The 71,767-nt window shown below is 45.4% G+C and overlaps 2 protein-coding genes across 2 annotated transcripts; one reads left to right on the top strand and one right to left on the bottom strand.

The window, feature by feature from the left end:
* Nucleotides 1-38,473: 38,473 nt before the first annotated feature.
* On the bottom strand, nucleotides 38,474-56,807 carry BAG1 (BAG cochaperone 1). Its single transcript, XM_081236209.1, has 7 exons — nucleotides 56,225-56,807; nucleotides 54,780-54,908; nucleotides 53,398-53,480; nucleotides 51,766-51,879; nucleotides 42,127-42,234; nucleotides 41,124-41,186; nucleotides 38,474-40,622 (listed from the first exon to the last, which is right to left on the bottom strand). Exons 1-7 carry the CDS (start codon nucleotides 56,790-56,792, stop codon nucleotides 40,566-40,568), a joined length of 1,122 nt encoding a protein of 373 aa, XP_081092335.1. The 5' UTR covers nucleotides 56,793-56,807; the 3' UTR covers nucleotides 38,474-40,565.
* Nucleotides 56,808-56,814: 7 nt separating this feature from the next.
* CHMP5 (charged multivesicular body protein 5) lies at nucleotides 56,815-71,426 on the top strand. The gene is made up of 8 exons (XM_081236211.1): nucleotides 56,815-57,158; nucleotides 58,379-58,483; nucleotides 60,124-60,170; nucleotides 61,983-62,076; nucleotides 62,229-62,300; nucleotides 65,838-65,946; nucleotides 67,451-67,563; nucleotides 69,935-71,426. The coding sequence occupies exons 1-8, from the start codon at nucleotides 57,090-57,092 to the stop codon at nucleotides 69,983-69,985; spliced, it is 660 nt and encodes a 219-aa protein (XP_081092337.1). The 5' UTR covers nucleotides 56,815-57,089; the 3' UTR covers nucleotides 69,986-71,426.
* Nucleotides 71,427-71,767: the final 341 nt, after the last annotated feature.

Here is a 71,767-nt window from a genome sequence, read left to right as displayed (position 1 = left end):
CAACTACTGAGCCCGTGTGCCACAACTACTGAAGCTCATGCGCCTAGAGCCCGTGCTCCGCAACAAGAGAAGCCACCGCAATGAGAAGCCCGCGCACCACAACCAAGAGTAGCCCCCACTTGCCGCAACTAGAGAAAGCCCGCGTGCAGCAACGAAGACTCAACGTAGCCAAAAATAAATAAATAAATTTAGAAAAACAAATAAATAAGGAATAGAACAGTCTGGACAGGAGAGAGTGGTCCCTGCTAGGCTGCTTCTGGGGAAAAGGAAAGAGTCTTCTTACCAATGTATTACCTGAGGGCTCAAAATGGGGGGAGGTGAAAAATCAGGCCCCTCAGCTGGTCCAGCTCAGCTAGAGTGTTGTTTTCTCTCCAGAGGATGCTGGTTCATGATGGAGTTGTCATCACTCGTGCTCTTCTTCCTGCCTGGGATGCTCTCCCTCCTCGACATCCTAATTCCAATCTTCTTCCACCCAACCCCTGCCCCATCCTTCAGTTCTCAGCTTGTATGTTCTCACAACCCTGTGGTATATTTTGTAGGGGAGCAAAATTTGCCACCCCAGAATATGTCTCTTTCGCATGAGGAAGAAACAAAAGACTCAGGAAGTTTTATTCTTTTTTTTTCCTTTCACCTCCCCCTAAAAGAATTCAGAGAGAGGGCCTTCTCCAGGAAAGAGAACTATCACCAGAGCTATCTATAGTATAATATGAAGTAGGTGTGGTAGACAGGCAGGAAACTAGCAAAGTCTGTTTGTTAAAATTCCTCTCTCTGTCCCATTGTTTCTACACAGCCCAGCAAACATTTAACAAATACTTGCTCTTTTTTCATCTTCCTACAAATTGCCTTCCTTCCCTTTGAAGTCCCAGACACGTGCTCCCTTCTCCTTAGTCCAGAATGACATATATACCTCATGCTGCCTGTATTTGGAATCTCTCATGTTAATGTGGATTTCTTATACATAAATAATTAAATTTGATTTTCTCCTGTTAGTCCGTCTTATGTCAATTTAATTCTTAGACCAGCCAGAAGAGCCGAGAAAGGTAGAGGAAAATTTTTTTCCTTCTTGACAGTTCTCATAAACCTGGATTTTACCTGTACAGTACTTGTTCTAGGTCTGTCCTGCCCTAGCCTCCAAGTATAAGGTCCCTGGGGGTATATACCACGTCTATCCTATTCATCGTTAAATTTCCAGTACTTTGAGGGTTTTGGGGGCGTTTTTTGTTTTGTTTTTATAAATTTATTTATTTATTTATTTATTTATTTATTTTTGGCTGCACTGGGTCTTCATTGATGCGCGTGGGCTTTCTCTAGTTGCGGCGAGCGGGGGCTACTCTTCGTTGTGTTGTACGGGCTTCTCATTGTGGTGGCTTCTCTTGCTTCAGATCACGGGCTCTAGACGTACGGGCTTCAGTAGTTGTGCCACGTGGGCTCAAAAGTTGTGGTTTGTGGGCTCTAGAGTGCAGGCTCAGTAGCTGTGGCACACCGGCTTAGTTGCTCCACGGCATGTGGGATCTTCCCAGACCAGGGCCCAAACCTGTGTCCCTTGCATTGGCAGGTGGATTCTTAACCACTGCACCACCATGGAAGTCCCAAATTTCCAGTACTTTGCACAGTACCTGGAACATAGTAGATGCACCAGAAATATTTCTTGAATTAATAAATGTGTTTGATAAGGAAGTTCATACTATTCCTTAGTCTTTGGATCAATAACAACAACAACAACAAAATCTATCTAAACTAGCTTAAGCAAAAAGGGGAAACTTAATTTTAATGATATCACAGAGTCTAGATTACAGCCTAGGCTCAGGAATGGAGCAGAATCAGAAACTCAAACACCACTGGAAGCCTCCTCATCTTTCATTCTCTCTCATGAGACCAGCTTCCCCTGCTTGTTACTTTCACACAGTGAGAAAAATATGACTGTCAAGAGAACCTGAGTTATATGTTATTGGACCAATCAGCTGGAGAGAAGTTAAGATAGCTCTTTCTCTCTCCAAAATTCCCAAGCAGAAAAATTATTGTTCCAGTGTGGGTCAAATGCCTGACCCTGGACCAATCAAGTGACCAGGGGCCAGGGGCCTACTGTAGAAACATGACAGTTACCACTGCAACCCTGTAGTTTGGGTGTGGGAGAGTTGACTCCTGGAAGAGAGGTTTGGGGCAGACCAAACTGTGGACGACCACTGAAGGGAGCATGGGCTCCCCAACACACACCAGCCCAGCTCCTCAGCCACAGCTCCCGCATCTCCTTGGATTCATGCCAGGTTCTCTGGGGCCTCCACTGGGTCTCCAGGGTGCTTGCTGGAGTTCTCTGGTAGATTCTAGTATCTGGATTTCACTCTTCATTAATTACTCAGAATCGTTCTTCCCCAACAATGCCAGTGTTCAGAGGGACCATGGGCACTTGAGGCTTTGCAGGAAAGGCCTCCTGCTGGGCCTTCCTGGCTGCAGAAGGTGGAAAGTGGAGTCAGGAGAGTCATTAGGCAAGGTCAGACCTCAGGAGGAGGCAGCTCTCTCCATGATTTCCCCCAACAAGCACTCTATCCTACCAATTACTTCTGGCCATCATGCAGCTCTGAGGGCTCCGCTTCCATAACCATGTAACAATTGAGGAAACTAAGGCCCTGAAAGGGGGCAGGCTACGAGGCGTAGTCATTCAGCAGATCAACAGCAAAGATAACACTTGGAGTGAAGACTGCCGCCATGTCCTGCCTGCCGCCTGCTGCACATGGTGGGTGTCGCTCCAGGACCTTGCTTCAGATATATATAAGCTCCCCCATCCATTAAACCATTGATGTCTCTGTTGCTGACTCCGGGCTCTTCCTTCAGTCTTGAAGCAGGGCAAGCACAGGCCTTGTAGGCCTGTGGGGTGCAGCACAACATGTAGACATAAAGAGACAATCTTCCAGAGCCCATCTAGGAAGGATGAGAAACCCATAATATGAATAAGTGCAGAACCCAGCTCCCCCCACATGTTCCAGCTCATCTTGCCTGGCCTCCTCATCTGTCGGTGGGGCTCTGGCCTCCTCATTGGTCAGTGGGGCTCCCAGCCTCCGAAGCAGCAATGAAAACTCTCATGCAGCATCTCCAGAGACACTCTGGGCTTCAACCATTACCCCAGGCCTTCCAGCCGAAGCTGATTTTAACAAATGTGAAAGGATTTTTCTAGAAATGACAAGACGCTGTACATGGAAAGTTGGATGTTACTTGGCTCCTGTGTTAGAAACAGCTTAGGTACCTTACTGTGAAAGTGAGTCCTACAGTATTTCAGTAAAAGGTATTCATAGCAAGAAAAAAAAAAGATGACACTTGAACTTAAGCCTCCTTTTTTTATGCTCTTAGTATAGGGCCTGGAAGAGCTTGACACTTCTGCAGAGACATGGCTGTGCTCACCAAACACAGACTACATTTCCCAGGCCCCCTCACATCTAGGTATGGACCATGTGATTGAGTTCAGCCCATAGGAGAAGGGTAGAAGAAATGCAAGCCACCTCCACATTTGCCCATAAAATATTCCAAGTAATCTTCCACACCCTCTCCCTTTCATCTGTGAGGCTGGAAGCAAAAGGCTCTGAGGTGGCAGAGCTTCCTAATGGAAGAAGGCCGAATCTCTCATTCCACTGCTTGAAGGAGAGCTGCCCAGGAGAGAGCCACCCTACCAAGAAGATCTGCTGTGGACTTTACTGGAGCAAGAAATAAATTTTTATTGTATGTTAAGCCACTGAGATTTTTTTTTTTTTTTTTTTTTGGCCTTGCCGCACAGCTTGCAGGATCTTAGTTCCCCAACCAGGGATCAAACCCAGGCCCTCAGCAGTGAGAGCGCGGAGTCCTAACCACTGGACCACTAGGGAATTCCAAGCCACTGAAATTTTGAGGCTATATGTTATCATCCATAGCCCAGCATACCTAGACTAGTACATCTCTGGTGAAGGCCCTCTTCTCTATGGAGAATTAGACCTGACCTCCTCTAGCACTCTCTCTGTCCTTTGACTCTGACAAAGACCCAAACTGCAAAGGGGCAGTGCAGCTTTGCAATTAGGAAGAGGCCTTAAATCCAGTCACATCCGAGTCTGAACTCAAGATCCACCACAGACAGACCTAAGCAGCTTTCTTGATCTCTTTGAGCCTATTTCCACATGTGTAAAATAATGATACCCAGTCCAAATGTGCTTGTAAGGATTCAGTAAGATATGATGTGTCAGTGGTCTCTGCCCTGGGGAGAATGAGGGACAATGGATCTGGAGGGGCGAACAAAAGACAGCGGGGCACCATGTCAATCAAGGGAAGGCTGGATTCTGTTTTACTTGGAACTTTTCAGCAGGAGAGTCCACCACTGCAGAAAAGCATAATGCAATGGCAACAGTACTGGTGGTGTTTGAGTCATTAATATAACGTATCTGTATCAGTGAGGGTTGCATTTGCAGTTGTTGCAGATTGGCGGGGAATAACTACTTCATTATATCTTCTAGTGAGGGTCTGCCCAAGCATTTCCCTGCTGAAAAAAACAAATGTATGTATATATATATATATATATATATATATATATAATCTTCTCTGTATGGTTCCAATTTTAGTATATGTGCTGCCCAAGTGAGCATGAACTATATGTTCTATTATTATAAATTATTTCTATTTCCCCCTTTACACTAATTGTGGCATTTTGTGGTTTAATATTATTGAACTGGGATGTAGGTTGGTTACATTATAAATGCTGAAGTGGCACTGAAACGTATTATAAGAAAAGGGCACTGGGTTGCATAAAGTTGAGAACTACAAGGTGTAGGTGACTCGGCCAGCACACTAAGAAGTGCTCGGTAAACAGTACCTATTTTTAGGAAGTCTGTTATCACCCTTCATCGCCTCCAGGCACCGTTGGGTTGAGGACCCTGGAGACCAGTCCTGCTGTGAGTCACCAGCGCGGTCGGTCGCGGAGAAGAGGGCGCAGACTGGAAGCCAGTTCCCCTGGGCGGGGTGGCGCTAAATGACGCAAGCGTGGGTCCCGAGCAACCGACACTGACACCACGGACCCCTCCCTCGTAAGCAAGGTGTCTCCGGAGGAAGGGACTCTTTCTCTCGAGCCCTGAAAGCCCCGCGACGCCCTGTACCAAGTGCGCCTGCGCGCCTCCGTCGCCGCAGACCAGCGTCCTAGGCTTTCCCCCAAAGCCGGGCGGGGGGGCCCGCCCTGGCTCCAAAGCCGCCAACCAGGCGCGCCCAGCCCAGCTGACGTCAGCGAGTTGGACGGGTCGGGGAGGAGTGGAGTTGGCCTGGAAGCCGGGCCGTCTCACCCCCAGGGGAAGGGAGGAGGTGGGAGAATTGGGAGAAGAGGGAGAGAGGAAAAAGGCAGGCGGGGACGGGAAGTGAGCCCGCGGAAGTCTGACTCAGGCCAGTCTGGACAGCCGTGGGGAGAGGAAACGGGGTACCAAGTTACTTACCTGCTTGAAACTTGGCATTCAAGGCGCCTGCCTCCATCTCCGTCCTAATCTCCCTGCCATGCCCGGGACCCTCCCGCAGAACTACTTATAGACTCCTCCAAAGGCCAGGCTAATCCATGCCCATGTGCCTTTGGGTACACAGTACTCTGCCTGAATTGCTTTTCTCTGGCTTATCCAGCTTGAGGCTTTCTTAAAAGTCACCTTCGGGCTTCCCTGGTGGCGCAGTGGTTGAGAGTCCGCCTGCTGATGCAGGGGACACGGGTTCGTGCCCCGGTCCGGGAGGATCCCACATGCCGCGGAGCGGCTAGGCCCGTGAGCCATGGCCGCTGAGCCTGCGCGTCTGGAGCCTGTGCTCCGCAACGGGAGAGGTCACAACAGTGAGAGGCCCGTGTAACGCAAAAAAAAAAAAAAAAGATCACCTTCTCCATGAAGTATTTCCCAGCCCAGACATAATTAGTCTTATCTCTGTGCTAAAATCCACAAATGTCTACGGTAGACGAGAATGGCCGTTTATCACTTTAGTACAGTGCTTGCAAACTTCAGTCTCCATCAGAATCACCCAGAAGGCTTGTTAAAGCACAGACTGCTGACTCCAGAGTTTCTCATTCTGTTCCGGTCTGGGCTGGTGTTGGAGGAAGAATCGAGAGGGCATGACCACTGATTGACCCACCAGCTGGACTCAGGCAGTCGCAGGCTCCTCCCACACCCTTTGTCTTTAGAATGTACGCTCAGCCTACTTTCCCACAGTGGGAGCTGTTTCAAGGACGTAGCCTTGAGAGAGAAAGGTGTTGTTGAGACTATCTGGACTGAATATATGACTGAATCCAGTTAAGGTCTCTTTAACTTGAAGGTTTTGGTGGGCAGGTACAGGGATCTACTTGTCTTGCAGGCACCAAAGACAAGCCTCTTAAGTAAGTACCCTTGCTTATTAAATCTGCCACCTACCAATCTGGAGTGGTCTGCCTCTTTCTTTGGTCTCTCCCTGCCCTCTGGGTATGGGACTAGTTTGTGAACGAACAGGTAGGGCCAAGAATTTTCACTCCGAACCAAGTTCCCAGGTGTTGTTGATGCTGCTAGTCCAAGGATCACACTTTGAGAACCACTGGTTTAGTACAAGAAATCATCATGCCTGGGTACGATCAGTGCTTATTTGTTAATTCACTCAATAAATGTCTACTTTGGGCCTGCTGTGTGCCAGCCAGGACCAGGTGTTGAGTATTCAGTGTAAGCAAAGCAGACATAGAACCTACCCCCATGGAGTATACAGTCAACTGGGGAGACGGAAATTAAGCAAATAAACATACTATTATATTAACAAATTGTGATAAACACTCTAAAGGAAAAGAAAAAGAATATCATGAAAAAGAATAGTAACAAGAATCTATTTTATATTTTTCCTTTTTTTTTTTAAAGGGGAGAGCACAAACGCAGTCCCCCACGACCACAAATTATGCAACTGAGTTTCTTTCACACATTTGAGGAAATCGCAAGGGTCGGGACACTCGGAGTGCAACGGAGGAGTGTCGCCCTGGGAAATACCACCTTCTTGATCGTGGTATTTCCCCTGCCAGGTAAGTATACAAGAACCTATTTTAGATTGAGTGGTCAGGTAAGGCTTTTGGGGGGGAAAAGGGACATTCATAGAGGCGTATTTTAAACAAACTCCTATAGGGTGGACTTATTGCACAGTATTATGACCTATTTTTAAGTTGTCCAGCCTAACACTAGACTATGTTGTCTTATTAATATTTTTGCCGAGACTTCCTTGGTGGCGCAGTGGTTAAGAATCCGCCTACCAATGCAGAGGACATGGGTTTGAATCCTGGTCCGGGAAGATCCCTACATGCCACGGAGCAACAAAGCCCATGCCTCACAACTACTGAGCCTGTGCTCTAGAGCCCGTGAGCCACAACTACTGAAGCTCACATGCCTAGAGCCCATGCTCCACAACAAGAGAAGCCACTGCAATGAGAAGCCCGCGCACTGCAATGAAGAGTAGCCCCCGCTCGCCTCAACTAGAGAAAGCACATGCGCAGCAACGAAGACCCAATGCAGCCAAAAATACATAAATAAATAAAGTTATTTTTAAAAAAGACAAAAAAAAATTTTGCCTTTAGCATGCTGCAGAGAGTAGGGCCTTGAAAGATAATGTAAGAATGGATGGAAAGATGGAGGGAGCATTGGAAGAATGAACAAATGAATGAATAAAATGTCAGATGATGTATGCATGTGTGCATGGGTGGATGGATGGATGGATGAAAGGATGGATGGTGGATGGATGGATGGATGAAAGGATGGATGGTGGATGGATGGATAACTGTCTCTGGCATCAACACAGAGAACCAGGATTCTCTACCTACCAGTGAGGCCAGAATAGAAACTGATAGAAACTTAGCTGACTCCTTTACTGTATTTCAAAATCCTATTCATCATTTAAGGTGAGCACAAATGGCCCCTTCTCCCCAGAGCTCCCTTGATTATCATTGCTCAGTCTCACTTCCCACGTGAATGCATTTTATCACCTCTCACACGCCCGCACATGCCACATTTACTTCAACACACGCAACTGCCCTATGCTTGCCACTTACCACCTGTGTGCAAGTTTCTTCTGTGTCAGACGCAGAAGGGAAAAGGACTGGGGGGGGAGGAAGAGGAGAAAGTTTTTCTCCTGGCTCTGAGCTAAAGAAGACACAGAGCACAGAGGGTGGTGAGGAGATTCTTACTCTGATAATTCCTCACATGACTTCAAAAAAAAAGCACTTTAAATGACACATTTCCTCTAAATATGTGTCTTAGGCTCCTAAGAGGGACATAGTTTATTCAGAGATTCAATTTGAGTTAAATAAGGAGAAGGAAATCACCCAGGGTCCCTCTGGGGTGTTTAAAAACGGAAAGTGAAAAGAAAATTATATAGAGACGAGTTCCTTCCGTTTGAAAACTCTCCAACCAGGGATGAAAGTTCAACTGGCTCTGCAGGCTTCAGACTTCCGTACACTTGTTTCCAGCCCCATGGCAGCTCTTAGCCACCCAAGCCTGTCCTCCTATGCCAAAGGAACTTGACTTCAGAAGGGAATTTCCAAAGGATTTACAGGTGGGAAAAGAGCCCCTCTCCAACCAAAAGAGGGCAGAACAGAGAATCTGGGACATGAAATTCCCCAGAGATTGAAATAAAATACTTCTCAACTGTGAAGGACTTGAACAGAATACTCTCAAAGAGGACAAGAGATAACAAGTGTGGGATGAACGTCCAACCCCAATATTAACTAAAGAAGTGTAAAGAAAGCAAGATTTCATATGTATGCGCACACACGCATGCACACATTTCAAACTGTAATACTCCAAGTCAGGATGTCCTGAAATGGCCTCTAGTGGGACTGTAATTGGTACATTTCTGAAGTCATTGGACAGTAATTAGGTCTCAAATGTCTATAAAATGTTCATGCTCTTCCCCCAAAAAAAGCGGAGGATGCGATTTGACATCAATTTATTTCCAAATCTGATCATCTATCCTAAAGGAATCACTTGAAATACAAAACAACAGCAAAAAGAACACTAAACACAAAGACATTCATCTCTGTGTTATATAAATTAGTGAAAGACTGGAAACAGCCCAAAAGTCCAGCAACTAAAGAATGGTTGTTGGACTTCCCTGGTGGTACAGTGGTTAAGAATCCGCCTGCCAATGCAGGGGACACAGGTTCGAGCCCTGGTCCAGGAAGATCCCACATGCCACGGAGCAACTAAGCCTGTGCGCCTCAGCTACTGAGCCTGTGCTCTAGAGCCCATGAGCCACAACTACTGAGCCCGCACACCACAACTACTGAAGCCCGTGTGCCTAGAGCCTGTGCTCCACAACAAGAGAAGCCACCGCAATGAGAAGCCCACACACCACAATGAAGAGTAGCCCCTGCTCGCCACAACTAGAGAAAGCCCACACGCAGCAACAAAGACCCAATGCAGCCAAAAATAAAATATTAATTAATTAATTAATTAAAATAAACAAAACAGTGCTGGCTCAGTAGTAAATATGCTGTTTATTAAGGAAGGAAGGAAGGGAGGAAGGAAGGTTGGTTGTTGGTTGGACATTTATAGAATTAGATATATCCATGTCCGATTATGTGTTCTGCAGGGTTCTTCCTTGGGGAATGTGCTAGCAGCGATCTTGTGTAGGATGTAGGCTGCAGGTCCTTTAGGAGAACACCCTGACTGAGTCCCTCAAGTCCAAAACCTGGTTCTCAGCTCCTCAGGGTCAGAACCTTACTTCTTATTGCACCACATAAGAGCAAATTCTTGGTGACAGACTTTCACTAATAACACCCATGGCTGATAACATCAAAGACTGATTTATTAGATTATGGTGGATGATATCCCTTTTCAAACAGCAGAATATGTAGCCACTGCCCAAAATCTGTCCCTCATCTGGTTTTGTGTAGATGGGAGGAAACATCAGAAGGTTTCTTGGTGAGCTGCATGTTTGAATAAAAGAAAATGTGTAGTCTTGAGGAGTATTTTTTCAAACCACGGTGAAGCTTGATGAAATGTCCTTGATCTATAGGACAGACAATTTCTCTAATGACTAAGATGCTTGTTTCTCTCCCCTGGAGAGCCCGAAGTCTGCTTGGTGACCAGCTGGCTTTCTTGCACCTGCCTGTCCATGCTCACTGCTTCTCTTTTTATGAATGCAGTTCCATTCTCAGCACAGGTGACTGACCAATCCAGGGGTGGCACCAGCTGGATCAGTCATCGTCACTCCTATGGGTATATGGAGTTGGGATTGTGCTAGTTCTCAATCTATTGCCTCTCAGCTCCAAATTCAATCTTCATTGTCTGCCCTGCAAAAATGTAGTGGATCATCTCAAAATTTTTCCTTTGCGAGCTGACAGATGTTAAGCTTTGTCAGTAGAGGGCACTAGAGAGACATTGTAGGAGATATTTTCCTTCCGGATTCCGGTGTGCTCTGCTCAGCAGGCCCCTGTGGCAGGCAGGACCTGGCTCCTACAGCCTGGACAGCTTCTCCAGTATCCAGCTCCTGCGATGCAAGTGACTTGTCCTGCATCAGCTTCCTGCAGGACAGATGGCTTCTTTAGCATCCAACTCCTACAGTGCACAGTGGCCAGCATCATCCAAACGCCCCAGCTTCCCCTCGCACTACTGCTACAGGTGGTTTTGTAGAAGAGGGACCCCAGTAAATACATCCCAAGCACTCTAGAAGGTGGATTTCCAGCATATTCTGCTCTGCCAGTGCAGCACCATAGTGACTTCTCTACCATCCCATGAACCACAGCTACACCCTCTCCTACAAGGTCTGGGTCTTAGCTGTGAGGGTGGGATGGCAGTGTGGGCTGCCTCAGCCCTCGGGGGAGCAGCTGCTCCTTGGAGCTGCTGTTCCTATACTCCTGAAGTCCACTGGGCCTTGGGAGGCTCTCTAGTAAACTAATAATCCTGATAATTAATGTCCCCCTCTTTTTTTTTCAGTTTAATCTAGCTCTGGTGTGTTTTTGTAACTTATAAACAAAAGAGACTTAACTTGGGAATCCCTGGCAGTCCAGTGGTTAGGAGTCTGTGCTCTCACTGCCCAGGGCCCGGGATCAACCCCTATTCGGGGAACTCAGATCCCACAAGCTGAGCGGTGTGGCAAAAAAAAAAAAAAAAAATGAGAGAGAGAGACTTAACTAATACAATTGGACTCTGGGAGACCCTACACCTCTTCTCATTATATATTAACTTCAGTAGAAAATTTAGAGTTTGAGAGATGTCCCCATTTGAAAAAACATTATTTATAAAAGTGAAAATAAGAAGCAACTTGAAAGTCCAATAATAGATATGATTTGAAAAGTATTAATGTGCCTGTTTCTTTTGGTTTTTTCCTCCTCAGCACAAATCATGTGGGCTAGTTATTCTTCACTTGCCCCTTCAAATCCTTTGTCCACCGTTTTCCAGTCTCTCTGTATACTGGGAGGTTGACCTCTGCAGAATACTTGTTCCCCTGGCTTCGCATTCAGTTGGGCCAAGGGGAGGCCCTGAAAAGAGATAGAGGTCAGGTGGAGGGAGATGTCAGAGTCATTACTCCCCTAGTTCCCTCTCAGCCAGACCCCGGGGGAGGCCAAGGCTGCATCCCTCCCCCTAAATTCCTCTGTGAAGGTCTCGCTCGCACAGCTGCAGCTTTTGCTGTTGCTCCTAGGACTAGGGGTGGTAACGCCCTCACACATCTCTGGTCCTGAGTGCTTCGCCATTTCTTACGTGTTACCCTAGGCTTGCTGGCATCTTTGTAGGTAGTCCCATTATGGAACTCTTCAGTGTCTGCGTTGAGTAAGCCATCTGTTTTCTGCTGAGACCCTGGCCGATTCCGTATCCATGAGAAGGCAGGAGGAGCAGGGGTTAGAATTTGTTACAGAAGAGATGCAAAGAGGAAGACAGGTTTCTGACATGCAAAATGGGATCACATAGAAAGATAAAACCCTTAAAGGCAGGCTATTCAGATTATTTCTTCAGATTATTCTTTAGTTAGACCCACACTGTTAATTTTCCCTATTAAGGAGGTAGGAAGTTGTGCAGCAGACTAGATCAGCTAGAGACGAAGAATATAGAAATCACAGTTTTCTGCACATTCCCAGTCGAAGTGTGATATAAATCTGTAATCACTACAGGGACATAGCTAACTAAATTATATATGGGTAGGATGGAATATTAACGATGATTACAGCAAATGAGTAAGAGCTTATAATGTACTGCCAAGTGAAAAAGGAAGGCATGAAACTCAGAGTCAGTATGATCTCAGCTAGGTTAAATATGTACACATATATACATAGGGAAAAAAAAAACTTGGAAGGAATTCACCAAAATGCATAAAGAGGTTGCCTTTAGGTGGTGAGATTAAAGGTGATATCTATTTTTTCATTTATATTTTTCTTTATTTTCCAATTTTTCTACAATGAGCATGAATTACTTTTGCAGCCAGAATTTTATTTGGTTTTTTTAGAGCACACATACATCATCCGGAACAAACCAGACTGACCTTGGCAAGTCCCAGCCAAGGAATCCGCCCCCAGATATGCCTTGGCCTGGTTCGTGTCAGAAACTTCAGCAAACACCTCTCTAAGTTAACGCTTTCTTCAGAAAAGAGTAGGAGGTGGTGAGGCAGGTACCCTTCTGAGGAGGTTGCCTGCAGGAGAAGTGTTGCTACAATGGACCCAGGTGTGCTGAGCATCTACCGTGGAGCTATGGGGAGCTCTTAGTCTTACAGTCAGGGTTAGCTTGGGCCACCTGTAGTGGGCTGCTGGGAAACAAAGTGAGTCACAAGTAGTCCCGTCCTTGGGGAACAAACAGGGACTCTACCAACAGTGACAGGCACAGGGTATGAATGGTGTCCTTGGAGAGTAGAAAACACAACAAGGCCAGCTTCATCAGAACTGGATGGAGATATGTAAGTTGATCCCTCTTCCCACCCAGGTGAGTGTGGTCTTGCCTTTGGGCCTTTCTGTGGGCCCTTCCCTCTGCTTCAAATGCCACCTCCCTATCCCATCTCTGTCTACTGCCGCCTGACTTACCCTTGGAGTATCTAGGCAGAATAGCAAGAAGTCTTCATCCTGGTGTATTCAGGCACTGGGTGCTCACCTCATCTGTTCTGGCCCCTGGAGGGTGCAGAGAGGCACCCCCTGCTGGGAGATGCATCACACATAAGACCTCCTAAGGGCACGGGAAGTGCTGGTGTTGGTATTTTGATGTTTTGTTTTGTTTTGCTGTTGTAGGGGAGAAAAAATAATGTTTTCTCTACCCTTCTGAGTTCTTAGCTGAGAACCCTGTAATAAAAGACAGATTAACAAGAGAAAAACAAACAGAAGTTGATTAACCTGTATACCTCATTGGAAATACCCAGGGGGAAATGCATAACGAATGCCCTGAGGTGGCTTAGAATTCAGGATTAAATACCATCTTAATAGAGAAGGTGGGGGGGGGGGGTTGGGCAGGGAAGGCAGGACTCTCAGGTGAGAGGAAATGATTTTAAGGATAGATGAATGGGCCCTTAGACTGAAGATATGGTGGTTCATGACAAAGTTTATCTTCTGGGTGTACTATCAACTTCTAGTCTCCTCTCCTGTGATGAGTCGGGCTTCCCTAGTTGATGATACCACCGGGGAGGGACTCTAAGACAAATGAGTTCTTCTGGAAGATCTATCTTTAGGCAGATAAGGAGAGTTCAGAGAAAGTCTCTCCCTACATTTGCTATTTTTCAAGTGCTTACAGCTCAAAATAATCAATTTATCAAAGCATTTATTTGGGGGTGGCATATTCTGTTCCCCTTCATTGTGGTTATTTATGTTGTGGTTTTCGGTTTCCTTCGCCTTAGTTACCCCCTCCCTGGGGATAGTCGCCCTCCACCCATCACAGCCTAGTCTGTGGGAAAAGCCTTCCCCCGGGTCCTCACCAGGGCCCCTAGCAAAGGCCCAGCCTGCCCTCAGTCTCACTGTAGCCCACAGAGCTCGCCCCACCAGTGCCCAGGGCTACACCCAGACAAGCGCATGACCTGTGGAGGGAAAGAGATTGCAAAACTGGGCCACCTGCTCAGCGTTGAGGTGCGCTCACCCTGAACTTATTTCCTTCCCAGTGGGTCGGGCTGCCATGAACCCTCCCTGTACCTCCTCCCTCAACAAATGTTGAGGATCAAGAGGAAGAAGCTAAAAGTTCCTGAGCCCTGAGCATGAGCCCTGAACCCTGGGCTCTGTGGCTCTGTGGCTGGCCATTTGTCCAGTCCAGAGCAGAGATGGTATCTCTGGGAGGGTAACAGGAAGTATCCCCTTCCCCTCCAAACCCTACTCTTTCCCTTCCTCCCAGTCAAACCCATTATGCCTACCCAGTCATGGCAGACATCTAGGCAGGAAGGACCACAGGTATGGCCTCATCACCTGTCCCTGCTACCGGATGACATGCCTGTAGCCTTATCTGCTGAATCAGTCATTGCTGGGTGAGGGTGAGGAGAGGAAAGAAGACACTCATTGCCTCTGCCCATCTTCCCTTCCTATCCTGTCTGACTGCCCTGGCCTGGAGGCTGCTAGGTCAGCCTTTGGCCAAGACATCACACAGAACTGCATTTTGTTTCTGTTTACTTTCTTGTCAGACAGTGTGCTCATTTTAAGGCAGTGCTTCTCAAATAGTAATGTACATAAAGATCCCTTGGAGACCTTGTTAAAGCATAGGTTCTGACTTGGTAGTTCCAACGTGGAACCTGAGATTCTGCCTTTCTAACAAGCCCCTGACACTGCAAGGATTAAGGGGTTCGAGCCCTGGTCCGGGAAGATCCCACATGCCGCGGAGCAACTAAGCCCGTGTGCCACAACTACTGAGCCTGCACTCTAGAGCCCATGACCAGAACTACTGAGCCCGCCCGCCTAGAGCACATGCTTGGCAACAAAGAGAAGCCACCGCAATGAGAAGCCTGTGCACCGCAACGAAGAGCAGCCCCCTCTCGCTGCAACTAGAGAAAAGCCAACGCGCAGCAACAAAGACCCAATGCAGCCAAAAATAAATAAATAAATTTATTAAAAATCAAAAGGTGGGGGGAGAGTCTAGCAAAAGGGTTCCAAGTGAATCCCAGAGTCTGTTTACCATAAAACAATGGTTCCCAACTGGAGGTGATTTGCCCCCTCATTGGACATTTGACAATGTCTGGAGACATTTTTGGTTGTCACAACCAGGGAGGAGGGATGCTACTGGCATCTAGTGGGTAGTAGCCGGGGACATCCTATAATGCACAGGACAGCCCCCTACAGCAAAGAATTATCAGGCCCAAAATGTCAATAGTGCCACTGTTGAGAAAACTTCTTGTTCTAAAACATCACCTGTAATTTAAAATTTAGAATGTTGCTTAAATTCAGCTGTTTTACCACAAAGAATCAGGAGAAATTTATTCAGTAGAAGGTAATCCACGATTATCAATTTGGAGGTTCAAATCTTAGTCAACAGGGACTTCCCTGGTGGCTCAGTGGTTAAGAATCTGCCTGCCAATGCAGGGGACACGGGTACGATCCTTGGTGCGGGAAGATCGCAGGGCAACTAAGCCTGTGCGCCACAACTACTGAGCCTGTGCTCTAGAGCCCGCAAGCCACAACTACTGAGCTCATGCACCACAACAAGAGAAGCCACCACAATGAGAAGCCCGTGCACTGCAACGAAGAATAGCCCCCGCTCGCCACAACTAGAGAAAGCCCGCATGCAGCAACGAAGACCCAACACAGCCAAAAATAAAATAAATGAAAAAATAAATTATAAAAAAAAATCTTAGTCAACAACACTATTTTGTAAATTTAAATGACATCACAAAGAGCACTACACATTTTGCAGAGAGACATACAAATAAAACGACTCACAGCATACATTTCCTTTAATTTAAAAGTTTGGGATGTTGCCTGGATTCAGCTGTTCTAGCACAAAGAATTTTGGGGGAATTTATGAAGTAGAGGGGATAAAAATGTACAAATAAATAAATATTATAAGTGGAGCTGGGAAGGACCCCACTCCTGGCTATATCATTAGAAAGATTCTCACACAGGTGCATAAAGAACATGTAAGAGGATATTTTATCACAAAGTTATTTGTGGTGATTGGAGGGCTGGACACAATGAGGCATCCATCACTGGAATGTTCTGTCACAGTAAGGAGCAATGAGCTAGATAGACACACAACAGAGTAAATAAATCTTTAAAACATGGTGCTGAATGGGGCGGGGGTGGGGTAAGAAACACAAAGAGACCTCCAGCACAATACTACTGATTGAAATTTAAAATTCATGCTTACAGAACTGTGCCTCATGCTTTCAAGAACACTCACTAATAGAATGATTTACAAATCTTAGGCATTGCACACCACTTTACAGTTGGACTCTTAGAAATTAGTTTCCACTGCCACCTGGTGATAGCAATCCAAAATTGAGGTATAGGGACTTCCCTTGTGGCACAGTGGTTAAGCATCCGCCTGCCAATGCAGGGGACATGGGTTCACGCCCTGGTCCAGGAAGATCCCACATGCCACAGAACAACTAATCCTGTGCACCACAACTACTGAGCCTGTGCACCACAACTACTGAAGCCCACAAGCCTAGAGCCCGTGCTCAGAAGCAAGAGAAGCCACCACAATGAGAAGGCCACACACCTCAACGAAGAGCGGCCTCTGCTCGAGGCAACTAGAGAGAAAAGCCCTCGTGCCGCAATGAAGACCCAACGCAGCCAAATAAATAAATAAATAAATAAATAAATTGAGGCTTAATTCAGTTTTTTAAAGAGATATAATTTATATACTGTGAAATGTACAGATCTTAAATGTTTAAATTGATGAATTTAATCATTCAGTGTAATCACTCTAAATAATATATAGAGCATTGCCATCACCCCAGAAAATTCCCTTCTGCTCTTCCCAGGAAATCCTCTCCACACCTTTCCCTAAAAGCAACACTGATCCATTTCTCTCTGTTCCTATAAATAAGCTTTGCCTGTTGTAGAACTTCATATACATGGAATTATACAGTGTGTACTCTTTTATGTTTGCCTTCATTTGGGAAGTATCATGTTTTTGATTCATTCATGTTATAGCACATATAAAGAGTTAATTCTTTTTTTTTTTTTTTTTTTTTGCGCGGTACACAGGCCTCCCACCGCTGCAGCCTCTCCCGTTGCGGAGCACAGGCCCCAGACGTGCAGGCCCAGTGGCCATGGTCCTCGGGCCCAGCCGCTCTGCGCCACGTGGGATTCCCCTGGACCTGGGCACGAACCCGCATCCCCTGCATCGGCAGGCGGACTCTCAACCACTGCGCCACCAGGGAAGCCCAAGTTAATTCATTTTTATTGCTGAGTAGTATTCTATTGTATGGATGTTTCACAGTTCTTCTATTCACCAGATGAGGGACATTTAGGTTGTTTCCACTTTGGGGCTACTACAAACAAAGCTGCTATGAATATTCATGCATATGTCATTGTGTGGACATATGTTTTTGTTTATCTTGGGTGGAATTGCTGGGTCATAAAGAAGATGTATGTGTAATTTTTTAAGAAACCCCTAAAATAATGCTCCAAAGCAGTTGTATCACTCTGCATATTCACCAGCAACTGTTTACAAAGATGAACTACACTAGTTTATTCTTTTTAATCACTGAGTACTATCCCATTGTAAGACTATAGCCTGGTCTCAGACTTACAGCCTCCAGAACTGTAAGAAAATTAATTCCTGGGGCTTCCCTGGTGGCACAGTGGTTAAGAATCCGCCTGCCAATGCAGGAGACACGGGTTCGAGCTCTGGTCCGGAGGATCCCACATGCCACGGAGCAGCTAAGCCCATGCGCCACAACTACTGAGCCTGCGTGCCACAACTACTGAAGCCCGCGCACCTAGAGCCCGTGTTCCCACAACAAGAGAAGCCACCGTAATGATAAGCCCACGCACTGCAACAAAGAGTTGTCCCTGCTCGCCACAACTAGAGAAAAGCCCATGCACAGCAATGAAGACCCAACACAGCCAAAAATAAATAAATAAATTTATTTAAAAATAAATAAATTCCTGTTGTTTAAAAAAAATGTACAACCCAATTTATTTAAATGGGTAAAAGGCTTGAACAGACCCTTGAAGATGTGCAAATAGCCGAAAAGCACATGAAAAAGTGTCCAACATCATTAGTCTTTAGGGAAGTGCAAATTAAAACCACAATGAGATATCATTTTACATTCACTAAAATGAGGCTATGGAGAAATTGGAGGCTATTGGCTATCACACAGACAAGAGTGAATGACAACAACTCTCTAGGGCCACCAGCCCTACAAAATAAGTATTCAGCATGGGATTTGCACATTCCCACATGGACTATTTTTTTAAATAGATTTAATTAATTAATTTATTTATTTATTCATTTGCTGCGTTGGGTCTTCCACTGCTGTGTGCTGGCTTTCTCTAGTTGTGGCGAAGAGTGGCTACTCTTCGTTGTGGTGTGAGTCCTTCTCATTGCGGTGGCTTCTTTTTGTTGCGGAGCACAGGCTCTAGGTGCGCAGGCTTCAGTAGTTGTGGCACACGGGCTTCAGTAGTTGTGGCTTGCGGGCTCTAGAGCGCAAGCTCAGTAGCTGTGGTGCATGGGCTTTGTTGCTCCGTGGTATGTGGGATCTTCCCGGACCAGGGCTCGAACCTGTGTCCCCTACATTGGCAGGTGGATTCTTAACCACTGCACCACCAGGGAAGCCCCTCCCACATAGACTATTGTTGGTCAGAAGATAAAACTGATGTTTTCCATCAGTTGGATGGGGCCACTGAGGGTGCCAGAAACATATATTGGGGCAGGCCCTTGTAACTGTTCTTTCTCTCATGCTATAGACTGAATGTGTCCTGCCAAAATTTATTATGTTGAAACCTAATCCCTAATGTGGTGGTATTTGGAGGGGGCCTTTGGGAGGTGATCAGATCATAAGAGCTCCCTTGCTGCTTCTTACCATGTGAGGACACAGAGAAAAGATGAACTGTCATGGCACCTGTGGGTGTGTAGTTTGGCATATGCTGACCTATTACAATGAGCATGTATTAATGAGGCTCAAGGTCTACTGCAAGTTGAATCTTCCGCCTTCTTGAGGCTCAAGGTCTACTGCAAGTTGAATCTTCCGCCTTCTTGGGCCTAGTTTTTGTTATATCCTATTCTTCTTAATGTTTGTGTCATTCGTTTAATGGTTGTGCCCTGCCCCCTTCCCTCCTGTCTCATTGAGGCTGGGCAAGTACAGGGCTTGCAGGCCTGTGGGGTGCAGCCCAACACAGCCCCTGACTGGACGTGAGCGCACTGCATCTAGAGGGTGTGCACCATCACCAGGGGGACATTGGACATGGAAGGGAGGGTCTCACAAAAGAAAGAATTTCCAGGACCCACAGTGAGGACTTCAGCCTTTTGGACTCAGCTCCTGTCTTTCGCCAGGCCAAAAGATGGATCGCTAATGGCTTTATCTTGCTCCTTTGGTAAGAGCAGGGTGCATGTGACCCTAGCCTGGCCAACCAAAGAAGCCCAATCCCCTGGCAACATTGACTGGCCCAGGAGATGAGCTCATGACTTATCCAGTCCTGTCAGTCTTCTCTTGGGTTTTTATACACTGAAGGAGGCTGTGGAGAGAGAAGCCCTCTCAGTTTTTTTAGGCCACAAAGTTGGGATGATGTAAGCACACAGCATTCTGACTTTGGAGAGTAAGCCTGTCTATAGCAGGAGACTGTATGAATACATCCGGGATAATGTAACCTCAGGAGAGTGTGATTGCAGCCCCCAAAGAGAAACATGGGAATGGGAGATAGGGAACAAAGCTCTGGAGCTCCACAGCACACCGTAGGGTCCTGAAAACATGTCACATGGCTTGTGGAGGTTGCCACTGAGGATGCTGGCTACTTACCTGCCACCACTCCAATTCAGTTCACACTACAGCATCCATGGAGTATGACATGAATGGCAACCCCTGGAGATGACCACATTCCACACACCCACATACAGTCACTCAGAAGTTAAATGACTTGCCCAAGGTTGCACAGGCAAGGTGTTCAGACTCCAGAGTCCAGGCCCTGATGGCACCAATATCTCCTGGTTCACCTGTAAGGCGTTGCACAGGCCAGAGGGGACTCAGCAATCAGCACTCCAACAGACCCAAGTGAACCTCTGTGTAGTACTCCCATATCCAGGGGACTTCGTCACTTCCCTGTGGGTCCAACTTTATGAAGTCCTGGGCTCCTGAGAGTGAATTGATGCTACAGGTGAGGGATCAGCCTATGGGGAAGATTTAGTGACATCTGTGGCTTTTGTCTGACTAGCAACATTCTTCCTTCTCCTGGTAACAGTTTCTCCAATTTGCTTTGGAGACCTACTGTCCCCCATTGGATCCAATCTTTGTGGGACTGTTCATCAAAATATCTCACCTTCCCTGGTTAGGAAGTGAACTCTGGCAGGTTTTAAGGGCCCAATTCTTCAGATTTTTCTCTAATTTTTCGTGCAGCTCCGGTAGCAGGCATTGTCAGTGCCTCACACACATCTCCTCGGCACTCACCATACCTGTGCATATCTGTGCTTCATTCACAGCCACTGAGATCCTTTGACAGAAGGCTTTCTCTGGATGCTTGGAGACACAAGAGAGGCAGGCCAGTAGGGCCGGAGAGTTAAGGACCTCCCTCCAGCAGCCTTCAGTGACTGATGATAGTTGGTGAATATATATCCCAGGTCCCTCCCCCTTCAGTGAAAATAACTGAGATGTGTTCCACACACTGTCCCAGCCTGGGGCGGGACTGCTGTACTGCTGTACCAGTTTCCCACAATGGAACCTCAGTAATGCACACTGCTCGTTCCCTTCCCTTTCCCACCTTGCATAGCCTCACTCCCCTACCAGTGCTTCCTGGGATCACCTCCCAGGAAACAGCTTGGAATCTAAAATCTCAGGGTGATATATTCCTGAGTGAGTCCAACCTAAGACCACCACACACTCTTCTGGAAAATCCCCATTTTGCAGTCTGTTTCTGTTGCTTGCAACCCATGGACTCTATCAGATTAATAGTGATCTGGAGTGGTGTCACATTGCACCTGGCCATAATAACCTATGGTCTTCTTTCTAAAGACCATCAGAGCTCTGGAAGGGGAGAAGGAGAATTTCATGAGCCTTTGTTCTAAGCTCTGTTATATGTTAGCTCAGAGGACTTGAGCTCTGAGCTATGCCTGTAAATGGAATTGCTTGGATGACACATGGTCCCAGAACACCAGATCTCTTGTGACCCCAGGTCACTCCTAGGGTGAGGACTGGCCTAAAAATTTATTCTAGTTGATGGCAATCGAGCCAGGATCCCATGTACCAGGAGAGAAGGCAGGTACTGAAGCTGCTGTCTGTGAGCACTAAAGATGGGCTTAGGATAGCTTTTGGAATGAAGTACCACATCTAGGGTTTGGAGGAGATTTTGGGTTCTTGGGAGCCCAGCCAGGTGGGCCAAGAACTAGAAAAAGTGTGGCCCTTGGAACAGAGTGCCACTTCTGTTCCCATATGGACATAGCACAGTGTGGTCAGTGGCTGGACCCACTGGGCCAACTGGAGTTCAGCTTGGTTTTCAGAGCTCTCTGAAGCCCTCAAGCCCAGCTGACTGAGCATCTGAAGTTGGGCTCCTTGCTGTCCTGAAGTTGCATTCAGTCCCAGATGTATTCCTATAATCAATATATATGCCAGGCCCTGTGCAGGGCATTGGGGATAAGAGGCGAATCAGATGTCCTCCACTCCTCTTTCTTAGGAAATATTGGAGACAGTCACATAAGCAAGAAAGGGCCAGGGAACATTACAGGTGCTACTGGGATGTATTTCTGTACAGATGAGGGACCCAAACTGAGGAGGACTGAGAGCTTGGGAAAAGAGTACCAAGGAGGTGATAGAGGGGCATCTGGGCAGAGGGTGCAGCATGAGCAAAGGTTTGGAGGCATAAAACCCTGGTGGGTGGTTTTGTCTGATGCAGTGAAGGGTTAAGTGGCCAGGCATGAAGTTAGAGAGGCCAGCAAAGGCCCAGTCATGGAGGAACATGTATGCTATACCAAAGGTTTTGGTTTTCATCTTCAAGTCAATGAGATTGAATAATTTTAATTGAATTGATAATAATAATTGAATAATTTCAAGAGAGGGATCACGTGTTCATTTTTGCATTTCAGAAAGAAATTGCTCAGGAAGCAGATAGAGGATGAGTTGGAGGAGGTGAAATCGACTTCTGAGCAATGGGGAGGAGGTGAAGTTGGTAAGACCTGATTCCCTGAATGCAGAGAGAAGGGAGAAGTTCAGCAGGATGCCCAGACCCACTTGGATGATGATGGTGCCTTTTTTATTTTTATTTTTTTTTGAATTTTTGAATTTTATTTTATTTTTTTATATAGCAGGTTCTTATCAGTTATTTTTATTTTTATTTATTTATTTTTTTTTGTGGTACGCAGGCCTCTCACTGCTGTGGCCTCTCCCGTTGCGGAGCACAGGCTCCGGACGTGCAGGCCCAGCGGCCATGGCTCACGGGCCCAGCCGCTCCACGGCATGTGGGATCTTCCCAGACCGGGGCACGAACCCGTGTCCCCTGCATCGGCAGGTGGACTCTCAACCACTGAGCCACTAGGGAAGCCCTCTAATCCATTTTGAGTTTATTTTTGTGTATGGTGTTAGGGAGTGTTCTAATTTCATTCTTTTACATGTAGCTATTCAGTTTTCCCAGCACCACTTATTGAAGAGACTGTCTTTTCTCCACTGTATATCCTTGCCTCCTTTGTCATAGATTAGTTGACCATAGGTAAGTGGGTTTAGATGATGGTGCTCTTTACCCAGATGGAGGAACTGGGAGGTAGGACATCTCTGGGTAGAGAGGAGATGGTAAGTGGACTTTTGGACAGATTGAGTGAGGGGTCCGTGAAATCTCTCTCACACTATTTCTATCACTGCCCCAACCACAGCATTTTATAAATACAGCTCAAGTGTCCACGTGTCCATTCCACCTCCCCACCACTTGTGAACTGCAAGCCCTTTGAGCATAGAGATCCAAGTCTTACTCATCTCTGTGGTTCCAGGACCAGCACAACAGGAACACCCAACAGTAGGTGCTCAATTAGTGTCCATTGAATGGCAGGCTGGGTGTCCCCATGGAGAGATGACTTCAGCCCATTCCCATCACTGAGTCCTCCTTGAAGTCAGATCCCAGACTAGTAGATGAAATCTCCTCTTAAAGGAGTAGAGAGGTGTCCTTTCCTCCCACTGCCCTTGTGTGGGGTGCTGCAGCTTTGGGCCAGGTGGAATGGGAAGTGGTCAGACCTGGGACATGTTGGGTGGCTGAGGAGGCCAGGATAAGACAGGTTGTGGAGCTGGCTGTGTCCAGACCAGGGCTCCCTGGAGTGGGTGCCCACACCCATTCCTGCTGCTCACAACAGGTAGATGGGCTGGTAGGGGCACTTGAGGCTGGCGGAAGGGTGGAGCAGGATGTGGGCTGAGGGGCCAGGTAAGATGGCCCAGGGACAAGCTGGCTGTGTTGGCCATGCCATCTGGCAGGCCCAAGACCTGACTGAGTTCGGTTTATTCACCTTAAGCCAAACACGACCTCTGTCCCCACCACCCATCAGCAGGGCTCATGACTCAGACCTAATGGATCCTGGGTTGCCGTCATCAAGGAGGGGCTGTATTCCTAGAAAAGCTGGGAGCCAGTCCAAGTCTCAGTAGTCGGGGTGAAGTCTGCTGGGTGAGGCTGGGGTGTGTCAGCTCAGCCAGTGTGCATGTCCCAGGCCTTCACTCTGACCTGGAGCAGGAGATGGAGGAATCACCGGCTCCCTTACCTGAGCCCAGTTCTGTCCTTACTGTGTTGATCCCAGCACTTGTGTAGGTGTCCAGGGCTTTGAGGGCTTGGCCCTGGCTCTGCTCCCAGGAATCCCCACTGAAGGCACTTCCTTGGCATCACAGTGGCTGCACACATCTACCCTCATACTCTCCTCCTCAGGGCCCTCACAGCTGCCCTGGGAGTCAGGCTGGTGGTGGTACATATCAGCGGGCCCATTTCTCAGATGGGAACACATGCACAGGCCCAAAGAGAGGAAGGGAGGCACCCAAGTTCATGCAATAAGTTGGTGGCTGTGCTGAGACCTAAGTACGAGCTGGCCCTCCCCTCCTGGCACTCACTTCTTTAGTCACTCCACTCCAGCCACAATGGACTCCTTGATGCTTACTTCCTGAGCATATGCCAAGCTTGTTCCTGTCCCAGGGCCTTTGCACTTGCCATTCCTTCGCTTGGCAGGCTCTTTCCCCAGATCTCTGCAGGACCATTTCCTTCTTGCTCACACGTCATTATCTAAAAGCAGCCTCCTACCCTTCTGTCACATTCTCCCCTTACAATATAATTTCTCTTCTGTATAACATATCATGTGCTCATTTTGTATTTTTTTGTTGTCTGTCACTCCACTAGAATATAAGCACATGGAAGGCAGGGACTTTCTCCACCTTATTCACAGCTGAATTCCTGGTGACTAGAATAGTGCATGAAATATAGTAGGCACTTAAGACATATTTGTTGAAGGAATGAACAAACTCAGATCTCTGGGATGCAGAGAGGTACAAGGAGAGAATTCAAGGTCCAGAACTCTCTCCTTGTACCTCTCTGCATCCCAGAGAAGCTAGAGCAGGAAGGTAGTGAGGGAGGGGTTGGCTCAGGCTGGAGGGAGACAGCCTCTTTGCCAGAGATGCACCAGGCACTTTGACCCAGGCTGTGCCACCTGGGGTCTGGCATGTGTCAGCGGGCTCTCTAGGGTTCTCACAACCTCCCAGGAGCATGGAGGGACCAGTGGGGATAGCAATTGCCTTCACTTAACTGCTCCCTCTTTTCCAAAGCTGGGACCATCTCTGTCCTTGGACCCACTGTCTTCTGCCCCCTTTTGGAACTGTTACTCAATATTTACTGGGCATCTACTGTGTGCCAGGCCCAGGACTGGGCACCCAGGGAGCTTTATGAGCAAGGTGGACAAGCAAATGCCATGAGAGCACAGGGCAACGGCTGGTGGAGGAAGGAGGGGGCAGTGGGAGGGGGGCATTCAGGAGGACAGCAGTGACCTTGCCCAGGCTGGTGGAGGGCAATAGGAAAGGTTTCAAAAGAGGGGGATATTTGAGCTGGTTTTTATAAGATGGGGCTGAGGGGGACAGAGATGGGAGACCCAGCATTGCCGGCAGAGAGAATAAATCATGCAAAGGGTTCAGTAGAACTGAAGAAGTGTAGGTCCAGAGTGGGGCTGGGCAAAGATGAGGCTGAAAATGTAGGTTGGAATCAGAGGCTGAAGGGCCTTGAACAGCAAGCTGAGGAGCCTGGGCTTGTCCTGCTGGCAGGGGGCACCACTACAGCACTTTGGGCAGGGGTGACTTGGTCCAATTTTCATGTTAGGAAGCTCGTCCTGGCCGCTGGGTGCAGTGGTTTGGAGTGGCAGGTGAGGAGGCAGGGATATGAGCTAGGAGACTATTGAGGTAGCCAAAGATAATCTAGGTCAGAGATGAGGGTGGCCAGGCCCAGGGTATGGCATTGGGTGGAGAGGGACAGCGTCAAGAGCTATCGAGGAAGCAGAACCTATACACTCAGTGGAAAAGCAAAGAAGGCCGCAGGCTTGGCTCCCAGATTCCACAGCTGAAAGGTGGGGGCCAGTGATTTGGCATCCCTGACCTTTCCAGGCTCATCTCCTGCCCCTCTCTATTCACTGACGTCACCTTGGCTACACTGGCCTCTCTGTTCCCTGGATGTGCCAAGCTTCTTCCTGCCTCAGGGCTTTTACACATTCTGTTCCCTCTGCCTGCAACACTGTTCCACTCTGCTACAGCCTGCCCCGCCCACTCACCCTGTGGCCTTCTCTGATTTCCCAGATGGATAGGTCAGTCTTGGATCCTCCTAAAGCACTGAGCGTGTCTCATTCATGGGACTTATCCCAACAGTGATGATACAGTTCTGCTGCTCATTTAGTACCAATCACTCACTTAACCACAAGCTCCTTGAGGGCAGGAACTGTGTGTAACTTCTTCCCTGCTGTAGCCAAACACTCAGCATGGAGCTGGGCACCTAGTTGCTCATTAAACTCTTGTTGAATGAATGGGTGAATTTCAAATTAATGAATGAGGTTTATTTGGGTACATTAACATCCACAGGGATGTTGTCCAATAGCAGTTGGATATAAGAGTCAGGCTCACACTTTGGTGGGAGGACAGATTAGGAAGTTTGTTACTGTGAGTGAATCTAGGAGGTGTTTGTCTGAGGAAAGAGACCTTGGGCAGCGGGGAATGGTAGGTGGGCTCGGCAGCCCACAGGCTGCCCTTGATTTTACTCTGGACTTTGGAGGATGCAGAATTCAAGCTTTCTGTTCCCTTGAACAGCTAAAACCATCAGCAGCCATTCCTGCCACAATCATAGAGGTCTAAGGTCCAAAACAAGGGAGGTGACAAGCTCCTTTGCTCCATTCTGTCCCCTTCTCACTCTAACCTGGGACACTGGCAGACAGACCTGGGGACCAGGTGAGAAATGCTGAGAGACCCAGGAGCTTCATCATATGCAAGGGTCGGGGGACTTCCCTTGTGGTCCAGTGGTTGAGACTCCACGCTTCCACTGCAGGGGGCACTCGTTCGATCCTGGTTGGGGAACTAGGATCCCCCATGCCGCGCAGCCAAAAAAACAAAAGCAAGGGTGGGGGCAGGCAAGGGGCTGGACCTGCTTATCCTGGAGGTGCTCATCTGGGGTTCATGCAGGTACAGGAGGCTAGACAGGGAAAGGGAAGCAGACCTCTTGTGTGAGGAAGGGCTCTGTTCAAAACCATCCAACAATGAAGACAAATACTGTGTGATATCACTTATATGTGGAATCTAAAAAATAAAACAAACTAATGAGCATAACAAAACAGAAACTGACTCACAGATATAGAGAACAAACTAGTGGTTACCAGTGGGGAGAAGGAAGGGAGTGGCATGATACGGGTAGGGGATTAAGAGGTACAAACTACCGTGGCTAAAATAAGTAAGCTACAGGGATATATTGTACAGCACAGAGAATATAGCCAACATTTTATAATAATTATAAGTGGAGTATAGACTTGAAAAATTGTGAATCACTATGTTGTACACCTGAAACTTATATAACATTCTACATCAAATATACCTCATTAAAAATATTTTAAAAAATCAAACCTTAAGAAAAACCCATCCAACAATGAAACTTCTCCCCAACACTGGAGGATGAATGACTTCTTGGTGGGGCTGCTGTAGGAAGGTCTGAGTGGAGAAGGAGGGAGAACCTAGATGACCTTTAAAATTCCCCTTCCTTTATGAGATGGTGTTCTTACCTTAGGACAGGAAATCATGGTTAAATATTTGCTCTGCCCAGCTGGGCAATGGAAGGACATCTGCCACCTGTCCTTCCACCTCAGAGGCATTCCTGAGAAGGGGCAGGAGGATCTCAACACTGAGTTATGGACCTCAGGTGGGTTTGGCTGTAGATCCCAGGCTTCTATCAGCCTGTGAGGGTGATTGTCTGGCTGCCTGTGGCCCCCAAAGGGGCTATTCTCGAACAAAAATCCTTCCCATTGATTCATTTAACTATTTTTACGACCTATTTGTAGGCTTGAAATCACTCAAAGTAAAAAGGTTTTTTAAAAAAACAAAACACTGATTCAAATATTTCAGAGTAGGGCTCAGCATCTGTAGTTTAAAGTTCTCCCCAGGGAAATTTATCTCCAGATGGAGCTGAAAATCACAGATCTAAATGAATTAGAGAAATGCATATATAAATAAAATTTTGTTGTTCTCTTTATAAATCAGAAATTCTCTGGGGCTTCCCTGGCAGTGCAGTGGTTGGAAATCAGCCTGCCAATGCAGGACACAGGGGTTCTGGCCCTGGTCTGGGAGGATCCCACGTGCTGCAGAGCGGCTGGGCCTGTGCGCTACAACTGCTGGGCTTGCGCTCTGGAGCCCACGAGCCACAGCTCCTGGGCCTGCGGGCCACAACTCCTGAGGCCTGTGCGCCTGGAGCCCATGCTCCGCAAGGGGAGAGGCCACCACAGTAAGAGGCCCATGCACGGCAGCGAAGAGTGGCTCCCACCCGCCACAACTGGAGAGGGCCTGTGCGCAGCAAACGCAGCCAAAAATAAATAAATTAATTTAAAAAAAAAAGAAATTCTTTGAAAACAGATAACCAAATATCTTAGTCATATACCTGTATGAAGTTTTAGATACTGATTTTAGATACTGATTTTTCTTTTTTAAATTCTTTTTAAAAATTAATTAATTAATTAATTAATTTTGGCTGTGTTGGGTCTTCGTTGCTGTGCGCGGGTTTTCTCTAGTTGTGGTGAGCGGGGGCTACTCTTTGTTGCGGTGCGCAGGCTTCTCGTTGCGGTGTGTTCTCTTGTTGCAGAGCACGGGCTCTAGGCATGCAGGCTTCAGTAGTTGTGGCTCACGGGCTTAGTTGCTCCACCGCATGGGGGATCTTCCCGGACCAGGGCTCTGAACCCGTGTTCCCGGCATTGGCAGGCGGATTCTTAACCACTGCGCCACCAGGGAAGCCCCTGTCTTCCTCTTTCTACTTCAGTTTCCCTCTGCCTCTTGCTTCAGCCCTCCGGCTGGAGTCAGCTTTGCAAGTTGCCCAAACTTTTTCTCACTTCCAAAATCTGCTGGCCATAGCCCCAGCCCCCACCCCAGGCCACCACAAGCTCAGTGTCTCTGCAGAGAACAAACCCTATCTAGACGCCAAGGTGCAGATAGGTGACACCTCCGTCCTCTCCATCTGGTCTCAGGTAAGATAAGGGTGAGGATCAGCACTATAAACAGACCCCATTGTCCCTGGCCCAGGCCCCAGCTCACTCAGGCCATGTCAGCCCAGGATCAGCATGGCTGTCTGCCTGTGGGTGGTCACCCTGGCCTCTGCCGCCCTCTTCCTTGTGGACAGGGGTGAGTAGGCAGAGCCTGGATTCTCTGTGGCTTGGTGTTGGTAGGTGAGCTTGCATGGCGCAGAGGCAGGGCCTGGAGCACCCTCTAAGGCCTTGGTTTTCTGCATATACCTTCTTTCTGCACCCTGGGCTAGGAGAAAAGAAACCTGGGTTCAAATCCTATCTCTGTCCCAGAATTGCAAAAGTCCCCTCCCCTCTTGGGGTCTCTGTTTCTCCAGCTATAAATTAGGAGGTTGTTCTAGTTCAAAGCTGCACTGAGCAACTACTGGGCTAGAGATCGGGGAGGCAGAAGGGAGAAGTCTTATCTCTGGCGAGATAGGCAAGTCTGGTGGCTGTAGGGTGGTGGGTGCTGAAGAAAGCTTGGCCTGGGTCCTCTGAGCTCCCATCTGCTCTGACAGGCTGTGGTTGTGGGGCTGAAAGCAGCCTTGTGAGCACAAGGGAGCCCTCACCCTTGGCTACACACATGCCCGCAGGAGTGGGGCCTGCTCAAGGCCTAGGGCGCCTCTGCAGTCTCGCACCTGCTGGGTATCAGGCATTGTTCTGAGCCCTTAGAACTTACCAGTGAGCACACCAGAAAAAGAACTGTCCTGATAGGTCTTTAAATCCAGTGGGGTCTGAGGGAGGGGAACCGACAATAAACAAGATAGGTGCAATGTATGTTAAACAGTATGTTAGAAGGTGATAAAGGCTAAGGAAAAAAATACTGGGGTGATGGGGATTGAGAGGGGGTTGCAATGTTAAATCGGAGGAGTTCTCTCTGAGAGGCTGATGTTTGAGCAAAGCTTGAAGGAGGCAGAGGAGTGAGCCATGGGTGTATCTAAGAGAAGTGGGTTCCAGGCAGAGGGAACAGGCAGTGCAAAGGCCCTGAGGTAGGAGCATGTCTGGAGCGTTTGAGGTATGGCAAGGAGGCCAGCGGGGCTAGAAGAGAGTGAGGGGCAGGGTGCAGAGAGATAGGAGAAGAGATGTTACAGGCAACTGGGAACTATATTGGGTAAGGCCTTGGAGGTCAATGTGAGGACATGGCTTTTCCTTTGAGTGAAATGGGAGACACTGAAGGGTAATGAGTAGAGTTATGTGTTAAAAGGTTTGCTCTGGTTGCTAAATTGAGAACAGACTAAAAGGGGAAGCAGGGTGACTACTTAGGACACACCTGGACAAAGTCATGATGTTACAGAGCAAGGCCCAGCAGGACCCCAGGGACACTGGCCTCATGGCCAGTCTCAAACCCATTTCCCCAGCTGGGGTCATAGACTAGGGGCTGACACAATAGAGAATGGGTCTGCAGACTCTGGCCTGGCACAGCCTGCTTACTCCCAGCCTGACATCCATTCCCTCAGCAGCTCTCTTGTTGGGAACACTGAAGAGGTTGCCCTAAAGAGAGTCCTTTTGCCCATTGCAGATTCCTGCCTGGGCTGTGTGAGGAAGGGGCACACTGGGCCAAGGTCAAGGGCAGTCTGGGGGTAAATGCAACTTCCCACATCATCCAGGAAGAAACTCTGACACCACAGGGTTCTGAACTTCTCCCCCACAATGCACATTAGTAGTCAAATCCTAGACACTCACTGTGTGAAGGGCATTGCCACTTGGAGGCAGAGACAAAGGAACCCCAAGGTGCTCAGGTCCATCGGAAGGTAGGAGTGACCCGGTGAGTGGGTGAGCACACGGTGGTGTGAAAGAAGCTACTAGGGTCTAGCTGTTTGTGGCCCCTCAAATTCATATGTTGAGATTCTAACTCCCAAGGTGATGGTATTGGGTGGTGGGACCTTTGGGGGGTGATTAGGTCATGAAGCCAGAGTCCACATGAATGGGATTGGTGCCTTATAAACGAGGCCCCAGAGAGCTCCTTCGCCCCTTCACCACGTGAGGACACAGTGAGAAGGCACCGACTACTAACCAGGAAGAGGGTTCTTGCCAGACACCAAGTTTGCCGGCACCATGACCTTAGACTTCCAGTCTCCAAAACTATGAGTAATAAACGTTTGTTGTTGATAAGCCACCCAGTTTATGCTATTTTTGTTATAGCAGCCCAAACGGACTAAAACAGAAGCCTAAGTCCAGGCCTGCTCAGGAAGCCCTGGGGGATATCAGGGAATACTTCACTGGGAGGTGGTCTGTGTCTTGAAAGGAGGGTCTGAATCAATAGGAGGAGAAGGAGAAAAAGGACATTTCAGGCAGAGGGACCAGCACAAGCCAACACAGAGCTTGTTCCAGAAGAGTGAGCAGAGAGGAATGGCGGGGGCGTAGGGGCATGGGGAGGTATACGAGGAAGTGAGCCCAGGGGAAGTTTGGGATCAGCTCATGCGGTGCCCTAAACGTAACATGAAGAGGCTTAGCGGTCACGATAGGGAGCCTTGGAAGGGCTTTATATATTTTTTAATGCTTTTTCCCCCCATTAACAATTATGCACCATGAAAGGCACAAGTCTTGTCACTCAATGAATCCTATTCAATGTTTTTTGTTTGTTTGTTTGTTTGTTTTTTTGCGGTACGCGGGCCTCTCACTGCTGTGGCCTCTCCCGTTGTGGAGCACAGGCTCCGGACGCGCAGGCTCAGCAGCCGTGGCTCATGGGCCCAGCCACTCCACGGCATGTGGGATCTTCCCGGACCGGGGCATGAACCCGTGTCCCCTGCATCGGCAGGTGGACTCTCAACCACTGCGCCACCAGGGAAGCCCTATTCAATGAGTTTTGATGAGGCATATACCTGTGTAATCCAGACCCTGACCGAGATACAGAAGAGTTCCATCACTCCAGAAATTTCTCTCATGACAGTCAATCCCTGCCCCTACCCCACCCCTGCCCCAGAGGTAACCACAGCTCTTTTTTCCACCATACATTAGCTTGCCTGCTCTAGAATGTCACACAGATGAAACCATACAGTGTGGATTCTTTTGTGTCTGGCTTCTTAGGCGTGTTTTTGAGATTCAGCCATGGTGTTGCATGTTATCAGTTATTGGATTGTTGGGTTTTTTTAAATGTATTTATTTATTTATTTATTTATTTATTTATATTTGGCTTAGTTGGGTCTTTGTTGCTGCACGCAGGCTTTCTCTAGTTGCAGCGAGCAGGGGCTACTCTTTGTTGTGGTGCGCGGGCTTCTCACTGTGGTGGCTTCTCTTGTTGTGGAGCACGGGCTCTAGGCATGTGGGCTTCAGTAGTTGTGGCTCGCAGGCTCTAGAGCACAGGCTCAGTAGTTGTGGCGCACGGGCTTAGATGCTCCGCGGCATGTGGGATCTTCCTGGACCAGGGCTCGAATCCGTGTCCCCTGCACTGGCAGGCTGATTCTTAACCACTGCACCACCAGGGAAGCCCTATTGGCTTGTTTTTATTGTTGAGTTGTATTGCACTGTATGTGTGTATCACAGTTTATCCATTCGCCTGTTGATGGACATTTGGATAATATCCATTTTGGGTGATTATGACATGGAAGGGTTTTGAGCAGTGTGGTGACGAAGCTAGATATGCATGTTGACACTTCAACAGTGCATCAGAGGTCAGTTTTGGTTCCCTTCTTCCTCTCTGCCTTGGAAATCTCTTGTCATAGCATCTCCAGGAAAAGCTAAAACCACAGCGCCTTGCCCACCTCTAGGGATAGAGAGCTCTCCACTTCTGGAGACAGCCTCCTTCATTAAGGCATAGCTCCCACTGAGAGAAAATTCTGGAACCCACACCTGCTTCTCTGCAGCCTCCTCACACAGATGAGCTGTGCCCTGTGAGGCTGAGAAGAGCTCATCTCTCCCACGGCCCCATGACAGCCCTTCAGAGACTTCAGGAAGCAGCCTGCCCTTCTTCAATTTACGTGGATACCTTTCCTGACACCTGTGGTCTTAAACACAGCTCCCGTTCCCTCATCCACCTGTCACGCTCGCCAGTCACATCACAATTTGCTTGTGTCCTGTAAGAAGTTCGTCCAGACCTCGAGGGGCCATGGGGCATGACTGCATGTGTGGAGTGATAGATCCATGTGCAAATCCAAGCTCTGCCCTTAACAAACTGTGTTGCTTTACCTGTGAGTCTCTTTCATAAGTTGGTCAAGTTCCCCGGGAAGCAGACTCTGGGGAGTGCTCACGGGGTAACACCTATGAGGGATGAGGGATGTTGACTGTGATGTAGTAGAGCTAGGATGGCCCATTAGCATCATTCTGAGTAGAGAGGAGGAGTTCAGACCGTTGTACCCACATCACCCTGACGTTGGATGTGAGCTTTTTCTGGGTAGGGAATGTGACCTTGGGCAAGCCAACTCCATTCTCTGAGGGTAATTCCCAGGAAAGGACTCTGCCATGAGCAGCCAATACTCCTGGCAGCTGAGGAAATGAGTGCCTCTGGGGGTCGCAGACCACTGCTTCCTCTCCTGCCTGTTACACAGGCTTGAGAAAGCTGTGAATAGCAGTCAAGATCACGTGTTGTCAAGGCCTGGTACACAGTAACTGAATTATTTTCATTGCTATTGTATGGAACATAACAATCCCAATGGGATCTGACTAATAACTAACAGGCTGGACTTTCATCTCCCTAATTCTAGACTTTCTGTCTCAGTTCTTATAATACAAGGTCACATGAGCTTTCTGGGAGCACCTGTCTGGTGACTCACAACCTTTCCTTGAGGAATTCCAGATTGGGTGGTGGCTGGACAGATGCCCCAAAGAAGCTGTCCTCAGGCCCCTGGACCTGGGGCCTAGAGCCAGTATCACCTAATTCTTGCTTCTTTGCCTTTCAGAAGTGCCAGTGTCGGCAGCAAAGTTCATTTTCTCAAGAATGGTAAGGCAGCTGCTTGCAGTTCTGGACTCAGGGCTGCTGATCCGGCCTTCCTTCTGCAGAGGGGAGCCCTCTCATCCATGCTGGGAAACCAGGCTTCTTCTTCTTTACACTCCTGCTCATATACCTTCAATGCCTCCGCAGTGACCAGGGTGGCCTCCTGAGCCTGTATGCTCCCCAGGTTAGCCCTTCCAGGCTGAGCAGGCCCACCCACTTCGCTAAAGATTCATGGCTAATCAGTGCAGAGTTCAGGTCTCTCGGACCTGGGGCCTTCACTGCTGCAGGGCACTGCCCCCCTCACCCTATTCCTACCCCAGACCCCAATCCTAGTCCTGACCCTGACCTCAGGGCTGGCTTGAAACCCTTTCAGGCTGAGCTTCAATTAAGTCCTATTTCTCCAGCCTTCTCATACTAGGGGCCTGATAGGTCATGCGGGCCAGGGTGAGTTCAGGAGCCCCCAGGGAGGCGGGGCCTCCTAGGAATGATGGGTGGTTCCGTCTCCCGGGGTCCTCAATAGGACCAGAAGCAGGGTTCTATTAGACCCCATGAGGAGTGTGTGAGCCCATAAAGACAGGCACTCACCTGGATGCCCGCATACTTGGGCTCAGCAGATGTAGGTACACACTTATGTACACACCCATGGTCCACGGTCGTGTACACACACATAAGCAAACGTGCCAAAGGGCCCTGAGTGGTTGGTTTCATGCTCTTTGGATCCACACTGGGGCCTTCTTGAATCTGGCTCCTCTGTGGAGATCCCCACCTGGCTGCAAGCAGAGCCCCCACGTCCCTCCTCTCTGCCTCCGAATCCCTGAGCGCCTCCCCCTTCCTCTCTTCCACAGCCCATCTGTGAGCACATGGCAGAATCTCCAGTCTGCCCCTAGATATATGACACGGTCTGTGGCACTGACGGGGTCACGTATGACAGTGAATGCAAGCTCTGCTTGGCTCGCATGTAAGTGCACCCCCCCACCTTCCCCTGGGTTGGCTTGGGTGGGCCCCATCAGTGGTGCATATGAGTCTGAAAGGAGCAGGACTTGACCTGCTTATTCCTTCACTCACACTTGGCCTGGGAAGAGTCCTCCAACATTTGCCCATAACATAGTGAGTGCAAGTATAAATCAAAAGAAGGCACATGGTTCCAAGCAGAAAGCCCACTGGTTGGGGGTTCGGGGTTCAGGTAGAAACTCTGGGCTCTTTTCCTTGTTCTGCCCCCGACTGACTAGGTGACCTTATTTGTTCATTTATTCCTCCAGCCAACAATTATTTATTGAACACCTACTGTGTGCTGGGCACTGGGGATACAACAGGGCATAATAAGCTAGACAGCATTACCGGCTCCTGGGGCAAACAGTCAGTCTAAGGGGGAAGCCAAGCTGAAGGTCAGCCAACGGCAGCACAGAATGCTAAAGGCCCAGATGGGGGCGCACAGGGTACTGTGGGTACCAGGCAAGGACAAGGCAGAGAAGACTTCCCAGGGGAGGTGACACCTCAGCTCAGCCCTGAGGGATAAGTAGAAATTAGGTAGGAAAAAGAAGAAACAAGGGAAGGTAATTCCAAGTAGAGAAATGAGTTTGGAAAGATCTAGAAGGGAAAGAAAGTTTATATTTGAGGAAATATAAGAAGGTGGGTATGCTGGAGTACATTCTCATTTAAAGGAGAATGGGGGAAAGGCAAGAAATGAGTCTAGAGCGAGCAGGGCCAGAACATGACCTTGGTACATCGGATCTCCTACTTGGTCTCATTTCTTCATTCATCAGAACTTGAGCCGGCCAGAGCTAAGTGAGAACACAGAAGAGAAGAAAGTCTTTGGAAGCTGCAATACTCTAGACAGATGGACACTGTCCTAACTTGGAAAACAATCATGATAATTAAAGACTCATGGTTACATTGGGCGTAGAATCGACAAGCTGTGAGATTGGATGTGAGGGGTTGACAGGCAGGAAGGAAGCAAGAGCAACACGCTGGTTTCTAACTTGTAGGCTTGGGTGGCTGGTGGTGCCATGTGGCGGGGGGCAGGGTGTGTGTGGCAGGCTTGTGGGGCGATGATGTTCGTGGACAGTGGAGCCTCTGGGACATCCCAGCGGCGATGTACAATGGACAATCACATGAACAGGCCTGGAGCCTAAGACAGAGGTCCAGGCCAGACAGATTTGCGGCCAACAGCATGCAGAGGTGGTTGAAAGCCCAGGATGCTGAAACCGCCCCGGGGGAGGGTGTACAGAGGGAAAAGCTGTAGAAGGATATGCCCAGGGAGCCCTGGGACCTCCCCCGCACTGTACACTGGGTGGGTGGGCAGAACTCAGCAGGGGGTCTGGACTGGGCCAGGGTTCCTGAGGGTACATTACGGTTCCTGAGGAGGTGGCCTCATCCTTGTCTGCTATGATCCTAGAAAAAAGACAGGACATCCAGATCGTGAACGATGGCAAATGCCAACCCCACAGGAGCCCCTTGAGCCATGAAGCTTCAGGCTGGAGAACCTTGGTGGGCATGGAGAGGATATGACATGAAATAAAAGATTCAGCACAACCTGGCCAAGCAGGTCAGTGTCTTTGGGGATCCTGGGGAGGAGGCTGGCATAGGGGCGAATTTTGCAGTCCTCCCTATTCTGAATCTGATGTCCTCTCCATCACTCTGGTGCTCCTCAACCCTGTCACATGTTCCCCTAGAGGTCCCAGGCATCTTCTGCCTTCTCGAGGGGGTCAGGACTCTGAGAGTCAGTCCCTGTCCCCAGGGCTCTATGCAGTGCTCCTGTGTGCCCCAGCCTGGCCTGTCACTGAGGTCAAGAACCTAAGTGAAATCTGTACCCTCTGCCACTGCAAGGCCCAGCCTCGAACAGCCTTTGGGAGGGTCCCACACCCCTCACAGTTTTCTCCCTGGGCTGTACCAGCACCCCAAATCTCACTCACACACACACACACCCACACATGTCGACACTATCATGGCTGATATTCAGGTGGTATTCATCATACATCTGACTGTTCATTACAATACTGAACCAGGTCTGTAATTGTTGACAACAGGTACTGCCCCAAACCCTTGAGTGTCCCCCTGCACCCTGGCCACCACAGCAGGATCATGTCCAGACCCTGCTCTGCTCTTTTAGTCAACATCCATTCTGACTGGTTGTTAAATATGTTGACATTGGACACACACAGCTCACCTGGGCAGGAATTGTTGCTGATAGGTCTGCAGGTAGCAGGAACTGAGAGGTCACCTGTAAGGCCCTTCTATGGCTATTGACAATAGACACTTGTTTCCCACCTGCATAGGGTTGGTATAGGATTAAGTCTGGCTGTGAGAGACCAAAAAGCCAAAATAACAGTGGCTTAAACAGATAATAGTTAATTTCTCTCACACACAGACCTATTAGTATGCTAACTTCATGTTACTTTTATATTATACTCTGCTATCCTTATCAGTTTCCACCCCTTGTCCAAATAGCTGCTTCAATTCCAACCATCATGTCTACACTCAGCCCACAGAGAGGGGGAAAGGGCGCTCTACTGAATCTGACGATGCTTCCCTAAGATGTATACACAACCCATTGGCTAAAATGTAGTCTCTTTGCCATGCTAGTGCAAAAAGACTGGGAAATATTATTTTATCTGGTTGGCCACATACTAAGCTGCAAATTAGTAGTTCACTTAGTGTAGGAAGAGTGGATATTGGTGACATCTAAGTCTCTGCCCTAAGTGGGAAGCCCCTCTTAGACCCAAGTGGCAGAGCTCAGCCCAGCTTCTCCTCAGTGACCCTCCCCTCCAAGGCTTCCACTCACATGATGAGGAATCACAAAGGTTAAGCCTGAGCAATGTGCCAGAACACCACACAGAAAGAAAGACCTAATTCCCCACTTTACAGATGTGGAAACTGTGGCCCTGTCTCTGGGAACGACCCTGAAAGGTAAGCGTGGGCCCCAAAGGCCTGTCTATGCATGTGACCCTGCTGCCATGACCACTGCTGATTGGCCAGAAAATTATTCTCCAGATTTTTCAAATCAGAAATAAGGAAACACACACCATTGTAAAGCAATTATACTCCAATAAAGATGTTAAAAAAAAAAAAAAAAGAAAGAAGGAAACAGAGGCAGTTCCTCTCTGGTAGTGACATGCAATGAGATACAGAGAGAAATTTCAGGCAGCATTTGTGTTCCTGAAGTCCAACTGCCCTTGAACTTCCCAAAGTTACATGAGATAACATCCTATCAACAAATTTTCTATTTCAACAATCTCTCGGGAATAGGTTTGCCGTGTTTTCAACTAAGAGTCCTGACTAAAAGATGAAGAAGGGCTTCTCAGAGGGGATAAACTTTAAGCTGTGCCTTGAAGGATAAGCAGAAATAATTGACTGAACAGAAAATGTGTGGGAGAATTCTTCCAACTCTGTAAGGCTGAAGGATGTTTGTGGGATCACAGAGCCCCAGTTGTTCCCCTGCGGCACGACTGATCATGTTATGGGCAAGTGGGAAACTGAAGCGTACTCTTTCCCTGTTCATAGGTAGAGATGCCCTATAGATGTGCAGATCTATGTGAGCGGGCCGTGTTACTACCCTGCACATCTGCTGGGCAGCCCACCCTTAAATAAGACAATGGCTAGCGGATGCTGTAAATCCCAGTGCTGACAGAGCTTCAGTGGGTGAGTGCAGCAGTGGAAATTTCACTATTAATGTGTGCAGTCAACATTCATTCATTCTCCAGATATTTACTGAGCATCTAATATAAACCAGACAATCTGCTTGAAATACACTGTTAACAAGACAAAGAAGCTCCTTAACCCAAGGAACTCACAGTCTAGCATAAATGCAAATATTAATCAAATAATCCCACAAATAAATCATCATAGACCATGATTATTATTACCAAGTTTATTGTAAAAAGTCATGACAAACTGTGAGAGGATATCACCTGCGGGCTTGATGTTCTCTGACAGTAGTAGGTGAGGTTTCTCCATGAAAAGACACTTACGTTCTGAAGCATGAACAGGAGTCACCTAGGACAGGGGTAGGGGAAGGGGAAGGATGGCGTGGAGCTGTCCAAGCAGAGGAACAGTGTGTGTGAAGACCCCAGGGCGGGACAGGGCACAGAGCACCTGAGGGCCTGAACTAGACCGGAGTGGCTGACAGCAGAGAACAAACAGGAGAGTGGCCTGAGATGAGAAGGGAGCAGGGTACAGACCTTGGCCTCTGAGGTTTTTAAGGTTTTTAAGCAGGGAACTGACATGGTAATTTGTGTACTTCATGATCACTCAGCTGCTCTGTGGAGAATGAACTGGAGAGGGCCAGAGGGGAGCTACGGAGGCCAACATGGGAGATAAATAGAAGGAAAAGAGAAAATGAGAGGGTGTGAGCAACTCCATGTCAGTTGGGAGGCAAACCGGCAGAGATTAAGGACTTGGGCTCGGACTCAAGCTGCCCAGTTTGTGTCCTGGCTTTGTCACTTACTCTGTGATCTTGAGCAAATTACCTGAGCTCATCTATGAAACAGGGATAGTATCTGTCTACCTCCCAGACTGTGTGAGGATTAAATGACCAATACACCTCAAGAACTTAGAGTGGTATCTGGCACACAGGAATGTGCTGTGGCCCAAGGCCACACAGCTGCTACCTAGAAACAGACAAATACTGGACTGCTCTGATTAAAGCTGGGGGTGGGCGGACCGGGCCCCAAGCCTTGTCCACTTGTCCACCCCTAACCACCACCTTGGCCTAGTCCCACCCACGCAGCCCTAAATGCCTGGGACTTCACAGACTCCCTCTCTGCCAAAGAAGGTTGGCTTCAGAGTGGCCTGTTGGAAGCCTGTCTCCTGGGCACTGTGAGAAAAAATGGGGTGATGGCAGCTGACCTGTTTAAGCATTCCAGCACACAGGGCCACTCTCAACTTTATAACATAACTAGACTAGAACCTCAGAAGGCTTTTGCTTCCCATACTTCATCTAACAAAAGGGAAAAAAAGTCTAAACACTCTTCTGCTTGCTGACGTATATATAAACTGTTTTATTTTTTTAGTAACAATGAAGGGGAAAAGGGCCACAAAACAGACAAAAAGAGCCTCGAAGGAACTCGAAGGACATGTAGATCTCAGAAGGGTACGGTTAACAGAAATGCCTTTGAAGGAACTCCTGAGAAGTTTATGGTGGCCCTCACTACCTGCCTGCTTTATTATTCAGTCTGTCTTCTCTGCCCCTCCTAAGCCATGGTTGTGACCCGGTTTTGAGCAGAGGCTTAGTCAACTCTGGGCTGTAACCTCCTAGAGATTTGCTTGGAGACAAGGAAGCCCATGGATCAACCACAGGCCCCAGTCCAGGAGCGGCCCCCTGAGACCTCACGGCCTGTGACTGGTCAGGGTCACTGGGGGGTGAAGACAGGGTCTATGAACCCACAACCCAGCCAGCTCTTCCAGAATTAGGTCACAGTGAGAGATACTTGGACTACCTGTGTGCCAAACACCTGTTCTGAGCCATTCCTAACATTCCTGACCAGATGTAGCCTCCTAGTGATTCTGGTTTACACAGATGGGACTATGGGATCATAAGGGCAAAAAGGCCTCATTATCTGAAGACAGGATAGCTGATAAACCCAGAACTACCCCAGGACAACTGAGAGCTCTCACCAGCCCAAAGAAAGCATCCAAAAGTCAAAAAAGCTGGGAAGACTTGGGCAGAGGAGGCCCTCTCCAGACAAGGTGGGCTGCTGGACAGCACAGATATTCACAGACGGAACGAGAAACTGACAGGTGCGCTAAGATTGCACAAACAATACTTGTTCACTGAGAGCAGGTATAAGAGAAGGAAAACTGGCAATCAGCCAGTTGTCCCCAGCAGCCCCGGGGAAAGCATGTAACTTCTGTTCCAGAGAGTGCAGAGCTGGTGGAGCTGTTCTTCAAGGCAGCATAGCCTCCTCCGCCTCCCCTCAGTCGGCCAAGGCCAAGCTTGTGGACTGCAGTCACTCTGTCTCCTGGCAGATGCTCTGCTCCACTGCATCACACACAGCTAGGAACGCCTACAAGGTAAATGCAGAGCAGTAAGGAAGGGCCCACTCGGGGGCAGAAAGCTCTTTGCCCAGCCACTCTGGGGAACCCCTGGGCGACTGACTCAGGCTGAAACAGGTGTGCAGGGATGGAGATGGCCTGGGCTCCAGAGGAAGGAGGGGAGGTACAGGAAGCACAGGGCCAGGGCTTCTGACAGTGATCTATGCCAACAACTCCCAAAGGGTGCTGAGGACAGGAAGCCAGGCCACTGCAACTGCATGATTTCAGGGGGTCCTGTCCATCGGATCAGTATAACATGTCAGCCCTATCTGCTCTCCGGCCATCTTCCTTCCCAATTAGTTTAAATCCAAATTTAAATCAGGGACATGAAAGGAGCTCTTCTCTTAAGTTCTGGGTTCATGCTGAGATATAACAACCAAAGAGAGGCCACACCACACTTGTACTCTACCCTACTTTGAACAGATACATGCACCAACACATTACACTTTGTGATGCCCTACCACACAACTCACCTGAATCTTTTTCACCAAACCCTTCCTTTTCATTCGACTGTCTTTGACATTTTCCGGCAGAACCTATGGAAGAATAAGTTGACGTATAAATAATCCTCAGTGAAAATGACATAAGAACACGTCAGAAATACCTACAGTATACCGAACAGGCCACAGGTCACTAATGTGAATGACGTGCATTTTCAGGAATCACTTCCCTGGATCTGTACCCTACATGGCCCTTCCCATGGCTCTCACCCCTATACAAGCTCCCTTTGTTCTTGGTGTGGGGGCGATAGATCTATAACATGGACTTTGTCCTCTCACTGTTTCCTGTGCATGGATACTGTGTCCTGGCTGGACCATAAGCTCAGTGTGGCAGGAAAAGCACAGTGCTTTTCTGCTTCTTCTTTACCACGCCTCCCCAAGAATCCCAAGCAGAGTAGTTTAGGCTAGAGATATCATTACTGTGCCATCTCTAAGAGGGAGCGTGGCATCAATGATTCCCAACAGCCTCACAGGAGCTGGGTCTGACTGAATTCTGTACAGATAATGAGCTCAGTGAAATGTCAGACACATGTGTGTTAGGAAAGTTAAGCCCCGTGTTTCTCTAACCATGAGATCATGGACCATTTGGGTCCCAGCTTCCTGAGGATTAGATGCTACTGGCATACATAAATAAAAATGACAGGGACTTCCCTGGCAGTCCAGTGGTTGAGACTCTGCGCTCTCAATGCAGGGGCATGGGTTCAATCCCTGATCGGGGAACTAAGATCCCGCATGCCATGGCCAAAATAAATAAATATACGTAAATACATAAATAATACGACAAAAGCCCTATGTTGGTGGGACAGGAGAAACCAGGAACCATCTTACCTTTCTGTGTATTCACCAAAGACCTAGCAGTGTCTGGTACACGATAGGTGCTCAATACCCTCAGGCAGTGAGTGCGATACTGAAGGAATGAAACTGACTGAAAAACAGTCAAAGGAAACTAGTTCTTCTCAGCTGAACATTTACTTACTAGTGCGTCAATCTCTTCCAAGATCTTCGTAAACTTCTCGATTGTGGCTTTTACTCTCCTGTTGAGTGTGCAGAGAGCTTCAGCTTGAAAATCCTTGGCCAGAAAACCCTGTGGAGGAATGATGCATTATTGCAAGGGTTCCTTGAGGCTGATGGAAAACTCCAAGCCAAGGCACTGATGAAGCAGCCACACCCTGAGTCCACATTCCCCAACAGGCTGGGCCAGACCTCAGGCCCGCAACTTCACCTCTTAGGAAAAACAGAAGAGCCGGCCCTGGGCCACCCCAAGCACTGTAGTAGGCTGCAGGCCATTACATGGTCTATCTTACATGGTCCACTGGGGTCACAAATGCCTGCGGAGGCCTGGCTCTGGTGAAGCCCCCGGTCACCAGTGTATACTCGCACACGAGAAGCAGACATTAAGAGCACAGGGTTTAGAGTTTGATAGGCCTGGGCTTCAATTCTGACTGCACTGTACTGGCTTGTGACCTTGAGCAAGTTCCTTAACCTATCTGTGCCTTGGTGTTCTCATTTTTAAAATGGAGATCATGATACCCACACCCCAGAGGGTTACCATGAGGATAAAGAGAAATATATGTAGACCTTTAATAGAATTCCTGACACAGATGTATGAATGCTAACAAATGGCAGCACTTACATTATTTTTATTAAATTGTCTCTCTGTTTATTCACAGTGCTTGGCCTAATGACCAGTTAGCTGGTGACAACAGGTGGACAGCAGGGATCTCTGAGGATCAAAGCCATAGGCTACAGATGCAGATTTGATAACATGTAGTATATATTAGCTGGCAATTCCAACTCAAAGAATTTATTCTACCAAAAAAATTGGGAACAGTCAAAAAAGATTTATGTCCGAGGACGTTCAAAGAAGCATTATGGCTTCAAGATGGCGGAGGAGTAAGACGTGGAGATCACAAATACATCAGAAGTACATCTACATGTGGAACAACTCCTACAGAACACCTCCTGAACGCTGGCAGAAGACCTCAGACTTCCCAAAAGGCAAGAAACTCCCCCACGTACCTGGGTAGGGCAAAAGAAAAAAAGAAAAAACAGAGACAAAAGAATAGGGACGGGACCTGCACCAGTGGGAGGGAGCTGTGAAGGAGGAAAGGTTTCCACACACTACAAAGCCCCTTCACTGGCGGAGATGGGGGATGGTGGGGAGGGGAAGCTTCGGAGCCACGGAGGAGAGCGCGGAGAGCGCAGCAACAGGGGTGCAGAGGGCAAAGCGGAGAGATTCCTGCACAGAGGATAGGTGCGACCAGCACTCACCAGTCCGAGAGGCTTGTCTGCTCACCCGGGGCGGGCGGGGGCTAGGAGCTGAGGCTCGGGCTTCGGAGGTCAGATCCCAGGGAGAGGACTGGGGTTGGCTGCATGAACACAGCCTGAAGGGGGCTAGTGTGCCACAGCTAGCCGGGAGAGAGTCCGGGAAAAGTCTGGACATGCCTAAGAGTCAGGAGACCATTGTTTCGGGGTGCGCGAGGAGAGGGGATTCAGAGCACCGCGTAAACGAGCTCCAGAGACGGGCGCGAGCCCCGACTATCAGCGCGGACCCCAGAGACGGGCATGAGACACTAAGACTGCTGCTGCCGCCACCAAGAAGCCTGTGTGCAAGCACAGGTCACTATCCACACCTCCCCTCCTGGGAGGCTGTGCAGCCTGCCACTGCCAGGGTCCCGTGATCCAGGGACAACTTCCCCGGGAGAACGCACGGTGCGCATCAGGCTGGTGCAATGTCACACCGGCCTCTGCCGCCGCAGGCTCGCCCCGCATCCGTACCCCTCCCTCCCCGCGGCCTGAGTGAGCCAGAGCCCCCGAGTCAGCAGCTACTTTAACCCCATCCTGTCTGAGCGAAGAACAGACGCCCTCAGGCGACCTACATGCAGAGGCGTGGCCAAATCCAAAGCTGAACCCCAGGAGCTGTGCGAACAAAGAAGAGAAAGGGAAATCTCTCCCAGAAGCCTCAGGAGCAGTGGGATCTGTCTGCATCTAATTTGTTTCTGGTTTTATGTTTATCTTAGTTTAGTATTTAGAGTTTATTATCATTGGTAGATTTGTTTATTGACTTGGTTGCTCTCTTCCTCCTTTTTTTTTTAATATATAGGTACATATATATTGTTCCTTTTTCTCTTTTTGTGAGTGTGTATGTGTATGCTTCTGTGTGTGATTTTGTCTGTATAGCTTTGCTTTTACCATCTGTCCTAGGGTTCTGTCTGTCTTTTTTTTTTTTTTTAAGTATAGTTTTTAGCACTTGTTATCACTGGTGGATTTGTTTTTTGGTTTGGTTGCTCTCTTCTTTCTTTCTTTCATTTTTTCTTTCCTTCTTTCTTTCTTCTCTCTTTTTACTACTTTTAAATTTTTTATTTTTAATGATTATTTTTTATTTTAATAACTTTCTTTTCTTTCCTTCCTTCCTTCCTTTTCTTTCCTTTTCTCTTTCTTCCTCTTTCTTTCCTCCTTCCTTCCTTCCTTTCCTTCCTTCCTTCCCTCCCTCCCTCTCTCTCTTTCTTTCTTCCTTTCTTTCTTTCTTCTCCCTTTTCTTTTGAGCCATGTGACTGACAGGGTCTTGGTGCTCCTGTCGGGTGTCAGGCCTGTGCCTCTGAGGTGGGAGAGCCAATTTCAGGACACTGGTGCACCAGAGACCTCCCGGCTCTATGTAATATCAAATGGTGAAAGCACTCCCAGAGATCTCCATCTCAACACTAAGACCAACTCCACTCAACGACCAGCAAGATACAAGATACAGCAAGATACAACAGAACACCCTATGCCAAACAACTAGTAAGACAGGAACACAACCCTATCCATTAGCAGAGAGTCTGCATAAAATCATAATAAGGTCACAGAAACCCCAAAACAGACCACTGGACACGGTCTTGCCCACCAGAAAGACAAGATCCAGCCTCATCCACCAGAACACAGGCACTAGTCTCCTCCACCAGGAAGCCCATACAACCCACAGAACCAACCTTAGCCACTGGGGGCAGACACCAAAAACAGCGGGAACTATGAACCTGCAGCCTGTGAAAAGGAGACCCCAAACACAGTAAGTTAAGCAAAATGAGAAGACAAAGAAACACACAGCAGATAAAGGAGCAAGGTAAAAACCCATCAGACCAAACAAATGAAGAGGAAATAGGCAGTCTACCTGAAAAAGAAATTCAGAATGATAGTAAAGATGATCCAAAATCTTGGAAATAGGATGGAAAAAATACAAGAAACGTTTCACAAGGACTAGAAGAACTAAACAGCAAACAAACAATGATGAACAACACAATAAATGAAATTTAAAATTCTCTAGAAGGAATCAATAGCAGAATAACTGAGGCAGAAGAACGGATAAGTGACCTGGAAGATAAAATAGTGGAAATAACTACCTCACAGCAGAATAAAGAAAAAAGAATGAAAAGAATTGAGGACAGGCTTAGAGACCTCTGGGACAATATTAAATGCACCAACAGGGCTTCCCTGGTGGTGCAGTGGTTAAGAATCCACCTGCCAGTGCAGGGGTCATGGGTTCGAGCCCTGATCGGGGAAGATCCCACATGCCATGGAGCAACTATGCCTGTGTGCCACAACTACTGAGCCTGTGCTCTAGAGCCCACAAGCCACAACTGCTGAGCCTGTGTGCCACAACTACTGATACCCGTGCGCCTAGAGCCAGTGCTCTGCAGCAAGAGAAGCCACTGCCATGAGAAGCCTACGCACCACAACGAAGAGTAGCCCCCGCTCGCAGCAACTAGAGAAAGCCCGCGCACAGCAACGAACACAGAACACAGCCAAAAATTAAAAAAAAAATTAATTAAAAAAAAAACGCACCAACATTCAAATTATAGGGGTCCCAGAAGAAGAAGAGAAAAAGAAAGGGACTGAAAAAATATTTGAAGAGATTATAGCTGAAAACTTCCCTAATATGGGAAAGGAAATAGTCAAGTCCAGGAAGCGCAGAGTCCCATACAGGATAAACCCAAGGAGAAACATGCCAAGACACACATTAATCAAACTATCAAAAATTAAACACAAAGAAAAACTATTAAAAGCACGGAAAAACAACAAATAACATACAAGGGAATCCCCATAAGGTTAACAGCTGATCTTTCAGCAGAAACTCTGCAAACCAGAAGGGAGTGGCAGGACATATTTAAAGAGATGAAAGGGAAAAACCTACAACCAAGATTACTCTACCCAGCAAGGATCTCATTCAGATTCAACGGAGAAATTAAAACCTTTACAGATAAGCAAAAGCTGAGAGAGTTCAGCACCACAAAACCAGGTTTACAACAAATGCTAAAGGAACTTCTCTAGGCAGGAAACACAAAAGAAGGAAAAGACCTACAATAACAAACCCAGAACAATTAAGAAAATGGTAATAGGAACAAACATATCGATAATTACCTTAAATGTAAATGGATTAAATGCTCCCACCAAAAGACACAGACTGGCTGAATGGATACAAAAACAAGACCCATATATATGCCGTCTACAAGAGACCCACTTCAGACCTAGGGACACATACAGACTGAAAGTGAGGGGATAGAAAAAGATATTCCACGCAAAAGAAAATCAAAAGAATGCTGGAGTAGCAACTCTCATATCAGATAAAACAGACGTTAAAATAAAGACTATTACAAGAGACAAAGAAGGACAATACATAATGATCAAGGGATCAATCCAAGAAGAAGATATAACAATTGTAAATATTTATACACCCAACATAGGAGCACCTCAATACAAAAGGCAAATGCTAACAGCCATAAAAGGGGAAATTGACAGCAACACAATCACAGTAGGGGACTTTAACACCACACTTACACAAATGGACAGATCATCCAAACAGAAAACAAATAAGGAAACACAAGCTTTAAATGACATTAGACAAGATGGACTTAATTGATATTTATAGGACATTCCATCCAAAAACAAAAGAATACACTTTCTTCTCAAGTGCTCGTGGAACATTCTCCAGGATAGATCATATCTTGGGTCACAAATCAAGCCTTGGTAAATTTAAGAAAATTGAAATCGTATCAAGTGTCTTTTCCAACCACAACGCTATGAGATTAGATAACAATTACAGGAAAAAAAATCTGTAAAAAGTACAAACACATGGAGGCTAAACAATACACTACTTAATAACCAAGAGATCACTGAAGAAATCAAAGAGGAAATCAAAAAATACCTAGAAACAAATGACAAGGAAAACATGATGACCCCAAACCTATGGAATGCAGCAAAAGCAGAGGGAAGTTTACAGCAATACAATCCTACCTCAAGAAAAAACAAGGATCTCAAATAAACAACCTAACCTTACACCTAAAGCAATTAGAGAAAGAAGAACAAAGAAACTCCCAAAGTTAGCAGAAGGAAAGAAATCATAAAGATCAGATCAGAAACAAATGAAAAAGAAATGAAGGAAACAATAGCAAAGATCAATAAAACTAAAAGCTGGTTCTTTGAGAAGATAAACAAAATTGATAAACCATTAGCTGGACTCAACAAAAGGGAGAAGACTCAAATCAACAGAATTAGAAATGAAAAGGGAGAAGTAACAACTGACACTGCAGAAATACAGAGGATCATGAGAGATTACTACAAGCAACTCTATGCCAATAAAACGGACAACCTGGAAGAAATGGACAAATTCTTAGAAAAGCACAACCTTCTGAGACTGAACCAGGAAGAAATAGAAAATATAAACAGGCCATTCACAAGCACTGAAATTGAGACTGTGATTAAAAATCTTCCAACAAACAAAAGTCCAGGACCAGATGGCTTCACAGGCGAATTCTATCAAACATTAGAGAAAAGCTAACACCTATCCTTCTCAAACTCTTCCAAAATATAGCAGAGGGAGGAACACTCCGAAACTCTTTCTACGAGGCCCCCATCACCCTGATACCAAAACAAGACAAAGACGTCACAAAGAAAGAAAACTACAGGCCAATATCACTGATGAACATAGATGCAAAAATCCTCAACAAAATACTAGCAAACAAAATCCAATAACACATTAAAAGGATCATACACCATGATCAAGTGGGGTTTATCCCAGGAATGCAAAGATTCTTCAATATACACAAATCAATTAATGTGATATACCATATCAACAAATTGAAGAATAAAAACCATATGATCATCTCAATAGATGAAGAAAAAGCTTTTGACAAAATTTAACACCCATTTATGATAAAAACCCTCCAGAAAGTAGGCATAGAGGGAACTTACCTCAACATAATAAAGGCCATATATGACAAACCCACAACCAACATCATTCTCAATGGTGATAAACTGAAACCATTTCCACTAAGATCTGGAACAAGACAAGGCTGTCCACTCTCACCACCTTTATTCAACATAGTTTTGGAAGTTTTAGCCACAGCAATCAGAGAAGAAAAAGAAATAAAAGGAATCCAAATCAGAAAGGAAGAAGTAAAGCTATCACTGTTTGCAGATGACATGATACCGTACATAGAGAATCCTAAAGATGCTACCAGAAAACTACTAGAGCTAATCAATGAATTTGGTAAAGTAGCAGGATACAAAATCAATGCACAGAAATCTCTTGTATTCTTATACACTAATGATGAAAAATCTGAAAGAGAAATTAAGGAAACATGCCCATTTACCAGTGCAACAAAAAGAACAAAATAACTAAGAATAAACGTACCTAAGGAGACAAAAGACCTATATGCAGAAAACTATAAGACACTGATGAAATAAATTAGAGATGATACAAACAGATGGAGAGATATACCATGTTCTTGGACTGGAAGAATCAACATTGTGAAAATGACTATACTACCCAAAGCAATCTACAGATTCAATGCAATCCCTATCAAACTACCAATGGCACTTTTCACAGAACTAGAACAAAAAATTTCACAATTTGTATGGAAACACAAAAGACCCCGAATAGCCAAAGCAATCTTGAGAAAGAAAAACGGAGCTGGAGGAATCAGGCTCCCGGACTTTGGACTATACTACAAAGCTACAGTAACCAAGGTAGTATGGTACTGGCACAAAAACAGAAATACAGATCAATGGAACAGGATAGAAAGCCCAGAGATAAACCCATGCACATATGGTTACCTTATCTTTGATAAAGGAGGCAAGAATATACAATGGAGAAAAGACAGCCTCTTTGATAAGTGGTTCTGGGAAAACTGGACAGGTACATGTAAAAGAATGAAATTAGAACACTCCCTAATACCATATACAAAAATAAACTCAAAATGGATTAAAGACCTAAATGTAAGGCCATACACTATAAAACTCTTAGAGGAAAACATAGGCAGAACACTCTATGATATAAATCACAGCAAGATCCTTTTTGACCCACCTCCTAGGGAAATGGAAATAAAAACAAAAATAAACAAATGGGACCTAATGAAACTTAAAAGCTTTTGCACAGCAAAGGAAACCATAAACAAGACCAAAAGACAACCCTCAGAATGGGAGAAAATATTTGCAAATGAAGCAACTGACAAAGGATTGATCTCCAAAATTTACAAGCAGCTCAATATCAAAAAAAAACAAACAACCCAATCCAAAAATGGGCAGAAGACCTAAATAGAAATTTCTCCAAAGAAGATATACAGATTGTCAACAAACACATGAAAGGATGCTCAACATCACTAATCATTACAGAAATGCAAATCAAAACTACAATGAGATATCATCTCACACCAGTCAGAATGGCCATCATCAAAAAATCTGTAAACAATAAATGCTGGAGAGGGTGTGGAGAAAAGGAACCCTCTTGCACTGTTGGTGGGAAGGTAAATTGATACAGCCACTATGGAGAACAGTATGGAGGTTCCTTAAAAAACTAAAAATAGAACTACCTTACAAGCCAAGGATCCCACTACTGAGCATATACCCTGAGAAAACCATAATTCAAAAAGTCATGTACCACAATATTTACTGCAGCTCTATTTACAATAGGCAGGACATGGAAGCAACCTAAGTGTCCATCAACAGATGAATGGATAAAGATGTGGCACATATATACAATGGAATATTACTCAGCCATAAAAAGTAACGAAATTGAGTTATTTGTAGTGAGTTGGATGGACCTAGAGTCTGTCATACAGAGTGAAGTAAGTCAGAAAGAGAAAAAGAAATACCATATGCTCAAACATATATATATATATATATATATATATATATATATGGAATCTAAAAAAAAAGAAAAAAAAGATGGCTCTGAAGAACCTAGGGGCAGGACAGGAATAAAGATGCAGATGTAGGGAATGGACTTGAGGACATGGGGAGAGGGAAGGGTAAGCTGGGACGAAGTGGGAGAGTGGCATGGACTTATATATATTACCAAATGTAAAATAGCTAGCTAGTGGGAAGCAGTTGCATAGCACAGGGAGATCAGCTCGGTGCTTTGTGACCACCTAGAGGGGTGGGATAGGGAAGGTGGGAGGGAGACAGAGGAGGGAGGAGATATGGGGATATATGTATATGTATAGCTTATTCACTTTGTTATAAAGCAGAAACTAACACACCACTGTAAAGCAATTATACTCCAATAAAGATGTTAAAAAAAAAGAGGAAGCATTATACATAATGGTAAAATAACATTAGGTGATGAATAATAGAGAATTGGTTAGGTAAACCATGATCCATTCATATGATGAAATAAATACTATGCAAGTTTTGAAAAGTATGACCATTTTTTTTCAGTCAAAACTTTTTTTCTTTATTTAGGTATAGCTGATTTACAATACTGTGTTAGTTTCAGGTATACAACAAAATGATTTGGTTACGTATGATCATTTTTAATAACATGGGAAAATGTTCAATTTTTCAAACCAATAAAGGAACAATTTACAAAGTGTACCTAACATTATAGCAATTTTTTTTAAGATGAAAAAATAGATTCCAGTTTTTAGTAATGATTATCTTTGAGTTGGGGGTCTTACAGGTAATTATTATTTTTCATATTAGTGCCCATATGCTTTCTTAAATGCTATGTACAATCAGCATGTATTACTTTTGTAGTTAAAACACAAACATACAACTATAAATGTTATAAAATGAAGGGATCAAAAATAAGTATGTGGTTTGGGGCTGTTCCTCATCCTTATTTGGTTTCAGTACTCCACCCCTAATACTATAAGGAACTGAATAGATGACCCCTATGCCCACGCCAAGATTATGGTCAACTTGGACCTTCTATGAATCAACACAATGTTCTTTGCCTTGCCAAATACATTATAGCTGACTAGACTGAGAGAAGCTACTTATTCTATTTTAGACAATACATGATCCTAGCATAGCAGGTGTTCTCCTAGGAGCACAAACAGATGCTGGCTGGGGTTTGGAAATAACAGTGTTGATAACACTTATAAAGCACTTAGTATATGTCAGGCTCAAATTATGTAATTTAATCCCCACTACAGCCCTAAGAGGGAGGTACCATCATTACTCCCTTTTTACAGATGAGGAACCTGAGACAAAGGCAAACTTGCCCACAGTAACAGAAAGGGTAGAGCCAGGGTCTGAACCCAGGGAGTCTGACAACAAAGTCTGCCCTCGTAACCAGACAATTGTATCTCCAGAGAATTCTCATAGAAGGCAGAACAACAAAGTCCACGGAGAGAGTTACCTGCTGGATTCCAGTAAGCTCTTTACTCAACTCTTTCAGTCGGTCAGCTAACTTCTCCACAGACTTCTCCAAATCTTTCAACTTCTTTATTTCAGCTTCTTCCTCTGGACTGTTCTAAAATGTTTAAGAATAAAATGAAGTCAATAATTTTTTTTGTCAGGAAAAAAAAAATCTGACCACAAGTGGGTTAAACCACTGACCTAGAAAAAATCGTCTTAACTCTGTTGCTTCTTAGAAGGCAAGCTGGAGGGTTATACATGAAGGTTTTCTATCTACAAAGACTCTAGACTAGATAGACAGAAGGTATCAGGTACACATTCTGGCAAGACAGCCCTGACGGCTTGGGTTCAGAGAACAAAGCCGATCCACGTGCCAGATTCAACCTCAGCCTGGGGCTGATTACCAACAGATTCCGGACTGAAGCCTGGAGTGTTAACAAATTACAGTGAATGCCTGTGAGGAGTCCAGAACGGTGAGACAGGCGGAATTCTACCCTTCCTTTAAATGGAATTCCTGAGCTCTCTCATTCAATATGATGATGATGATGAATACTTTTACTGAGCATCCCCTGTATGCCAGGTATCATCCTAAGCACTTTACCTGTATTATTGTTTAAGCCTTATCACAATCCAGTGAAGGAGGTACTGTTTCAGATGATGAAATTGAGGTTACTGTAAAGTAACTTAAGGTTACACAGCCCAAAACAGGTAGAAGAGACTTGAATTGGACTTGGCTCCACATACTCCAGGACAGCTCCAACTGAGGGTCCTAAAGCTTCCTTGAACTCAACCCTTGGGTTCCGCTTATTGCCCATCACCATTCTCCCTGACCCTTGAGCAAGAAATCTCTAGATTATTTCCCCTTCTCTCACCTTAATTGGTAGCCAGCAGCTTCCTGCTTTTACACTACCCCAAATTGTTCACATTCTTCTCTGTGTCCAAATCCTGAGTGCCAGTCTCCTGGCAGTTCCAAGTCTGGAGTAGACTTTCCTTGCCTCCACTTTGCTAATCTCTGCCCTCTCTCCACTCTGAATCAGCCACCTCGCTCGAAGTAAGGGAACTTCACAGGACCAACAATTCCACTGTGTCACAATGCAGGGCTGGCCATGGCCCTCTCTCATCACCCCAGGGCCTACTTTTCTCACCAACTGGCTTTTTCTCCATCACCTCTTTAGTCTGAACCTTTCTTTCCAGCCAAAGAGGGTTTATCCTTATGTGAGATTTTAGTAAAAAGAATGGTTAAAGGAAGAGAGGCTCCTGAAGTTTGCAGAGTACTTATTTTTAAAATCTACAGGTTTATTCTAACGGAACGCTCTCTTGCAAATCCCCCTCCAAGTGAGTAGGGACTGCCTCAGGCACTATTTTAACCAGACTGATTCCACCACCAACACAAAAGCCACATTACTGAGGCAGCAATAACCACTCCTAATTCCCAGAGTGAAAGCCCTAACCAACAGGAGCTGGAGGGTGTGAGAACTGGTGACTCCAGGGAACAAAGAGACTACATTTGTTTAGAGAGCACTACTTCGCCAGTGCCAACCCTGGCTCCCCGATTTGGCCTTCTAAACAGAAACATGAATAAAAGACCTTCGTCATTTGATTCTGAGGTATTCTGGTAGAAAAAGCAATTTACCTTTTTCCCAATTAACATGACCCGGCAACCATTTTGTATTCCAAGTGCTGACAATGGCATCTTCATTTCCTTCAGAGATTTTCCTGAACAAAGAAGAAAGTAATGTCAGGTTGCAACAATTGTACAACAGTGAAAATAGATTTCAGCAAGGGTACAGGAAGTAGTGTGTTCACTAATGAGAAGAGGATGAATTGGTATAAGCTTTTTAGAAGGTTTCTTGACCCAGTAACTTCACTTTAGATATTTACCCTAACACATAACTGGACATGTGCCTGCACAGTAACTGTTATACAATAACTATTATTCATAATAGTGAGAAACTGGAAAGAGCCAAAAATTCAGGAATAGGGGACTGATTAACTATACATCAGTACAACAGAAGACTTTGTAGGCATCAAAGCTCATTTTTTCAGGAAACTTCAATGCCATAATACATGTTGATGACCCAGTGTCATAAGAAGATCACTAGAAATGATCCTAGTTTTGTCAACTAAAAAAAAAAAGCCACAAATGAGAACCCACACTTTGGGATGCCAGGACAAACAAACAAAAAGAGGCTGGACGGAAATATATTGAATTGTTATTAGGGGTTTTATCCAGGAGAACATTTTCTTTTTTGTGCTTTCCTCTATTTTGAAACATGGATTTCTATTGCCTTTATAATTCTAAAATGAAACGTTTTTAAAAAGAAAAGACAAGGAGCTGCACTATGAAGTACGAATATAAATGCTTCCCATCACTAAATTTTTTACGACTGGCACCAAATGGGATAAATTTAGCCTCATCAGATACCAGAATAATGGGTTCCCATGGGAATGGGAAGACCAGAGAATGGGGATGGCAGTGGGTGTGTCCTGGCAGAAATCAACATCATCCACTGGGCCTGCCACATCCAGGCCCTGGTAAGTTTGTTCAATACCTTCTCTGTGCCAGCACTATGCCGAGCATTGGACACATAGCAGTATCTCTGCCCTCGTGGAGTTTGTTATTGTATTAGAGAAATCAGATGTTCGGTGACTATGAAGACAATTATTTAATAGGAATTTCAGTACAAGTTATGCAAAAGTGGTAGGGAGTGCCATCTGAACACACAATGGGAAGAGTATCTAACTTGGCCAGGGAAGACTGCCCATGTGCTTCATCAAAAATGGTAATATTTCTGTCACCTTCATGTGACTTCAACTCTAATACCTGTTCAAATGTTTGCAAGTGTCCAGTGCATAGTAGGTCCTCAATACATATTTGTTGAAGTGATGAATGAATTAACAAGCAAATAAGAATTGTCCTAGTTTCGAAACTGAGAGTTACTATTAGTTAAAGTTAAGCAGTTTTAAATAGGCCTTTTAGCAATGAGGGCTCAAAGCTGGAAGAGAAATACCTACCCTTAAATATGAGTTTCTGAAAAGGCAGCGGGACCCCTGTGGCCTCTTCCACAGCCTGGGCCAAGTCTTGGACAATTGGTTCACTACAGCCCTCTTGCGGGATAACTTGAAGATCATGCTTCTCATTGCCTGGGGAGAGAGAAAAGTGCTGAAGAAAACTCTTTCACACAAACCAATATAGGCTGACACTTTATTTACCCAGCCTTCAAGGCTTGCTCAAGGATTTTTGTTTCCTTTATTATAGTAACTAACAATATCAGTGATATCAGCTAACATTTTAAGCACTTAACATGCATAAGGAGCTGACTAGGCTCATTTCATGCATGATCTTATTTAGTTCTCAGAACAACCGCATGAAGTAGGTACTACCTATTATTCCCCATTTCACAGATAAGCAAACTACGAGTTCACTCCAATTAAGACCTGCCTAATGAGACCCAACTCTAGAATTAGAACTTGACCTCAGATCTATCTGATTTCAAAGTCTGTGCTTTTCTTCACAAGCCATCTGTATCCTGTGGCCTGACTGTCCTCTACTCTGTGTTGTACTGGGCAAGGAACTATTTTTGTCTCCTTTGCTGTAATGGGCAAGGAAATGTTTTTCCTCCACGTCTCTTCCACTGGGGACACCTTGGCACATACATGGTTGGTGCCCAGTAAACAGACAAATGAATGAATAAACTCCAACAGCAGAAATTCCTTTTTGGGGCAGAGGTGCTAATTCTTTTCTGGATATGTGGACAATAAGGAGGTAGCCTGTGCCGGTGCATCATGCCAAGCCTTAAGCCTACTCAACAGCCACAAGTAGTGAGTGGGACAGGTGTTACCAACTCTGCTTCTATGTGAAGTAGAAACCAGCTGCCTAGAAAGGAGACATCTCAAGGTCACTTAAACCTGAATTATCTAGAATCCTGGTCACCAGATTCCGAGGCCCTGGGGTCTCCCCTAATTGGTCCTGAGGAAACCTCATGGACTCAGCTCTCTGGAGAACTCGACACAGAACTTTGTTCTGTGTCAACTCCAAAAGTAGGCAGACCCAAAGGGTGCCCAGAGTGTACGCTTGAACCCACGGCTCACTCAGAAAGCAGACAAGAGTTCAGAGTCTCGCACACACGTAGGTGTCCAGACACACAGCAGTCATACACAACATGGCTAAAAAGTGCCAGGCACAAAGACCCACAATAACTACGCAGGCACACAGTAACACATACAACCAGGACCACGATGTGAAGCACGGACATCGAGGATCTAACAAATGGCCTGAGACAAAACACACCAGCCACATGGAAAGGTGTGCTGAACAAAAGATCCGTACAAAAGTCGGCCCCAAGGGCATAAACCAGATCCCACGCTTCCGGACGCCAGAAGAACACAAGGACACACGCTTCAGGAGGGCACGTGGCCAAACCCACAGACCCCGCCGGACTTTCGCAGCCCGCGCTCACTGTGGGTGACGATTACGCTGAGCCCGGCTGCCGCCATTTTCTCGCTCCGGACCACCTCTTCACTCAGGGCCACCTCTTCGCTTCCTACCGCCTCTTCGCTCCGGGACCCCTCTTCGCTCCGGATCACCTCTTCGCTCCGGGTCACCTCTTCGCTTCGGGTCACCTCTTCGCTCCGGGTCACCTCTTCGCTCCGGGTCGAGAGAGGCAGTGCTTTCTTCTTCACCCGCGGCCTGCGAGCGCAGGCGGCGGCGCCCCTGGTGGATCCGGCATGCCCTCTGGTCACACTCCGGACGGCTGATCTTTGGGAGGGAGGCGGACTGCGCTCGGCTGGGGGCACCGACTGGCGCGGCTCCCGGCCCAGCCGAGGGGCGCGCCGCCGGGGGCCCAGCCACTCCCAGTCGCCTCGAGATCTCCGAGCGCCGCCGCGCTCCGCCAGACCCGCGCTAGTTGCCCACCCAGCGGTGGAGGATGAGCGCGGCGCTCCGCGACCCCGCCCGGCTACTTCCACACTCCGCCCGGGCCTGCCGGCCCCGCCTCTCGAAGCAGCCCCGCTCCCGCCAGGCTCCATTCCGCTACTGCCGCCGCCGGGCCCCACCGACTCAGCCGAGGCCCCGCCTGGCTTATGAGGTCACGCCCACTCCCGCCACCGAGGCCACGCCCCCTGCTGACTCGGTCTCTCACCTCCAACCTCCTGCTGTTCTTCCCCGGAAGACCGAGCTGAAAATCCGGAAAAAGGATCGGTAAACGCCAATAGGCACATTGCGCTTGCGCATGGAGGGCCGGAAGTCAAGTCGGAGGCGGAGGTGATTCTGCTTCCGTTTCTGGTTTTGCTCCAGTGTTTGGGTTATCTTCGCGGCTGCTCAAGATGAACCGATTCTTCGGGAAAGCGAAACCCAAGGCTCCGCCGCCCAGCTTGACTGACTGCATTGGCACGGTGGGCACTTAGACACACATAACTAGGCTCAGGGACCCTGACACCCCCCAACCCCACCCACCCCCGGCTTCGGCGCCTACTCCTGGGTACCGGACCCATTGCATCTCAGCTCTCTCCACCCCACTTTCTTTCCTGTTACCCAAGTCACTGCTGACTCCACAAACCAGGGACCCCTAACCCATCACTGTCTCGCCCTTCTTGCGCCCCACCCCTTCTGGTGCCCAGTGCCGCGTCCACTCGCTGTTTCCTTACCTCCTCACCCCTACCAGCCATAGGCCCACGCAGCCTTCCCACCTCGTCCAGCCTGACCCCTAACTCCTCTTCCATCCCTCATCCCTCTCCCACGTCAGGACCCTTGGCTTGATACCCTAGTTCAACATATCTGTACCCCAATCCTGGATCTCAGTAACACAAAATTCAGAATTCTGACCCCTGACATTAAGCCACCACCTTCTATCCAAGCAAATAGCATTATTAGATCTGAGCCCTAGCCGGGGTCCACTGGGCACTAACCCATTTCACACACCTCCTGCTTGAGCCCTCAGCCTGACAAGCCTCTGATTCTAGGGAAATCTCAGCTAAGCCCAGAGATTCTCAAATTCTTTTTCTGCTCAAGCACCCTTGAGAGCGACCCTGGAATATTAGAATTTAGGGGGTGGAGTATAGTTTATGAAAGCTCTCCAGTGTTTCTGGCTGAGAATCTCCCCACCACCAACAGGAATCACTGTCTTCCACCTTTCACCATATGCTCTTCTTTTTTTTTTAATTAATTAATTTTATTTATTTATTTTTGGCTGCATTGGGTCTTAGTTGCTGCACGTGGGTTTTCTCTAGTTGCAGCGAGCGGGGGCTACTCTTCATTGCCATGAACGGGCTTCTCACTTCGGTGGCTTCTCTTGTTGCAGAGCACTGGCTCTAGGTGCACGGGCTTCAGCAGTTGTGGCATGCGGGCTCAGTAGTTGTGGCGCATGGGCTCCAGAGCACAGGCTCAGTAGTTGTGGTGCACGGGCTTAGTTGCTCCGTGGCATGTGGGCTCTTCCCAGACTAGGGATCGAACCTGTGCTCCCTGCATTGTCAGGCAGAATCTTAACCACTGCGCCACCAGGGAAGTCCCTCTTCTTTATTTTTCCTTTCTTCCTCTATATTCATTCCTCTCCTGCCACTTTTCATGTAAATGTATTGCAATAACTACTACTGCCTTTGATGTTTTTCCCCTCAAGGTGGACAGCAGGGCAGAATCTATTGACAAGAAGATTTCTCGGCTGGATGCTGAACTAGTGAAGTATAAGGATCAAATCAAGAAGATGAGAGAGGGTCCTGCAAAGGTAAGGTAGGCAGCACCTGAAGAAGGTACTGTGACAGCCTAACTTGAGCACCTGTGGAAGTAGGGCCTGGTGGTAAGGGCTGGTGAGAGATACAGAAGAGATGCTCACAGTCTAATAAAAAAACATACGTGAGGGTGTATCCTTCAGGGAGGAGAGTTTGCAGCCATATATGAGAGGAAGGCTGGGATTTGACCTGGTGGCAAGAAGATGCTGGTCACATGTCCAGAAGCATGTACATGGGAATTAGCATATTCTACTGAGAAAGTGCTATATTCTACCTGGAGAGCTGGGCCTGCTCAGGAATAATGAGTTGCCAGGCTAGTCAGGTTAGGTAAGTATAATAGACTGGTTAAGCAGTGGCATGTTGGGAAAAAAGTACCAGTGTTCTATTAATAATATCATCACTACCTACTAGCTGTGAGCTTTATAAAGTCAGTTAATTTTTTTTTTTTTTTTTTTTTGGCTGCATTGGGTCTTCGTTGCTGTGTGCGGGCTTTCTCTGGTTGTGGCAAGCGGGGGTTGCTCAGCAGTTGTGGCGCACGGGCTTAGCTGCTCCGCGGCATGTGGGATCTTCCCAGGCCAGGGCTCGAACCCGTGTCCCCTGCATTGGCGGGCAGATTCTTAACCACTGTGCCACCAGGGAAGTCCCCAGTTAATTTTTTATTTTCCTCTTCTGTTAGGTAGAAACATAGAGTTGTATATTTAAGTGCATGGACTGTGAATGTAGAACTGTCTTCTTTTTTCCCATCCCTGTAACTTATTAAACATTCAAGCTAGAGCAAGTTACTTAGCATCACTGAACCTCAGTTTGCCCATCTATAAAATGGGGATGATACCTACTTTAAAGTGTGAGATTAAATGAGGTAATTCATGTGACCTACATAGCACTGTGTCTAGTACATAGACACATTCAGTAAATGTTAGGTATTATTATCATCTGTGAAGTAATAATACCTGCTTTTCCTTCTTCATTGGAGGAGACAAAATGATTTATGAAACAGTATAGAAATGGAAGTGACAGGAGGATTTTCTCTGCCATCTTAGTTAGATAGCATGGAATGGAGAGCGACCAGAGGCAGGAAAGCCCACCTCGACTTGAGGAGATGAAAGCCTAAACCATGGTGGTAGTAATGAGAATGACATGAGAGGAATCAATTTAAAAGTGAGTTCTGAAAATCTAAGATGGCAGTGCATGAAGACACAGTAGAGAGAGGAAAGGTGAGGTTGGTGTAACAGTTCTCAACCTAGAGAGGTGAGAGACTGGTGGGGCCATTATTAGTCATTTCCAAGGTAAGAGCAGGCTGAGGAGTTTGGGCATGCTGAGTTTGAGTGGATAGCAGACTGTCCAAATTGGGAATCTCCCTAAGGCACCTAGATATACAAAATCGGCCCTCTTGGGGCTGGGAGTAGAGATAATATGCACTAGGAAAAGGAAATGTACTTCAGTACACTGAGATGTGGGATGCCAAGACTGAGACAAGCTGGGGCTTAAAGCCTGCTTGGGAAGTGAACAATCCAGGAGTCCCTGTGTCTACTACCTTGAAGATGAGAGGAAGTAGGTATGTGAGGATATGGGAGATTTTTTTTTACCATATGTATATTTTCTACTTCTTTTCATTAAAATCTGTTTTTCTCCCTAGAATATGGTCAAGCAGAAAGCCTTGCGGGTTTTAAAGCAAAAGCGGATGTAAGTTATAAGCATAACCTCCTTTCCTTTAGCAGGTTTAACCAAAAGGGAAATGGTCCTCCATTCCTTTAGGTTTTCATACCTTTAGGTTTTCATACCACTTTATAAGTATTCTTGAGTTAATTGCAAATTTCATTTACACATACAGTTAGCTGGGTTTTTCTCCCCCTGCATGTTCAGCAACATCTGTTGCAGCACTGTCCATTTAAATAGAACTTTTTGCTTTGATGGGAGGTGTTTTGTATCTCTGCTCTTCAGTACAGTAGCTATTAGCCATGCGTGGCTATTGAGCACTTGAAATGTAGCTAGTGTGACTAAGGAACTCAAGCTTTAATTTTATTTAATTTTAATAATTTAAGTAGCCATGTGTGGCTAGTGGCTTCTGTATTGGACTGCCCAGATCTATAGAGTTTGATTCTCCCATTTATTTAATTAGAGTGTGCCTTTTTAATTTTTATTTGTTTGTCTGTAAAATTGGGAATCTTGAATATTTGTTCCCTCCCATCAGAAGATTTAACGGTCCTTAATTTGTTTTAGGTGACTGTGTCCCAGTGTTTGAGCAGAAGCCCAAGAGTATCTTTGGTACTTACCCTTGTGAGCTGTTGAGACCCTCTGCAGGGTTATAGAGGTCAGATGTAATCAGCTAATAAAAGAACCAGAAAAATTGTTGATATCTCTATTCCTATTTATAAACTAACTTTTTATAAGACATCAGACACCATCTTACTCCTTTTAGATTAGACAGAATTGGAAAAATAAATTATAATGCCTAGAGTGGTGAGGGAGTATGATAAAACTGTTACCTCTCTAATGGGTAGCATTGCAATTTTTAGGTAACTTTTTTTTTTAATAAAAGGATATTATTCATTGTAGAAACTTGGCAAGTACATAAACATGAGTAGAAGAAAAGGAAATCTACCTAGATTCCTACTAGCAGAAATAACCACCTTTAAAATGCTGATTTCTTACAGTTCCTTTCTCTGCTTGTGCATACATGGTATGTGTGCATATAATTTTTTAGAAAATAACAAATGGCACGTATATAGGTTATCCTTTTCCACTTAATGTTATATCATGAGTGTTTTTGTCCTTCTAAATACTCTTTGCAAACATTATACTTTTTAACGGGGTAATAATGTTCCACCACCATTTGCCTGCATCATTGACCGTTTTTCTTCTGGTTGGATGGTTAGATGGTTTCGAAATATTGTATAAGGACTATAATGATATAAGTCTTTGAGGCAGTATTATAAGTTGATATAAAGCTTTATTTAAAAAAAAACGTGGAGTGCCAGGCGTTATATTAGGTTGGATAGATTACCTATTTGTGGATACGAGATTAATAAAATAACATACCTGTCCTCAAGGAGTTCAGTCTACTGGAAAAACAGTTTCATTATATGTATGAAGAGCCTTAAAAACAGTCTTGCCCTTTCCCCCAAGAATTCCATTTCTGGGACTTTAGCATAGGAAATAATCTAAAACATTATAAAGACATGTATTAAGACTTCTTAACAATGTAGAAAGCAGCAGTAATAATAATAATGTAGAAAGCAGCAGTAATAATAATAATGTTAAGTGGAAAATAGTGTTGTAACTAAAATATATACAAAGGAAAAAGACTGGAGGGACACCAAATAATGTTTGTGTTAGATTGATTAAATTGTTTTTCCCAATTTTTCTGTGTATTTAATTTTTTAATGTTTGTTGTTATTGTTTTTAAGAAAATTCTCTTATTTTGTGTTAGAGATACTTTCTTCCTGAGGATTTCTATCTGGCTCACATTTATCCTTCTCAATTGACTCTAAAAAGGTATGAGCAGCAGCGGGACAATCTTGCCCAACAGTCATTTAACATGGAACAAGCCAATTACACCATCCAGTCATTGAAGGACACCAAGACCACGGTACTCCCAAAACACCTTTGCCATGGTTTTATTTTATTTTTGTTTTATTTTATTTTATTTTTGTACTCTGTGCTCTTTTCTTATGGTTTTTAAAAGACAGTTTAACCAACATGGGTTCTTAAGACATGGTGTTTTCTCTTTCCTTTTTTTAGGTTGATGCTATGAAACTGGGTGTAAAGGAGATGAAGAAAGCATACAAGCAAGTGAAAATCGACCAGATTGAGGTGAGATGTGTGCTGGTTTCTCCAAGAATATACACTTGTTTCTGAAAGAATCAAAATGATTGTGTATGTGATGGGAAGAGCACAGGAGAGGGATTGAATCTTGGGTTCTGCCATTTACTAATAGAGTAACTTTGGGAAAGGGTACCAAAGGTCTCACTTTCCTCATTGTTAACCTAAGGATCCTAATACCACATACAATTATAATTAGGATGAAATAAATGAGCTGGTGTATCTAAACGCACAATGCCTGGCCCCTAATAAGCACCCAGTGAATAAGCACCCAGTTTTCTTTTACTTCTAACTCACTTGATTTTTAGTCAGTTGCCTCAATTGTAAAGTAGTGATGTTGCTGCTCATCTCCCAGGATTGTCCCGAGTGTAAAATGGGGACATATACATAAAGTGCTTAGCACGGTTCCTGGTGTAGAATTGATTCCCTCTTCTAGTAATTCTCTTTATATTTTTCCTCCAGTTTTATTGAGATACACTTGACATATAACATTGTGTAAGTTGAAGGTATTCAACATGATGATTTGATACATATATATATAGTGAAATGGTTACCACTATAAAGTTAGTTAACACCTTCATAACCTCACATAATTACTATTTTTTTGTGGTGAGAATATTTAAGGTTTACTTTCCTAGCAACTTGCAAGTATTGTTAAATGTAGCCACCATGCTGTACTTTAGATCCCCAGAACTTGAGTCATCTTTTTTTTAAAGGTTATATTCCATTTATAGTTATTATAAAATATTGACTGTATTCCTTGTTGTACAATATATCCTTGTAGCTTATGTATTTCATACATAGTAGTTTGTGCCTCCTGATCCTCTACCCCCAATTCTTTAGTTTTTTTTTTTTTTTTTTTGGCTGCACTGGGTCTTAGTTGCGGCACACGGGATCTTCACTGCAGCATGCGGGCTTCTTAGTTGTTGCATACGGGCTTCTTAGTTGTGCATGCAAACTCTTAGTTGTGGCATGCGGACTCTTAGTTGCGGCAGATGGGATCTAGTTCCCCGACCAGGGATCGAACCCTGGCCCCCTGCACTGGGAGCACAGAGTCTTACCCACTGGCCCACCATGGAAGTCCCTAGATTTTTAACAATAATGTCATTAGGTCCTTAAAATTAACATTTCTTTTTGAGATCATGTTTTGGCTGGGGCACTGAGCCCTAAGAGTTTGGCTCCTCTCGCCTCTCTCAGTTGAACAGCACAGATGGCAGACAGGGTTAGCGGAAGGAGTAGTGACTGGCCTGAGGAAAAGGCTTCCTTTCTGCGTATGTGATAGTTCTAACCCCCGGAGTAGAATGTCTCTTTCTAAGACGGCATGGACTCAGTTTTGTTCACTATTGTATCCCCAGTGCCCCAAACAATGCCTGTCCATAGTTGGTGCTCAGAAAGTATTTAATGATTGATGAACAAATGAACTAGAGGCCATTCATGGAGATAAAGCAGTTCTGCCCAATTGAAGCATTATTTGTTGGTGGAATATTTACTATGTCCCCAGCATTTTAACTGCTTCTGCAGACGTATTCTCTGGTAGGGTAGTTTGGTCTTTAGTAAGTGAAGGCATTCCTCCCATCTTGCTCTTTTCCAGCACCCCTCCTTATACTTCTCGGCACCCTCTTTCTAATCCTCCACACCAGTCTCTACTTACAAGAATTTAGGCTTAGTGATATCTTCCAGGCGATTCACTGAGAAAAATGTTCTGAGTATGCTTGTCTTATTTGTGTATTATTATTTGATAATAAAATAAAATGAAACTGAATTTTATTTTCTGCTTTTCGGGTTCCTTGTGTTTTAATTAGTGCTATTTAATGAACAAAATAGAAATTTTGATCTTTCTGGTTTTTTGTATGTTTCTTCATCTTTCACCTATGGTTGTCTGACTCTCTCCCCATCTAATTATCCTTCTCCTGTCACCTCATAGATTTGCCTGCATGACAGGTGGAAAGCCCCTTTCGTTGTAACTTTTTTGATGTGTATGGGTATGTGTCTTTGGCTGGTCTAGGTATTTTGAATTCCATTTGTTTTCCTAAAATACTTTACTTGTAAAACATTTTCACTGTTTTATAGTGCTCATTCAGAAAATTTGCCTCTATGTATGTATGTTCCCCTGTTTCTGTCTTTTTTGTTTCCCAGTTTCTGCACATCAAGTGTAGTGCTTATATTTGTTTTGTATTGATTTTGTTTGTTTTTCCAGAACTGAACCTGCTAATTCTTTGTGATGATTTTTTTCTTTTCTGTGTCTATCCTAGAGTCTGTTGCTAGGAATCCTATCCATAGATGATTTTGGCAGACTTGTCTTGACATGTAAAAGCATAATATAAGTTCAACTTGATTAGTTTATGCTATTTTCATTCTATTTTAAGTATTGTTTTAGCCAGTGCTTCTCTGTATAGCAGACTGTTACATATGTACAATAGTTTGGCACTTGCAAATGCAGAAAAGCAAAGCATTTTCTTTTTAAAAAAATGTTTTTCTCCGCTTTATTTTATACCCTTTATATGGAAAAACAAACCTAATCTGGGGGCCAGGAAGAAGTTTTTAAATGTTTTGCATTGCTCTAGAAATTCTGAAGGATAAGTGGTGCTGATTTTGACCCTCTGTGTTATCAACACTAGTCCATTCCCCTCTATGTGGAATTTTCAGTATATGAAAAACATATTGTTTTGCACATCCTTAACTCAGTAGAAGATATATAGTATTAAGTGCTTAGTGTTTGACACATATTATGACATGTATTATTGCAATAAATCCTTATAATAACCCTATGAAGAATGACTATTAATAATCCCATTTTACAGATGAGGAAATAAAGGCTAAGAGACATTACTTTTCATTGAGTAATGGCCAAATTTTAGCTTGGATATGTTTGACTCCAGAGTCTGCTCTTCTAACCATTATACTAACTGCCCTATATTATGCTATAGCACTTCTCAGATTGGTTTTACATTCTTTCTGGCCTTGTAATAGTCTCCCAGTTAAGTACAAATAGATAATTCCCAGAAGATTTATGCCCTCAATCAATTTTTTTCACCTGCCTGGTCTCAGGTATCAAGCCTATCCTGATTACATTTCTGTTTCCCCATCCAGGGTGGGCCCAGTACAACTTTTTTGTACTACCCAGTTGTTTCCGCTACTGCTTCCTTTCCCTGTACAGCGTAGTCAGTTTTTGGCTGACTCAAGAAGAGTAATTTGCTTGTCTGAATTACCTCCTTTTCTCTATTAACTAGAAAAATTTTGATAGTGTAAATATTGCTTGATTTGATGTTTCAAGCAAACTTTCTGTAATGAGAGAGCTGACTGGGCATCTATTCTTGCAATAGAAGTTTGGATTTCCGTGAAGCACCTTAAATTCAAATGCAAGATTACCAATTCTATTCTTTATTTTTAAGTTTACATTTTACCACCCAAAATAAGATTATGTGGGCCATTGCTCATTTCTGAGATTCAGGGGAGAGAATAGGGACAGGGGGTAGTTAGAGAAAAATGGTAAGAAATGAATAAAAATCCTGTCATATATTTTTGTAGGATCTACAAGACCAGCTAGAGGATATGATGGAAGATGCAAATGAAATCCAAGAAGCACTGAGTCGTAGTTATGGCACCCCAGAATTAGATGAAGATGACCTAGAAGCAGGTAAGTTATAGGAAAAGCACTGTATATGTAGCTTTAGCATCTGAGAGGAGCGACTGCCTGGGACCTTTTCTCCCAAATGTTAGAGAAAATTTCTGCAACAGTTCCCTGAGAGTTTATGGTATAGTCTCTGGGCAAAGAGCTTGAGAGGCAGCCATATCAGATTTGCATACCCCACCAACTCTGGGATGGACAAGCTCTGAAGGAATGTCTAGACAAAGGCCTCTGCTGACCTGGTGCTTGGTATCCAAACACTGCCATTCCCTGCCATTTTCCTTTTGATTTTTTTTCTCTTTATTTCCCTGCTGGAGTCCTCTCCCTCAGAACAGCGAAGCAGATCAAGAAACAGTAGTTGGCAAATACTTAGTGTGCATCTACTATATGCCAGGCACTGTATTAGATGCTGGGGATTCAGCCTTGAAGAAAACAAATGCAATCCCTGCATTTATGAAGCTTCTCCTCTAGCAGGGGTAAGAAACTGCTTGTTTCAAGTAATTCATTAATTATAAGAGTACAAACTGTTGGGAAGGAGAAGTATGGGGTACCATAGGAGCACATAGCCAGTGAATCTAACCTATTTGGGAGTCACTGACAGGCATTGCACCTGAAGGATGAGCAGAGGGTAGCAAGACAAAATGGAAGGGGTTGTTAAGTGGCCTCGCAGAGAGTTGTTTAGAAACTATTCCTGTAGTCCATTTAAGAAATTGTGGTGGCTGAGACTATGGTGGTGGTAGCAAAAACAGAGATAAGTGGACATATTGAAGAAATTTTAGGAGGTTGAATGGACAAGACCTAATGATTGATTGGGTGTGGAGAGAGAGGGAGGTGTCAGAGGTGTTTGTCAATTTCTAGCATGAGCAACTAGGTAGATGGCAAGACCACCCCACACTGGGTTTTCTGTTGCGTGATTCCCCTGTCCCATTACTACTACTTCTTTCTCTCCATGTTCTGTTTTGCCTAGAACCTTTTTTCCCCCATTTATTTCTTATTTCTCATCTTAAGTTTCCTCTGATGAGTCTCTACCTGCTGTTGCCATTTCCCCTGGTCACTTCCAACTCACTTTGCCATAGACTTATTTTTAAAGCCTGATCTCATGCAATGGTCACTCACTATACAACAATCTCATGCCTCCTTTCACTGCCTGCTTTCAAGTTCATCAATAAATGGGAGAGGATTTTTTACATTTGTTATCATCAGGATTTTCTAATTTGAATTGGCCAACCGATAACTATAGAAGACTCATGAAGACTGGGCCTTATAAACCTGTGGGGAATGGTTTTGTTTGTTTGTTTGTTTTATTTTTGTGTTTCATGGATTTTTACCACACCAGTTCCCCTGAAAATTTCTTACAATGGCCATCTTTTATTTTGAAAATAGAAATTAATAATCACCTTCTCTTTGTTTCTAAGTTTTCATCTTATTGCAAATAATTTGGGCAACTTTCTTAACATTAGCTGCCAATTTTCTTGCTTATATTTTTTTGAAATATTGACTATTTCAATCTCAGAGTTGGATGCACTGGGCGATGAGCTTCTGGCTGATGAAGACAGTTCTTATTTGGATGAAGCAGCAGCTGCACCTGCAATTCCAGAAGGTGTTCCCACTGACACAAAGAATAAGGTGAAAGCTTTTTCTGTTTTATTTTCTATGCAAAATGGTCTGAGAATCTAAAAGGTATTCTTAAGTAAGAATAAGGTGAAATCTTTTTCTGTTTTATTTTCTATGCAGAATGGTCTGGGAATCTAAAAGGTATTCTTAAGTAAGAACAAGGAAAGACTGTCATTATCTTGGGAACCCTTGAAAGCCCAGTTTTCCCACATTGGATTGTGGATAGGCTACATAAATAGTGTCACTGAGTTCCAGGGATGGTTTTATTCAATGACAATTTGTATAGTATACATAATCACTTTTGTGAGCTTCGACTGGGTGCTATTGGGTTTTAGACATTTCCTGGGAAAGCAGCAGCAACATATGCATGAACCATGCAGGGTGGCAGTATAAAATAAAGGTCCACTCCAGACACGATGATCAATAATAGGGTGGATTTTTTTTTGAACTAGGGATTCATAATTTAAGTATAAAACTTAATGTAGAAAGATTCTACTTCAACAAGGAAAAAGAATCAGGATACATGGGTGTAAGCCTGAGATTGACACCACTAACTGTGAGACCTTGGCAAATCACTTAGCTGTTTTGAACTTCTCTGTTCCTTGCATCTATAAAATGCAGGTAACTGTAATTATCTCACATAATTGTTGCGTAGATCAAATTAGATCATGTATGTAAAAGGACTTTGCGAACTTAAAGCCCTGTTCAAATCTACATGCTTGTCATTATAAATAGATAAAATTTTGCTGCTGATAAAATCCTGTTTACCCCATCCGAGTTTCTGGTATCACATGTCATTTTTTCTATTGCCACTGACCGTTTACAGTCCTGGTGTTTACCTACTCCCAACGTGCACATTGAGGTGCACATTATAGTTGACAGAATCCTAGAGTGGGAGCCAGTCTCAGCTCTGCCTTTATTCACTGTGTGACTTTGAGCAAATTAGAAGTTCGTATCTTCTCTCTGAACCTCATGGTTTTCCTACCTGTGCAATGTGGGGAACAAAAAGGTGGGAAAGTAGATAATTTCTCAGGTCCCTTATAACTGAATTTTTTTTAATATTTATTTATTTGGTTGCATTGGGTCTTAGTTGCAGCAAGTGGACTCCTTAGTTGCAGCTCGCCAGCTCCTTAGTTGTGGCATGCGAACTCTTAGTTGCAGCACGCATGTGGGATCTAGTTCCCAGACCAGGGATCAAACCCGAGCCCCCTGCATTGGGAGTGAGGAGTCCTAACCACCGCGCCACCAGGGAAGTCCCTCTTATAACTGGTTTTGATGAATGTGTGTGTTCCCCTACCGTACCCCTCCCCCCGCTTACTTGAGCCTGGGGTCGTCCTACCTTTCTGTACTACACAGGCCACCCTCACCATTTCAAGGCACCAGGTACATAGGTTGCTTTTTCTCAGCATACCTAAAATCATTTTTGTTAACACTACCATAGCCCATCTTTTCAAATCCTTAGTAACAGGTCCCTGAGAGATGTGTGTTATTTCCACTTTTAGAAGGTCACAGATTCCTGACTTAAATGTGCTGTTGAGGTATGGTTTCTGAATTGATAGTGGTGTCACTGCCTGTAAGTTTGTAGTAAAGTGTGATATGGAAGTGACTGCCTGTCCCAGGGCACCGCTCCTTCAAGGATTGATGAGGCAGGCTTCCCTGGTGGTGCAGTGGTTAGGAATCCGCCTGCCAATGCAGAGGACACAGGTTCGAGCCCTGGTTCCACATGCCGCGTAACAACTAAGCCCGTGTGCCACAACTACTGAGCCTGAGCTCTGGAGCCCACGAGCCACAACTACTGGAGCCCCTGTGCCTAGAGCCCATGCTCCATAACAAGAAAAGCCACTGCAATGAGAAGCCCACGCACCGCAATGAAGAGTAGCCCCCGCTCTCCACAACTAGAGAAAAGCCCACGTGCAGCAACAAAGACCCAATGCAGCCAAAACTAAATAAATTAAATAAATAAATTTTTAAAAATAATTAAATAAATAAAAGGATTGATGAGGCTACAAAAGGTATTGGTTCACTTTGGGATCAGAGTGAAAGTGGGAATCTGGAGGTAAGCACTCACTCCTCTGCCTTCACTCCTGGACATTCCCAGTCCCCTTTTCCCCTTTCTGGGTTTACTCTTAGGTTTCTCTTTCTCTCTGTACTCTTCCCTTACTCTGCAAGGAGTCATCCCTTTTGATCCCTTCCACTTCTTTTCCTGGTTTATCACTTCCCCCTTTACCTTTTATAAAACAGCTTGTTCTCATCTTATCAGTGGGATTTTTGTTTTCATTGATTAAACACTTAGAAATGAGTTTTGACTACTAAACACTTGTAATCTTTTTCTTTTTTTATCATTTGGAAAATAGTGGCACTAAGCATTTCTTCCTTTTCACAGGATGGAGTCTTGGTGGATGAATTCGGATTGCCACAGATCCCTGCTTCGTAGACTTGCATCATTCAAGTACATCATGTAAAATAAACACATATTCTGGGACTAGGAAATATTTATCTTTCCAAGTTTGCCATAACAGGTTTAGGTTTCTTTCCTTTCTTTGGAGGAGAAGTTAATTACATTGCTTTCATTTCTTTTCCGTTAAGAGACTCATTGCTTGAAGGAAGCTTTCTTCATACTAAATTTTTATTCCTTTTCTCTTATGAAAGACTAACTTACTTAAAATTATCATTAGGTATGTATAACTTCATTCCTTAATAATAATTTTGAGATAAAACCAAGGAAATGGGAATCTTTAAGTTCTATGATAGCATATCTCCACAATCTCAAATTGACCCAATAAATTGATGACAAAGACGAGATTAGTGGGACTGTCCATATTATGATCCCAAACCATTTTCTCTTGTGGTATTATAGGTTGGTTAAAGTGATGGCTTTCTTTGGTGAGTTTTGTTGTGTCTTGTGAGTAAATCGTTGCTGTGTCCAATACTGGAATGGAATTATCACTACTGTGTCATGGGTGGCTATTTTGATTCTGTGGTTCATTCAGTATTACATTGGACTTGTAATCAATAATGAATATTTCTTGATATTTAATGTATAGGACATTTATTTATACTCAATAAATATTTTTCAAAAGGATATAATTTTAATAGTATTACCTCAGCCTGAAACTTCCACTACAGAAACCAAATTTAATATGATTTTAATGTCGACTCAGCCCAAAAACTCCACTACAGAAATCGAATTTAACTGGCAGCATTGTGGTATAGTGGAAAGAGCAAGGAGCAATCCAGGCTTGGGCCCTGGGTCTGCATCTAATAACTACTGAGTAGCCCACTCACACCTCTAAATTTTAATTTCCTTACTAGTAAAATCATGCTTTCCTCACAAGCTTTTGTGAGGAATAATTGATTGTCTTGAGTAATTTGTTAACTGCCATGTCTCATATGAGGGGTTATTAACAATTAAAAATCAGGGGTTGGGAGTTCTCTGGCAGTCCAGTGGTTAGCACTTGGCACTTTCACTGCCATGGTCTCGGGTTCAATCCCTGGTCGGGGAACTAAGGTCCTGCAAGCTGCGCAGCTCGGCAAAAAAAAAAAAAAAAAAAAAAAGTGGGCTTTATTCCCTTCTTGGGAAGTGCCTGGATTGCTACAGCAAGTCCAAATTCCTGCTAGATTTCAGGGTCTTTAATGATCCATCCTCCCTTCTGCCAGCCTCACTGGCTGCCTCACAGTGTCACATGCACCAGCCTTTCATGTGTCAGCAGATCAATAAACATTTATTGAACACCAGCCCTGTAGAGTCTCTATACCGACCCAGGGGATACCAAGAACAATCACAGCTCCTCTCTTCAAAACTTCACTGTCTAGTTATAGGTGAGAATGAGACACGGATGTAACCCTCTCCCACCCCCACTAACCTCACCCTTGAAGAAGACTTCCAGTGGAGCAAACATTACACTATTCTTCATTACCTTCTTGAAACCTTCCTTGGCTTCCTTACAAGTTCTCACTCAGCCCTTTTAATATTTCTTCCATTGTAGTTCCAATCTGGGATGACTTCTTACCCTTCGTACTTTCCTTGAGATAACTCACACCCATGATTTTAACTATTACCTATGAACTAATGCCTCAAAATAACTGTTACTAGCCCAGACCTCTTTCCTTATTCTTATTTTCAGTTCTGGGTATTCCAAATTAAACGCCCCACCACTACCTAAAATCTAACATCCAAATTAAGCTCATTACCCTGAGCTTTACACTCAACCAACGT

This window comes from Mesoplodon bidens (assembly GCF_964165515.1).
Source record: "Mesoplodon bidens genome assembly, chromosome: 6".
In the NCBI taxonomy this organism is placed as follows: domain Eukaryota; kingdom Metazoa; phylum Chordata; class Mammalia; order Artiodactyla; family Ziphiidae; genus Mesoplodon; species Mesoplodon bidens.
This window is presented reverse-complemented; position numbering and strand designations above follow the sequence as displayed.

Excerpts from the sequence above, each read along its gene's own strand:
- BAG1 (XM_081236209.1), bottom strand. The coding sequence starts at position 56,792 with ATGGAGCCTGGCGGGAGCGGGGCTGCTTCGAGAGGCGGGGCCGGCAGG. Across the intron at positions 54,909-56,224 it reads CAGCGTAATCGTCACCCACA|GCAATGAGAAGCATGATCTT; the intron begins GTGAGCGCGGGC and ends CTCTCTCCCCAG. Across the intron at positions 53,481-54,779 it reads TCAGAAACTCATATTTAAGG|GAAAATCTCTGAAGGAAATG; the intron begins GTAGGTATTTCT and ends TTCTTTGTTCAG.
- CHMP5 (XM_081236211.1), top strand. The coding sequence starts at position 57,090 with ATGAACCGATTCTTCGGGAAAGCGAAACCCAAGGCTCCGCCGCCCAGC. Across the intron at positions 62,077-62,228 it reads TGAAGGACACCAAGACCACG|GTTGATGCTATGAAACTGGG; the intron begins GTACTCCCAAAA and ends TCCTTTTTTTAG. Across the intron at positions 62,301-65,837 it reads TGAAAATCGACCAGATTGAG|GATCTACAAGACCAGCTAGA; the intron begins GTGAGATGTGTG and ends ATATTTTTGTAG.